Consider the following 72,089-nt stretch of genomic DNA (forward strand, 5'->3'; position numbering starts at 1 on the left):
TATAGTGGAAATGTGAGGTTCCTGCTGTTTTAGTGTTCAAGAAGACAATGGATAGTTATTGTTATCATTATTTAGTAATTGGGTTAACTTTGAAAAGTCCCTTTTAGCGTTCACTGTATAATATCCAGCATCTTGTATATAGCTGTGCCACCAATGGCTTCTGTTCTCCCGGGTCTAGGCTTTTGAGAGAATCAACATATCAAAGACTCAGCCTATGTATTTAAAAGACTCAATCTGTGTTTTAAAAAGTTCTAGACATATGATCAATTTTCCCCTCACATATTAATTAAATAGTGGTTTATATTGTGGAGATTAGAATGTAGAGATTAGAAACTGTTACTTCTTAGAGACTGTTACACTGAAACCAACTGTAACTTGTTAGAGACTTTTACATTGAAACCAACAGTTCCTTGTTATAGCCATTAAAGCCGTTGAAGTCATTAAACTGAAACCAACCACTCTTGTTCTGTGTACTATAAAAAGCCGAGAGCAACAATGTTGCGGGGTCATTGGCAGCAGACTCTTCCCTTGTGTGGAAGGGTGTCAGCCGCCCAAGCTTAAGCTTGCTAATAAAGGCTCTTGCTATTGCATGTGATGATGGTCTTCCTTGTGTGAGATGGGGACTCGAACTTCTGGGCACAACATTTGGGGTCTCATCTGGAATCCCCATCTCACTAAAGGAACGCCAGCCTCACTGAGCTTTCAGGACCTGTCTATCTGTAGCGAGAGACCCTTGGAGTTGAAGGCGGACATGCTGGGTGGCTCCGGGTCCAGGATCCTGGGAAACGTCTCAGGCCCTGCTGTAGGGAATTGGATCCCCCTCACAAATTTGGAAAGGGAGAGTGGGTCACTCCCACGAAGCAGTGAAAGGCTGTACTCCCATCAGTAGGGAAGCGGTGGTGTGAGTGGCCATCTTCCCATCTGTAGGGAAGCAGCGAAAGGCTGTCCTCCCATCTGTTGGTTCAGAGTGTTGGCGGCTGGGCCTCTAGAGTTTTCTTTAAAAATGTTGTTGTCTCTGTATTCTCTTTATGTATGTTGTCTCTGTATTTTCCTTGTGTGTTTTTTGTATTCATTATCAGTTTTGTCTTTCTTAAGTCCAAAGTCAGGAGTCAGGCTACTTCGACTCCTCTGACTATGGTCCTGGATCATTTCAAAGAATTCAAACAGCTAACAATTTAAGTCTAGGAGTAAAACAAGACCGGATGATCACTTATTGTCAAGATAATTGGCCAGCCTTGTCTACCGGTTGGCCCCCAGAAGGAACATGGAACCTGCCTACTATCTATGCTACCAGAGATGTCATCTTCGGACACCGAGGATACCTGGACCAGATTTCTCATATCCTTACTAGGCAGGATCTGGTAGAGAACCCCCCCTCTTGGCTAAAATCTTTTCTTCCTCCACAGGGTTCCAGACCCACCATTCTTGCTTTAAAGAATTTTCATCATCAGCCTACTGCCCCCTCCACACCCCCTCAAACTTCCCCCTCCTACCCTATTTTCCAAGGTGGTCCTGAAGTAGACCTCCTAGAGTACCCTCCTCCCTATCAACCTCAACTTCCCCCAGCCCCACAGGAACCCCCAGCAGCAGGCCAGGACTTATGGAGCCCTTCTTGTATGAGAGCCTGTACAGCCCAGAGAACCCCTGATTCAGTGGCCCTGCCTTTCTGAGCCCTAGGACCCCCGAACGAGAATGGTGAACAATTAATGCAGTATTGGCCGTTTTTCACTAATGACCTTTATAATTGGAAAATGCAGATCCCTAAGTTTTCAGAAAAACCAGCAGCACTCATTGACCTGTTAGATTCTGTTATTTTTACCCATCAGCCAACCTGGGATGACTGCCAGCAGCTTTTACAGATTCTTTTTACCATGGAAGAAAGAGAAAAGATCCTCTCAGAAGCCCAAAAATTCATGCCCGGGGTAGATGGGAACCCCACCTTAAACCCAGTCCTGATAGATGCCAGTTTCTCTAAGATAAGACCCACCTGGGATTTTAACTCACCTGAAGGTAAGGAGAAGCCCCGGGTCTATCGCCAGACTCTAATGGGAGGTCTCCAGGCGGCTGCATGCTGACCCATCAATTTGGTTAGTAGTGTGCAATAGGAAAAGACAGAAACCCCAGCTGCCTTCTTAGAAAGAATTATGGAGGCATATTGAATGTTCACTCCCCTAGATCCAGAAGCTCCAGAGAATAAGTTAGCAGTAATTATGGCCTTTGTAAACCAGGCTGCCCCTGATATCCAAAAACATCTCCAGAAAATAGATAGATTAGAACTACAGGCAGTAGCAGAGAAAGTCTTTAACAACCTAGAGATCCCTGAAGAATGCCAATTACGGACAATGACAGCAGCTAGAGAGGAACAAACTTGCCATCTCACTAAGGTATAGTTGGCAGCTACTGCAGAATGCCCTCAGTGGAAAGGCCAAGAGGCTCATCCTCCCCAAGGGGTTGAAAAGAGCAGAGGTATACTTAAGATACCTACTCCCAGGGTCCATGCTCCCAGAGGGATAGAGAATGGGAAAGCTACCATGGGAGGGGGTGGGATATGGAGATTGGGTGGTGGGAATTGCGTGGAGTTGTACCCCTCCTACCCTATGGTTTTGTTAATTAATCCTTTCTTAAATAAAAAAATAAATAAATAAAAAAAATACCTACTCCCATGACCCGACAGGTGGTAAGAATTCTTGGGGTTGGTGGGATTTTGCCAGCTGTGGATCCCCAGTTTTGCTGAAATAGCAAAATTCCTTTATGAGGTGATCCAAGAAAGGAAATCTTTTAAATGGACTGAGGCTCACAAGAGTGCCTTTAAACAACTAAAGCATGCCCTGTTGTCGGCTCCGGCCTTGGGACTGCCTAATGTGACTAAACCCTTTCACCTTTTCATAGATGAAAAACAAGGGATAGCAAAAGGGGTCCTAACACAAACAGTAGGACCCTGGATGCGGCCGGTAGCTTATTTCTCAAAAAAGCTAGACTCAGTGGTGGCCGGATGGCTACCGTGCCTCTGCATCATAGCTGCTATGGCTATGTTGACAAAGGATGCTCAGAAGTTGACTCTCAGTCAGAAATTAACCGTGACTGCTCTTCATGTTGTAGACGGAATCCTTTGACAACCTCCTGAGATCAACCAGCCTTGAGATCAGACTTGCTCGCTGATATTAATGATTAGGATATGCTTGCCTCTTTACAGACAATAGCTCAGGTCCAAAAGCATGTGTGGCCAAGACTGAGAGCAATATATGAAGCTGCACCTCCTCCAGACCCTCATCCCTTCTAGCCCGGAGACTCAGTCTTGGTGAGACGCCACCAAAAAGAGACATTTGAGCCCCGGTGGAAAGGGCCTTATACTGTCATCCTAGCAACCCCCACGGCTCTGAAGGTAGACGGTATCGGCCCGTGGATCCACCACTCCCACATCCGTGCAGCAGAGACAGAAGAGTCTAATCTTCATTCCTGCTACTACTACTCCTCACACCCCACTGAACCTCACCTAGATACGGGAACAGTAGTCAGAAACATATATTGGCCCAAGATTGGGCCCTAGAAGTTACAAAAGACAAGGGGGGAATGTGGAGATTAGAATGTAGAGATTAGAAACTGTTACTTCTTAGAGACTGTTACACTGAAACCAACTGTTACTTGTTAGAGACTTTTACATTGAAACCAACAGTTCCTTGTTACAGCCATTAAAGCCATTAAACTGAAACCAACTGCTCTTGTTCTGTGTACTATAAAAAGCTGAGAGCAACAATGTTTCCGGATCGTTTCCAGATGCGGCATCATCTAAGTTCATTTCCCACGTCTACGCTCGACCAGACCTGCCAATATACGCGGATATCATCGCCCACCCTGTTCAACGCTTGACGTCTCGTCACCCAATCTGGTACCCTACGCCTACACTGAACTTCTCTGTTCCAGACTCTTGGAAACAGAGCTGGCAGTCAGCTGAGGTAAAGAACAAACACCTCATCACAGACCCCTGCAAGCGTCAACCCGGCTTTGACCTAGCACGTTATGATTGGGCTCTCCTCAATTGCTATCGAACAGGCCATGGCCGGTGTGCCGCTATGTTCCATCGCTGGGGAGCCAGAGACGACCCGAACTGCCCCTGCGGCTACAGACAGACTATGACCCACATAGTCAACGATTGCCACCTCTCCAGATTCAAAGGAGGTCTCGAAACTTTACATCAGGCTCAACCTGATGCTGTTGACTGGCTACGGAAGAGGGCAAACGCTAGAAGAAGAACATAACCGCTGTTAACAAGCACCACCTTCCCTCCAGGGCATTGGTGGTTTAGTGGTAGAATTCTCACCTGCTCCGCCCCCTCTCCTTGTCATACCCTGATTTTCACCAGTCACTTTTCTCTCCAACCTCTCTGCATCACAACCTGTTCCCAACCTACTGGGCTAGTATATTTATAAAGACAAGATTGTTTGTAGTAGTTTTAGTTTAGCTTAGCTCGGTATAGATTGTGCTGCGTCCTGCATGAATAAAGAGATACTGCATACAACCCAGCCATGAGTCCCGTGTCCTCTGTTACCCGCCCGTGAAGCCAGCCCAGCGAAAACAACAGTCCCATTTGTTTGTTTCTGCTTTAGTTTTCCTTGCAATTGGCTTTGTTTCATCAAAGATGCCCTTGAGGTTTAGGTGGGATAGTCTTTCACCAATGTTTTCCTCTAAGTATTTGATTGTTTCTTATCTAACATCCAGGTCCTTGACCCATTTGGAATTGATTTTTGTTTCTGGTGAGATAAGGTGGCTCAATTTCATTCTTCTGCATGTTTCAACCAACTTTTCCCAGCACCATTTATTGAAGAGAATCTCCTTCTTCCATTTAATACTTTGGGCCCCCTTATCAAAGATTATCCATAGGTGTGGGGGGTTAGATCTGGGCTTTCAATTCTCTTCCACTGGTCTGTGTGCCTATTTTTGTTACAGTACCAGGCTGTTTTGATGATGATGGTCTGATAATATAATTTGAGATCTGGGAGTGTGATGCCTCCATTTCTGCTTCTTTTCCTCAATATGGTTTTGGCAATTCTAGGTGTTTTCTGGTTCCAGATAAAGTATTGTTGTTTTTGTTCTATTCTCTTAAAGAAGCTTGGTGGAACTTTGATGGATATCACATTAAATTTTGATATGGCTCTGGGGAGTATATTCATTTTGATGATATTTATTCTTCTAATCCATGAGTATGGAATGTCTTTCCATTTCTTGGTATCAGTTTCTATTTCCTTGAGTAGTGACTCATAGTTTTCAGTATACAAGTCTTTCACTTCTTTGGTCAGCTTTACTCCTAGGTATTTTATTAATTTTGCTGCAACAGTGAATGGGAGAGATTTCTGGATGTCTTTTTCTTCAGTTTAGTGTTTCCATAAAGAAATGCCAGTGATTTTTGTACATTGATTTTGTAGCCTGACACCTTGCTATATTGCCTAATAACTTCCAGTAGTTTTCTGCTGGATTCTTTAGGTTTTTCTATGTATACTATCATATCATCTGCAAATAATGAGAGCTTGACTTCTTCCCTTCCAATATGTATTCCTTTGATTTCTTTCTATTGCCTGATTGCTGTGGCAAGAACTTCCAACACTATGTTAAAGAATAATGGTGACAGGGGACAGATCTGTCTAATCCCCAATCTGAGGTGAAATGCTATCAGCTTCTGTCCATTGAGTATGATGTTGGCTGTAGGTTTGCTATATATGGATTCCACTATCTTGAGGGATTTCCCTTCTATTCCCATTTTTTGTAGGGTTTTGAGCATGAATGGGTGTTGGATTTTGTCAAAGGCTTTCTCTGCATCTATTTAGGTAACCATGTGGTGTTTGGTTTTGCTTTTATTGATGTGGTAAATGACATTGATTGATTTATGTATCTTGAACCAGCCTTGTATTCCTGGGATAAATCCTACGTGATCGTTATGAACAACCTTTTTGATATACTGCTGTATCTGGTTGGCCAAGATCTTGTTTAATATTTTGGCATCTATGTTCATCAGAGATATTGGTCTGTAGTTTTTCCTTTTTTGTGTGTTTCTATCTGCTTTTGGTATCAAGGTGATGTTGGCTTCATAGCAGGTAGAAGGGCGTGTTCCTGTTTCTTAGATCTTACAGAAAAGCTTTAGAGGTATGGGTATTGTTTCCTGAAGGTTTTGTAGAATTCATTTGTGAAGCCAGGAATCTTGGTAAACAGAGATGATAAGTGGGGAGCCTGCTAGCAGAGGCTCCCTATCCCTGGGGTCTTGTTATGGGGGTAGGGGGGAGAGAAATAATTTTAAAAATTCCTTTCTTTTGCTCTATTTTCTAACCCAAATTGAGCTATAGTCACCTCCTTGGTGTCATGCTTAGAACGTCTTGTTCACCATCCTGCTGAAGGCCAGTTTCCTATGCTTTCCAGAAGTTGTTGTCAGAGCTCAGGCCAGCAGTTGCTTCCTTGTAGTCATCTCTGCCCTTCACCATCATTCTCTTAGTATTGATGGCACATGAATTATCATTGAGAGTTAGTCACTTTTTTAATTAGTCACTTCTTTCAATATTCAGTTACTTATCATTTTCTAATGAATGATTATTATTTTTATAATAGCACTGTTCAGCTCTGGCTTACAGTTGTGCTGTGGGTCAAATTCAGGACTTCTGTTACCTCAGGCATGGGAATCTATTGTATAATAAACATAATACTATCTCTCTGGTCCCCAATGAATTCTTTCTTTTTTTTCATCATTTTTTTTCATTTTTATTAGTGCTCTAACAGTGTTTACACATTATAAAAACACATAGTTTAAAAATTATAAAAATTTAAAATTATAAGGATATAATTTTACACCTACAAATGGTATTTGAAAAATACTACACCTTCCACCTAATTTCTGAAATCTCCTCCACCCCAAACTACCACAGTTCTTGAAAAGACCAAGGGACATTTTGGCATTTTGGTTACCTTTTTTTTTTTTTTTTTTTTTTTGGAATTCACTAGCTCTTGTCATCTATATTCCATGTATGAGTCACCCAGCAGCTGTCCTTCACCTCTTCACTTAATATTATCAACTTAATTGCATCCATTTTGTTCCAAATGATACAATATTTTCTTTTTTGTTTGTAGGGGAGTATTCCATTGAAACATTTCTATAACTTCTTGCCACTTATCCATGAAAAGATCTATTTACTCTAGGTATTTCCCATTAGCTTTGGTTAAGTTTCAAATTTCATAAATGACAGTGCACAAAATGTAACGGATGTGAATGGCTGTGTTCAAATTCAATTTTATAGTGACTTGAATTGGATGCAGATATTTTCTTTTAAGATTTATTTATTTATGATAAAGAGAGAGAAGAAGAGTGAAGTAGAGTATCACTCTGACACACATTAGGCAAGAGGTCAAACCTGGGACCTCATGCTTTAGAAATCAGTGGTTTATCCACTATCTCACTTCCTGGGTCTAATGATCACAGTTTACCCAGTGAACTCTTTCAGGTGTATGTTAAATGTTGTGTAACTATGGTGAACCTTGTAGTCAAAATTATAAATGTTTGAAGGATAATATTATGATAACTTTCTTGGTTAGAGGATCTAGGATCTTCTATAAACTAAAATATAATATGGATCTTCAACAGGAGATTATGTTTTACTCCATTACCTCAAATTACTTAATATTGGGAGTCTTTTTTTTTTCTTAAGCTTTAGTTATGCTTGAGTAAGTGGGTCCTTAACATAATTTTTTCCCTAGATCTTCCAGCTGTGCTTTCTTTTATTGAGCTCACACCAAAAGATCATGTGATTAAATTTCTAGTGTTATTAGTGAAACATGTCATGGTGATCAGTTTTTTAATGTTCATCAATTAGTTTTCTGGACTTTATCATCAATTGTTTTTGTCTTGCTACATTTTACTTGCTAGTATTACTAAAAATTGCATCTTAGACAAACTATTTACATATAATTTCATCACATTGTAGAATTGTTAGTAAAGCTGGTTCTGTCTGAGAGTGAATAAAACAAACAAGCTACACTTTATTGTTTAATAAAGCTATTTTGTGAAACTGACATATTTAGTTTAAAAAAATAGTGATAATACTTATCTGTATATGTTATGAAATAATTCATTTTTCAGTTAGTTATAAGTATTTATTTACCTTTTATAATTTAGTATGGTTCTTAAATATTAATTGTTGTGTATATATATGTGTATTATTTTAATTTTAAATATGTTATAAAAATTCAGATTTTAATTACAAAACTTAGGGACAGTTATACTAGTCAAGTAGTAATGCATCTTTTAAATAATTGAAAAATAATATAAATTTATAATTTGATGACAATGAAATTAATTTTAAGCATTAAATTATTTCGCAACATACTATTTATGCCAATGAGCTGAGTCTTAAAATGTCTTACAACATGCCAGATTTTTCTCTTCTTCAGAAGGAATATCACCCAGTATGGTAATATAATTCTTTCCTAAGTTTGTACTATATATAGTTTTAGAATGTATGTTACTAGAATGAAAGATATAATATTTATGAATCTTAAAAACAAATGAATCCCCAGATCAGATTGATGGGGTCTACAGTTAATGGCATTTACATATTTTTCCCAGATTTGGGAGATGCTCTATTTCCTGATCTAGCTTTCTAGTCCTATTTTCAACCCTAACACTTTCTCTCCAGATAATACCTTTGGCCCACCTGCATGTTAGCTGTCAGGCTCAGGCAAAAATTAGTAAAGCCATGGGCCCCTTGGAATCTACATAAAATAGATTTAATAACTTTCCAAAATGGAATCCCTAAATCTTATCTGCTATATTTTTTTATTTAGGTTACAAATTATTAAACAAATTATTCTTCTTTATATCTTAATGCTTTTTCAAACACTAAGGTGCAGATGCTACCATGACACCAACCTGACTCCCCTGGGCAGATGACATCAACAGTGTATCCTGGAATTCCATTACTCTCCAGAGCCCTGCCCCATGAAGGAAAGCTAGAAAAAGGTTGGGAGTATGTATTGACCTACCAACACCCATGTTCAGCAGAGAAATCATTACAGAAGCCAGACCTCCCACCTTCTGCACCCCATAATAATCTTGGGTCCATATTCCCAGAGAGATAAAGAATAGGAAAGCTTCCAGTGGAGGGGATGGGATATGGAACCCTGGTGGTGGGAAATGTGTAGAATTTTACCCCTTTTATCCTATGGTTTTGTCAATATTTTCTATTTTTATTCTACAAATAAATCAAATTAAGTTAATAAAAATCACTCAGGGAAAATAAATCTTTCAATCTAAGAATAAATAGGAAGATTTCATTGGAAAGATAATAAAGAGGGACAAATGTATGATGCAATAATTATACATTCCAATAAAATTCAATGCCCACTGTGGTCTCAGCTATATCTTTTGAGGCTGCTTCTATGAAAATTTCTACCAGTCTGCTTTTCTGTAAGTATTAACTGCTATGTATTCTAAAGTAGGGATAACAGAATGGTTTATTTTTCAAAACTTCACTTTAGTCATCGAAAATAACACTAAAAATAATTTAACAGTAAAGTTGGTGTCGTAATATGGAAGTCCTTGAGGAATGATCAGCCCCAAAGGAGTTTGAATCTCATACTTACATTGACAGCTTTTATGGGAGTTTGCATTACTTTGTTCTAAAAGCTTTGGTAGCTTTGAGGCAAAATGGCTTTTACTGTTCCTAAAAGAATCTCAAATTTGGACTTCATCAATTTGTTATAATCATTTGGGGGGTTTGAGGTTTAGAGTGCACTGTGAAACTCTTGTTTTTCTTGGTTTGGAAAATAGACTAGTCCTCTTGTTCAGGTACGAGTAATGAAGAGAGATTGGATTTTTTTTTTTTTTTTTTTTTTTTAATGAGACAGGCTAACTTCTGAAGAAAAGTAATGGTATTATTCCCTGGAATGAAGATGGTTGGCATTACTACTGTCAGTGAAAAAACAGGTAAACCCCAAAGATTAGCTATTTTTTGATGATTTCCATCACTATAAACTTGGAAGTAGAGGCTCCGAGTGATAGTATATGTACATGCTATTTTTTTTTTTTATTTATTTAAGATCGTTTTCATGAGTTGGAAAGTTGCTAGAAACTTTCACTATTCCTTTCATTATTTTGTACCCTTCTATATTGATTATCTAACCATTAAGATATAAATATATATGTAAATGTAAAAACAATTATAATTACAAAATTCAGAAACAAAATGTTGCAGTTTGAATTAATCCCTTTGAATATTTTTCATATTTTAAATTTTATTTTATTTGCCTCCGGGATTATTGTTGGGGTTCTGTGCCTGCACAACAAATCCACTCCTCCTGGAGGCTCCCCCCCACCTTTTGCTGCCCTTGTTTATCATTGTTGTTGGATAGCACCAAAAGAAATAGAGAGACAACAAGAAGACAGACGGGGAAAGAAAGATAGATACCTGCAGAACTGTTTAACAGCTTATGAAGCAATTACCCCTGTAGGTGGAGAGCTGGGGGATTGAACCGGTATCCTTACATGGTCCTTGCACTCCATGCCCTGTGTGCTTAACCCACTGTGCTACCACCCAGGCCCCTCTTTAAAAATTTTTGTTGGCACCATTATTCAATTGCTTTTTTAAATAGGATAGTACTGTGCTTTCAATAACTTAATGTTTTTATTTATATGGATATCAAATCAATAGTTCTATGTCTAATTTTTATTTTATAATAAAGGTGTGCCATATTTGTTTAACCAAGTCCTTATTGATGGATATGTTGATTGCCTCATTTTTCACAATTGTTGATAATAAATCTTTCAATATCTCTGTAAATAAATCCTTTTCAAAATTTTCATAGGTTTCTCTTACATTACACTCACAGATGCTGGACTGAATGTTGGTGTTGTTATCTTTGGACATCACTACTCCGGGATGACTTTTTTCAGAAAGAAAGACAAACACACAGAGAGAAAAAGGAAAATAAAGACACCACAGCTCCTTCCAAGCAGTGAGAGCAATAATTAAACCTGGATTGTGCCCAGGACAATGCAAGAGCACTATCCAAGTAAATTCTCTGTTGGCCCAGGGTCTGAATATTTTAAATTTAGATAATGTGGCAAATAATTATATCAAAAAGTATTATTTTAACATTTTCTTGTCAATTTTATATAGAAATTATTTTATTATTCTAATCTCTAGAAAAAAATTTTACAGGAAAATATAAACATACCTTAGTAAATATTTGCATTTCAGAATTGATCATTTATTTTTTATAGAAATATTCATACTTTTATGAGTTTTCAAATTTGCTAAATATATTACTTTTTCAATTTCAGTTCTCGATTTTTTGTTTATAAATTTGCTTACCATTTCTATATCCATTGGGAGTTCTTTTGCTTTAATAGAAAATTCCCATCAATATTCATCTGTGTTGTTCTTACTATTGGAACCATAACCCAGTGGTGTTGGGTTTGATTGTGTAACAAGACTATGGGGGAAAGAGATAGACAGGGATTGAGGAACTGGGGGGGGGGAAAGCTCTAAAAATTGGAACAATTGATATGCAAATTTGGAAACAAACGATAGCTTCTGGAAACCATCCATGTGCCCTTTTCTTCTTAGGAGGTGTAGTCAGGTTCCTATGATGGAAAGTTGCTGGAGGCAGGGTATAGGATTCTGGAAGTCTTACTTTTCCATAGCTCCTTTGGATAAAAAAGTGTGAAGGGAAATGTCACAGGGCTGGGAAAAAGTCCCAACATTTTAGACCTCTGCAAATGAATATAAATATTGAACATTACTAGAAGGTTTTAATCAATTTGTTTAAAAACATATTCCATCTCTTCATATATGAAGCCCTCATTAAGTGGTGGAGGGATCCTCAACACCCCCCCTACTATCTTATTAAATATAATAGTATACTGCTTTGTCATCTGTGTAACCCAGGTTGGTGCCCAAATCCTACTGCACTGGAGGAAGCTTCAGTGTTGTCGTCTCTACAATATCTTTCTTTGCCTCTTTGTTTCTATTGCTTTGTATCTGAAAAAGTCATGCCAGAGTGGGAAGACATGGTTATGACAAAAATAAGTAAATAAATAAACTTAATATACAAAAGAATAAAAAGTATATGGAATATTAAAGATTAAATTTGTGATGCGGTGTACAAATTCAGTATGGATCATAAAATGATGTAACAAAAAGAAATCAATTAAATGCTGACAAATATGAATACATAAATTTGACTAAATGTGAGATAAAAATGCAAATGCCATGGAACTTTAACCAAAATTTCAATATTGAAATTCTGAAATGAAATGTGCTTCTCAGAATGTATACTGCCTTTTAGATAATGCATGAATGTAATATGATACATTTGTTACTATTTTAAATTTTATCATTTTATTGAGTTGCTTAATGGTTTAGAGTGCAATTGTTGATACATGTGTACATTTTTTCTCTCCCTGTGACAGATGTTGACAAAACACTCTCACCCCCATGTGGAGTCCATAACTACCATCTTGCACAGAAACTCACCACCCTCTCCACATCCTCATGTTCCCAGCTTTCCCAGAGTCCTCTGTGTTGGTACAATAAATCCCACCTAGTAAAAGTAACCATTGCTTGAAGACCACATTAAAAAAAAAGTGAGAAATGCGAGGAGTTAGCACTGAAATTGTTAAATTTGGGGTACCTATGAAATTTCAAGATTTAAAGGTTTCCTTGGTAGTTAATATATGAGTCTGAATTTAGGAAACATTATATGATTTACATATAGATCTTAAGGTTTTACATTTATAGAAAAAATAGAATCAGTGCAAATGAGTATGGAGAGGGAGGGCCAATAATTGAATTTTGGAGCATTCTAAAACTTAAAAGCCGTTAAGTAAAACTACTAGTAAAATAGGGATAAAGGAGGGGAAAGTATTTTAAAGAAAGAGTGGAACTGTGTATGTATTAAAGACTGCCATTAGCATAGTTTGCTGCTTTAATGTACTTTATTGGGGGGTTGGGTTAATGGTTTATAGTCCAGTAACAACTACTAATCTCCCTGGGTTAGGTATGTAGGAATCTACAAGATACCTCCCAACCTCGTTCTGTCAATCTAAACAACTTGCTAACTCACTACATTCCGTCTAGACTCCTTTTCATTACTTACTTCAATATATTAAATATTTTGCATTTTCATATACATTTTCAAATCAGTGAATAAATATTCGAAAACAACATGCCCTTGGAGTATAACCCCAGGAGAGGAATTACTGGATATATGGATATATATTCCAGACTGCTCTCCACAGAGGCTGGACCATTTACATTCCCACCAGCAATGCAAAAGGTTTCCTCTGTCCCCAGAGACTCTCCAGCATTTGTTGCTGCTGTCCTTTTTGATGTATGCCATTCTTACAGGAGTGAGGTGGTATCTCAATGTTGTCTTAATTTGCATTTCTCTGACAATCAGTGACCTGGAGCAGATTTTCATATGTTTGTTAGCCTTTTGGATCTCCTCTGAGGGGAAGGTTTTGTTCATATCCTCTGCCCATTTTTGGATGGGGTCATTTGCTTTTTTTGTTGCTAAGTTGCTGATCTCTTTATATATTTTGGCCATTAGTTTCTTGTCTGATGTATGGCATGTGAAGATTTTCTCCCATTCTGTGAGGGGTCTCTTTGTTTGTTTAATAGTTTTTTTGGCTGTTCAGAAGCTTTTCAATTTGATATGGCCCCACTGGTTTGTTTCTGCTTTAGTCTTTCTTGCAATTGGCTTTATTTCATCAAAGATGTCGTTGAGGTATACGTGGGAAAGTGTTTTATCAATGTTTTCCTCTAAGTATTTGTTTCTGTTCTAACATCCAAGTCCTTGATCCATTTGGAGTTGATTTTTGTTTCTGGTGAGATAAAGTGGTTCAATTTCATTCTTCTGCATGTTTCAACATGTTTTTTCCCAGCATCATTTATTGAAGAGAGCCTCCTTCCATTTAATACTTTGGGCCCCCTTATCAAAGATTAGATGTCCATAGGTGTGGGGATTTATTTATGGGCTTTCAATTCTGTTACACTTATCTCTTCACCTATTTTTGTTCCAGTAACATTCTGTATTGATGATGATGGCTTTATAATATAGTTTGAGATCTGGGAATGTGATGCCTCCATTTCTGTTTCTTTTCCTCAAGATGGTTTTGGCAATTCTAGGTGTTTTCAGGTTCCAGAAAAATGATTGTGGTGTTTGTTCTATTCTCTTAAAGAATTTTGGTGGAACTTCGATGGGTATTGCATTATATGTGTATATGGCTCTGGGGAGAATATTCATTTTGATGATATTTATTCTTCCAATCCCTGGGCATGGAATGTCTTTTCATTTCTTGTTTCTTCTTTCCAGTTTCTTTATCCTTGAGTAGCGACTCATAGTTTTCAGTATGCAAGTCTTTCAGTTCTTTGGTCAGCTTTACTCCTAGGTATTTTACTGATTTTGCTGAAACAGTAAATGGGAGTGATTTATGGACGTCTTCTTCTTCTTCTTCTTCAGATTTAGTGTTTGTATAAAGAAATGCCAGTGATTTTGTACACTGATTTTGTAGCCTGACACCTTGCTATATTGCCTAATAACTTCCAGTAGTTTTCTGCTGGATTCTTTAGGTTTTTCTATGCATACTATCATATCATCTGCAAATAGTGAGATCTTGACTTCTTCCCTTCCAATCTGTATTCCTTTGATTTCTTTCTCTTGTCTGATTGCAATGGCAAGAACTTCCAATACTATGTTGAAGGGTAATGATGACAGTGGACAGCCTTATGTAGTCCCCGATCTGAGGGGGAATGCTTTCAGCTTCTGTCCATTGAGTATGATGTTGGCTGTAGGTTTGCTATATATGGATTCCACTATCTTGAGGAATTTCCCTTCTATTCCCATTTTTTGTAGAGTTTTGAGCATGAATGGGTGTTGGATTTTGTCAAAGGCTTTCTCTGCATCTATTGAGATAATCATGTGTTTTTTGGCTTTGCTTTTATTTATGTGGTGAATGAACCAATCAAAAAAAGGTGTGTACTCCTATGTTCATAGCAGCACAATTCATAATAGCTAAAACCTGGAAGCAACCCAGGTGCCCAACGACAGATTAGTGGCTGAGAAAGCTGTGGTATATATACACAATGGAATACTATACAGCTATCAAGAACAGTGAACCCACCTTCTCTGACCCATCTTGGACAGAGCTAGAAGGAATTATGTTAAGTGAGCTAAATCAGAAAGATAAAGATGAGTATGGAATGATCCCACTCATCAACAGAAGTTGAGAAAGAAGATCCGAAAGGGAAACTAAAATCAGGATCTGACTAAATTGAAAGTAGGAGACCAAAGTAAAAACCATGTGGAGAGGGGTAGACATGGGGCTTCCTGGGCTGGTGAGGGGTGGCTGTGGGTGGGTGGCATGGGACATATTCTTTTGGTGGTGGGAATGGTGTTTATGTACACTCCTAGTAAAGTGTAGTCATATAAATCACTAGTTAATTAATTTGAAAGGGGGGAATTAATTGTATGTTTTTAAAACTCAGACTGAGTCTTCTTAATATATAGGCTGTTCATTTGATATGCGGACTTTCTCAAAAGCCTAGACCAAGTAGATCAGAGGCAACCAGTGGCACAGCTATTTACAAGATACTATACAGCAAACCCTAACAAGAGGACTTTTCAAAGTTAACCCAATTACCAAATAATGTGATTATAACGTTAACTATCCATTGTCTTTTTAAACCCTAAGACAGTAGGCACCTCACATCTCCACTATAGAGCCTATATTTCCCCAGTCCTGGAACCTTAGGATAGGGCCCACTTTCCCACATGCCTCTCGCAATCCATATCAAATAATATTGCATCAGCCAATCGCAACCTAATCAACCCAACGATCGCCACCTCAACATGCTTCACTTCAGACTGTGTCCAGAGACTTCAGGTGTAGAATGACAACCCTTCAGCTTCATTACTTGCGTGAGACCTTTCCTTTCATAGAATTCTCTAATTCTATCCCCGGTGGATCACTTTCTAAACAAAGTTCCAAAACCTAGATATAGACCAGGTTCTGTGAGAGAGAGCATATGTTCACACGTATCTGTAAACTACTGCAAAATATATACCTGAAAGCAGAAGTACACTAGAGTTTGCAGTGAGTACCTCCCCCACCAACACTTCTTCTGCACTATTCCAACCTTCGGATCCATGTTTGCTCAACAATTTGTTTGGCTTTGTATATTAACTCTCTTTTCAACCACCAGGTTCCAGATGCCATCAGGATGCCGGCCAGGCTTCCCTGGACTGAAGACCCCAACAGTGTGCCCTGGAGCTCTGCTTCCCCAGAGACCCACCCTACTAGGGAAAGACAGAGGCAGACTGGGAGTATGGAGCAACCAGTCAACGTCTATGTTCAGCGGGGAAGCAACTACAGAAGCCAGACCTTCTACCTTCTGCAACCCACAATGACCCTGGGTCCATGCTCCCAGAGGGATAGAGAATAGGAAAGCTATCAGGGGAGGGGATGGGATATGGAGTTTGGGTGGTGGGAATTGTGAGGAATTGTACCCCTCCTACCCTATGGTTTTGTTAATTTATCCTTTCTTAAATAAAAAATAAATTTAAAAAAAAAGAAAACTGAAAAAAATTAAAATAAAATAAAAAAAACCAACATGCTATGTTTTTCCTGTGACTTGAATTACACCATATATATATATATATATATATATATATATATATATATATATATATATATAACAGAGTACAAGTTAAATCATTACAATATTAAGTCTCCCAGTTCATAAAGATGTATTTGCTCTCTACTTTGTTAACTATCTCTCATAAACATTTTATAGCGTAGAACTCTTGAGTATTTTTTATACTTATTCCTAAGTGTTTAATGGTTTTGATTCTATTGTAAATGCATTTTCCCTAGGGTACAGAGAAAGAAACAGTAGGCTTAGCATACTTATATTTCAATTATAGCCACTAGGGACTCAGTGTTTTTATATACATAGATTTTATTAAAATGCCAAATTAATGTACTTGGCTTTAGAAGAATTAAATCATGTTGAATATTAACCTCAGAATTTTCATCTTTTTTGTATCTTGCAAAATGCTTTTCATAAGAGAGGTAATTTATAAATGATTGTTGAGTGAACAATGGTTACTCTTACAGTGATTACACATAACATCCATATTAGATACCTCTTTAAATAAATCCTGGAAGTTTACTGGATTTTTTTTTTATGTAATATGGGACTCCTCTTATATTAGTTTTTTTTTCCCTCAGAATATTTTCTTTTTTAAGGTATTTCTAGGTTCTTGTCAATAGAACAACAAAGTCATCCCAAATTACAATTCAGATATTTTTAGAAAACCATTTCTGTACCACAGAAGTATAGGAATGGACTAAACATATGACTAAAGTTTATTTTTCAATTGAGTAATAACACAAAAAGCATACTCTCTCCAATCTTGCTCTATCTCCTTTTGACACAGAATGTTTGTTTTCTGAAAAGTTAGCAAAATTAGAATTATATTCTCATTCTATTAAATCGGAAGAATAAAGTATTTTGTTAAAATGTATCAGTACACAAAAAGTAGGAGAAATAAATGAAAATAGAAAGGATGAATAAAGGAATATTTGTTCTATTGCTAGAATTTTTCATTGTAAAATCTTGAAATTGTGAAGGTGACTGTTTTAATATAATAAGGATTCCACCCAGAATAAAGAAAAGTGAGTCTGCAACAATATTATTTTTATTCTACAATAGCAAAAATTAAGGTTTTGAGGCATTGATGCAGGTAATTTTTACTAGGTTTGAGATCGTAATCTATTCTGACTCAATATTACTTTTTAATCCACTGCATAGGTTATTTAATTTCATAAATAGGTATGTAAATAACATATGTTTAGCCCATCTAGAATCTTTGTAATATCCTGCATATTTATTGTCCTTTCCCTCTCTTATATCTTTGTAAAGATACTGTATTCAGCCAGGACTACCTTAACCAAATGATTTTATCATTTATGCATCAATATATCTATATCCTTTTAATTAAGATTTATTTATATTTTAAATAACTGAATTTACTATATTTCAGTGTTTTTAAATATCATTTTAGTGCATGTATATTTAGTACACATATGTATATAATACATAAGATAACTATATCACATATATGCATATTAGTTGATGTTTTGAGTACCTATCTTATTTATATATTTATTTTTTTGCCACAGGGCTTACTACTTGGGACTTGGTGCTTATATGACCACTGCTACTGGTGGCCATTCTTTTCTTTAGAGAGACAATGGGAGAACACAGGCAGAGAGCAAAAGAGAGAAAGGAAAGACAACATAGTGCTGATCCCCGGCTTGTGAAGCTTCTATATCATCAGCACTCTCATGAAGGTTGCCAAGACTCAAACCATATGCTGTTTTTTTTTTTTTTAAGCTACATTTCAAAATTTCTCACATACTCTCAAATTCTTAATGTGCAACATTTTTTAACGAGCAGTAAATCTCCCAGGTGCTCATGGCTAGATATGTTATTTGATGTACTTACATTTGTTACCTAGAAATGTACCACTAAAATAAGTAGCTTATAATAATAAGTACTGTTCAAAGTTTCTGTGAATAAGAAATCAGAGGCTCACATAAGAGCTTTAAGCTAGAAGGCTCAAAGATGTGATTACAATCTTTTCTTAACACAGGAGAATATAGTTCCAAACTCAGTCTAAGACCTATTGGCAGACTTTGGTTTTTATTTATCTTGATTTTTCTTTCTACTGGCCAAGGATTTAATTCCACTTATAATGAACCCTTGTGCAGTTACTTGGCATGAAATTTAGCTTTTGTAATTGTGAATGACCAAAGAGAAAGTGAAATAGAAACTGTAATGTTTTAATACTCAAGTATCAAAAGAGTCAGCCACTTCTGTCTCACGGTATGGGTCACATGAATGGCCCTGCTAGGAAAGGATGACACAATTAAATATTTAAATGTCAGGAGCTAGGGGTCTTTGAGGACCATAGAAAAAGTTGCTTACCTCTCTTGGAATGTGAAAGATAAAATTACAACTTGTTTTGAGCCTGAGAAATAGTTCACTTGGACAGTGTGCTGCTCCTTTTTCGTACTGGCGACCCAGAAGACCCAAGTTTGACCTGAGCCTTCAGCACATAAAAGAAAATTGTTTTCCAGGAGTCTGGCAGCATCACAGCGTTGTTAAGCACACATGGACCAAAGCACAAGGATCGGAGTAATGATCCAGGTTCAAGACCCTGGCTCCCCACCTTCAAGGGAGTCGCTTCACAAGGGTTGATGCCTATTTTTCTCTCCCCCTCTCTGTCTTTCCCTTCCCTCTCCATTTCTCTGTCCTATCCAACAATGAAGACATCAATAACAACAACAACAATAACTACAACAACAATAAAAACAATAAGGGCAACAAAAAGAAAATAAATAATACCTTTTTAAAAAAAAGTTGGAGTCGGGCGGTAGCTCAGCAGATTAAGTGCATCTGGTGCGAAGCACAGGACTGGCTTAAGAATCCCAGTTTGAGCCCTGGTTCCCCACCTGCAGGGGAGTAGCTTCACAGGCAGTGAAGCAGGTCTGCAGGTGTCTATCTTTTCTCCCCCTTTATGAATATATTTTACTGTGTTATTTTATTTCCTTGTATTGCCATCAGTTTTATTACTGGGACTTAGAGTTTGCAAGGTACAGACACCGTGCACACTGACTATGCTTTTTTCTTTCCTTTTTTTATTTGATAAGACAGAAATTGAGACAGAAGGGAGACATAGGGAGAGAGAAAGAGAGACACTTGCGGCAGGACACTACAGACACTACTTGTGAAGCTTCCCTCTGCAGGTGAGACTAGGGATTTGAACCCAGGTCTTTGGACCTGGTAACATGTGTGTTCAATTGGGTGTACCATCACCAGGTATCCTAAACCTTGTTTTGATTCTTAGAGCATGGCCTAAAAGGTATTATCTGCACTTTATACTATTTCTTGGTCAACATATTGTATAATAATATGCAACTGAAGCATGTTCTGTTAATGAATAACTATTTATGAAAAACACAAAATTATTAGATCTTTCAGATTTTTCTCAGTATTATGTCAGCACTCACTGTTTCATGTGTGTATATTGCTTCAATGAAAGAGTTAAACACTACCTATCTTTCTTGATACATAATTCTGCAATAGTTGTACATCTTCTAATGCTTAATAAATCATTCTTAATAAATATTATGGAAGATTATAAATTAATGAGAACAGTTTTATTGTATACTAAGCAAAGCAAATATCAGATTGTTTACTCTGACATTGTACATACTGCATTATTATTTCAAATATAGGATTATTTTTACTTACAATTATTTTAAGCAAATCAATAATGTTCTTTATATATCAGTGAAGTGTCTTTGTATTTAATTCAGGAATAATACCTTTACTTTGAGGTCTTGCCCTGTGCATTAAATCATATTTGTAAATGCTTCACTGAACAATATTTTTCAAATATAACCCACATATAGTGATCACATTTAAAAGATAATTTTTCATAGTTATGACACATCTGCTCAATACTGATAAGAAGTTCAATAAAGGAAACTGTAAAAATCAATGCTGTTAAATGTTTATTAATAATCTAACATATTACTTAGCTTCCTGAGCATATTTATTCCCCCAATACATATTTTAAGGTATATATGGAAATTTTGCACTTAGGTTTTAGGGTGCATTTTAAGCATCTTTTTAGCTGTGCTCTCTTAATACAAATTTATAAGCACTGTGCTTAGTCCAGTTAGTCTGATGTTTCATTGAGGATACAATTTTACCGAAGATAAGGAAGACCAATTAAAAGTATATTGTACATTAAAAGAGAGACTGGGTCAATTCATTATGTCACTCAAGGAAGACTGGTCCTGAAACGATTGTAGCCTAGAATGTCCCTAGCTGTGACCATGAACTGTGAGCCTACACTGACAGGGATTCAGAGGTTACATAGGCTATGGTGCTAAATATAGATATGGGGCCTAGGTCAGACCAGTGAGGTTAGCAGTTAGTGGTATCTATATACTCTTATATTTGGAAGCTACTCTCTGCCCTAATCCAGTTTTGTAGTCTTATTCTTCACTCTGACACCATCTCCCCAGACAATACTTTTAGTCCACCCTCATGCTAACTATCAGGCTAAAGCAAAAATTACAAAAGTCATGGGTCACATGGAACATACCCAAAAAAGACTTCCTACCTCCCTCTTACAGAAAGACCCCTAGTTTTCATTTGCCGTATTTTCACCTTTAGGTTCCAGTTTATAGAACAATATGCATTATATCCTAACCTCTCAGCTACTAAGTTGCATATGCTACATGATGCTATCCTGACCTCTCTGGACAGCACAAATGTGTCCTGAAAACACACCTCTTCAGAGGCCTACCCCAATAAGGAAAGATAGAAACAGGTTGGGGTTATGGACGGACCTGCCAACATCCTTGTTCAGTAGAGAAGCAATTACAGAAGCCAGACCTTCCACCTTCTGTACCCCATAAAATAGTTTGGCCCATACTCTCAGAAGGATAAAGAACTGGGAAGTTTCCAATGGAGGAGATGAGACACAGAACTCTGATGTTGAGAACTGTGTGGAATTGCACCCTGTTACCCTACAATCTTGTTAATCATTATTAAGTCACTAATACATTTTCTTAAATGACTAAAACATAGAAGGTATGCTGCACATGGGCCAGATATCAACATTTGCCAAAATTATTAGACAATTTAAGACTCATTTTGATTTTCTTGGCTATTATTTTAAATTCTAGTAGAGTACTGATTCTATCAGTCAGTAAGGTATAAAGCATTCAGGTCAAGGAGATCAGAGCAAAAATGTTCTCTACCTTTTTTCAGTCCTTCAGAGAGGCTTCATGCCACTAATACTATCAGTACTTGGAATTATAAAATAGTATTTTCCCCCAAACTATATAAATCTCAATAAAACTGTTGAATAAATTAAAATGAAACACAAACTACTTTATGTTTGTCTGTAGTTCAGCTTTTTCATACTTGCTTCATGATGTCTTGTTCGATTTCTATCCTTGTCCCTGCAACTAAATAAACATTTCAGCATTTAAATTCATAACTAGAGGTCTAGGCAGTAACACACATGGTTGAGCATGTATATTATCATGCTCAAAGTTGAAGGTTCAAGCCCCTGCACCCCACTTGCAGGAGGGGGATGCTTTACAACTGGTGAAGCAGGTCTGCAGGTATCTATATTTTTCTATCCCTTTCTATACCCTCCCCTTCTTAACTTCTCACTGTTTTATCAGAAAAAAAAAAAAGAAAGAAAAAAAAAAGAAAAGAATGATAATTGAGAGCAGCAGATTTGTAGAGTCAGCATGGAGCTCCAATGATAACCCCAGTGACAATTTAGAAAGGAAATATAAAATTGAGCTTAATATCAAACACATATGAAGAACTCATGTATTTAATATCAAAAAATAATTCCATAAAAAGTGGGAAAATATCTGAATCGATAATTTCTAAAGAATATATATGTATATAGGGAGTAGGGCGGTAGCGCAGTGGGTTAAGTGCACGTGGTGCAAAGCGCAGGGATCAGCATAAGGATCCTGGTTTGAGCCCCTGGCTCCCCACCTGCAGGGGGGTCACTTCACAGGTGGTGAAGCAGGTCTGCAGGTGTCTATCTTTCTCCCCCACCTTCTGTCTTCCCCTCCTCTTTCCATTTCTCTCTGTCCTATCTAACAATGACAATATCAATAACAACAACAATAACTACAACAACAATAAAAACAACAAGGGCTACAAAAGGGAAAATAAATAAAATAAAAAAACTTAAAAAATTATATATATATTCCAAGGACATGTGAAAAAATGTTGCACTTCTTTTACCATTAGGCAAATTCAAATTAAAACCACAATTAGGTATCACTTCATACATTTTAGAATGGCCTAAATCAATAAAACAGGAAATGATAAGTATCATCAAGGATATGAAGACAAAGGGACACTGCTGATGGGAATAAAACTTGTATAGGTCCTGTGGAAAACAGTATGGGAGGTCTTTAAACAAATGATAGTGAAAAGCCCTTCTTTTAGTAATACTTCTTTTAGGCATATATCTAAAAGACATGAAAACACTAATTCAAAGAAACCAATATACTCCTATGTTCATAGAAGCATTATTCTCAATAGCCAGAGTGGAATTAGCCTAAATGCCCATCAACAGACGACTGGACACAAATGTTTATATATATATATATTTGATGGATGAATACTTTGCAACTAAAAAAATGAAGTTGCCATCTTTCTGGGGAAAAAGGAATGGGATTGGAAGTGATTATGCTCAGTGATATAAGTAAGGAGGTGAAAGACAACTACCTGGATAGTTTCAATCTAAAGAACTAAAATACATAGTCTAAAGAAATCACCCCATGAAGAATTTTGGTCCATAGTCCCAGGGAGATAAAGAAGAGGGAAGCTTCCCATAGAGGGAATGGGATACAGAACTCTAATGGTGGGAATTATGTGGAATTTTACCCTTGTTATCCTACAATCTTGCTAACCATTACTAAATCATTAATAAAAAATGACAGAAGTAGAAAAATGATCTCTAAGACTTTGTGAGATTATGGTGGTTATAACTGGGATGGTGGGGGCACAGAACTATAACTATAACATATATACATATATATTATTTTTGAGTTAATGTTCTCATGTCTTCTGGGTAAATGCCTAAAAAAAGTATTATTGTATTACAGAGTTATTTATGATCATTTGTTTAAAGACCATCCATACTGTTTTCCATAGGACCTATACAAATTTGTTTTCACTCCCTGTCTCCATATCCTTGATGATAATTATCATTTCATGTTTTGTTGATGTAGGCCATTCTCATATAAACACACACACGCACACGCACACACACACACACCGAATTACTACTCTGCACTTAAAAAAATATGTTTTGTGTTGATTATTCTTTTTTTAATTTATTTTATTTATTTATTCCCTTTTGTTGCCCTTGTTGTTTTATTGTTGTAGTTATTATTGTTGTTGTCGTTGTTGGATAGGACAGAGAGAAATGGAGAGAGGAGAGGAAGACAGAGAGGAGGAGAGAAAGATAGACACCTGCAGACCTGCTTCACCACCTGTGAAGCAACTCCCCTGCAGGTGGGGAGCCGGGGTTCGAACCGGGATCCTTCTGCCGGTCCTTGTGCTTTGCGCCACCTGCGCTTAACCCGCTGTGCTACAGCCCGACTCCCCTGTGTTGATTATTTTTAATTGGAGTAAATAAAGAGGTGAAAGACAACTACTGAATAGTTTCACTCGTATGTGGAATATATAGAATTGAAAAACAAGGACTTGAAAAACGAAAGTAGTCAAACTGTCTCAAGACTACTAAAACTGTGGTGGTTAGTTTTGGGGTAGGGGTGTGTGCACAGAACTTTGGTTATGGGTTTGGTATGGAACTATACTTTTGTAATATTATACTACTGTCGACCACAAATGAATCACTAATAAAGGTGAGGAACACAACGTAATAATTATTCAGAAAGACTTTAATGTCTGAGGCTTCAAAATTCCATGTTTAGGGAGTTGGGCTGTAGCACAGCGGGTTAAGCGCAGATGGCACAAAGCACAAGGACCGGTATAAGGATCCCGGTTCAAAGCCCGGCTCCCCACCTGCAGGGGAGTCGCTTCACAGGCGGTGAAGCAGGTCTGCAGGTGTCTATCTTTCTCTCCTCCTCTCTGTCTTCCCCTCCTTTCTCCATTTCTCTCTGTCCTATCCAACAACGATAACAACAAAATAACTACAACAATAAAACAACAATGGCAACAAAAGGGAATAAATAAATAAAATAAATATTAAAAAAAAGAAAAAAAGAAAGAAAAATTTAAAAAAAATTCCAAGTTTAATGCCCTGCACCCCATAAACCAAGGTGAACAGTGCTCTAGTCTCTCTTTTTTTCTCTGTATCTATCTCCTTCCCATTAAACAAATGAGAAAAGATAAAATATATTTTAAATTGCAAATAAAAATAGTTAAATAAATTTAAAAAATGCCTAACGTGGTTAGTGCCTTAGAATATATCATAATGCTTCAAACATAATATCACACAAAAATACATGATTTTAATGTATTCACTTGGAATATATCTTCACAATACTGATGTCAAGATTTTTTTTTTCTTTTGGAGTAAAAAGATCCTTGAGTATGTGTGATTTTACCACTCTGAGATACTTTTTTTCATTCATATAGAATGAGGGGTAGACATCCACAGGACCCAAGTTTGCTTCGTTGCCATAATCCCTCCACTGTGGCTTCCTGCTCAAACTTGGGTTGCTCATGGCAATGTAGTTTTTTTTATTATATATATATATATATATATATATATATATATTAAAAACTAACTTTGAAAAGTCCTTTTGTTATGGTTTGCTGTACAGTACCCAGTATCTTGTATATAGCTGTGCTATCGGATGCTTCTGATCTACTTGGTCTAGGCTTTTGAGAGAGTCCGCATATCAAATACACAGCCTATGTATTAAAAAGATTCAGTCTGTGTTTTGAAAAACTTTGAGACATACAATACTGTACAGCAAACCATAACAAAAGCACTTTTCAAAGTTAACCCAATTACCAAATAATGTGATGATAACATTAACTATCGATTGTCTTTTTGAACTGTAAGACAGCAGGAACCTCACATCTCCACTATAGAGCCCCTACTTCCCCTACTCCTGGAACCCTTGGATAGGGCCCACTTTCCTGTATGCCTCTCCCAGTCCATATCAAATAATATTGCATCTGCCCATCACAACCTAACCAACGCAACGATTGCCACCTCAACATGCTTCACTTCAGACTGTGTCCAGAGACTTCACGTGTGGAATGACAACCCTTCAACTTCATTACTCGGGTGAGGCCTTTCCTTTCATAGTATACTCTAATTTCATCTCAGGTGGTTCACTTTCTAACAAAGTCCTAAAACCTAGATATACACCAGTTTCTGTGAGAGAGAGCATATGTTCACACGTATCTATAAACTACTGCAAAATATATACCTGAAAGCAGAAGTACAGTAGAGTTTGCAGTGAGTACCTCCCTAACACTTCCTCTCCACTATTCCAAGCTTTGGGTCCATGATTGCTCAACAATTTGTTTGGCTTCGTATGTTAACTCTCTTTTCAGTCATCAGGTTCCAGATGCCATCAGGATGCTGGCCAGGCTTCCCTGGATTGAAGACCCCACCAATGTGTCCTGGAGCTCCACTTCCCCAGAGACACACCCTACTAGGGAAAGAGAGAGGCAGACTGGGAGTATGGACCGACCAGTCAAAGCCCATGTTCAGCGGGGAAGCAATTACAGAAGCCAGACTTTCTACCTTCTGCAACCTACAATGACCCTGGGTCCATGCTCCCAGAGGGCTAGAGAATGGGACAGCTATCAGGGGAGGGGGTGTGATATGGAGATTGGGTGTTGGGAATTGTGTGGAGTTGTACCCCTCCTACCCTATGGTTTTGTTAATTAATCCTTTCTTAAATAAAAAAAAAAAAAAACTAAGCTTAAATTTCTATTTCATGTGAAGATTTCCATACAACTTCTGCATTTTTTTTTTTTTTTTGTCCTCTAACACTATAATACATCCTCAGAATCCTTAACTTTTTTGTGTGGTGTATCACAGTTCCATTATATTTTAAAGATTTAATTGTGTTAATTTCAGTACTATATAATATTTTTTGTGGCTCACTTTAAGAAAGATTAAATGTTATCCTACATTTAAGGGTTTTTTGTTTGTTTGTTTGTTTTACTTACTAGCAATTGAAAAAGAGATTCAGAGCAAACTTAGTTACTGAGAGACAAATAAGGTGCCATCTCAGGAAAACTTCAGGGTGGTAAAGGCAATGAATTTATTCAACAAATTAGGCAAGAAGAAAAAGGAAAAGAGGACTAACCTTAATGAAGATAGTAGAGACACTGGCATCATGATTTTAGAATTTTATAAAATTCATGAATTGTAGTCATTTGTTCAGATGCTGATTTCTTTTTTTTTTCATTTCTGTCTCTGTGAGATAATCTCAATTAAAATTTTCCACCTCCAAAATGGACTCTCTGGGCTTGCATTTTAGAACAGTAAGAATAAGTTTACAATTTGTCATTTTGAATAGTTTCAGGTTAACCTAGTATCACAGAGATGTGTATAGGTATTGAGGGAGTATATATATATATATATATATATATATATATATATATATATACACATATTGCAGAGGTACTGATATTACCATCTTACACATCAAGTCAGTATAATCCAAAAAGTAGACTTTTTCAACCATGACACTAGATTTATTATTTTTTAGAGAAGAACAATATTGTGGAATTAAAATTAATGGTCTTTCTGTAACTACCAGATGGTTTTACTCATATGTGGGATGTAGATAATCACATAAACTTGCAAAATAGCAAAAAGCAGTCAAACTGTAAGACTTTGTGAGAGCTTTCATGCTTATTTGGGGGAGTAGGGAGACAAAACTTTGGTGATGTGTGTGGTATGGAACTATACCCTGTGGTCTTATAATCTTGTAAATCATTATTGAAATACTAATAAAACTTATACTAAATTACAAAAAACAGTGTTTTTCTGAGCTGGTAAATGTGGGAATGATATAAGAGCAATATCAAATATTTAAAACAAAATTATGGTACTATAATGAATATAAAATAATACTTATTTAATATTCATTTTGTCTATATTTATTTATACTCAAGTGAACCACAAATAGTGTATTCTTTTTCCAGTATAATTACTACATAGAAAATTTAAATTGCTAACAGGAGGCTAAATGCTTGGGGCAAAATACTGCTGATAGATGACTGGGGTTAATGATAAATGACTCTCATTCTGAATTTTGTCAATGAAATAAATCACTAATGCCATCAATTTCATTAAAATTTTAACATTTTATTCAAGCAAATATACCTCTTTCTTGACTTTTCCAAGGAAGCCTCTTCATTTTTGTTGCATTTGTCTTGAGCTTTTTAGAACTGGAAAACTATTATTAATAGTGGTCACTTTATATAAGAAAGTTCTTTGAGAGACATCAATTGTTGTAAACTAGTTTTTGACTTTGTAGGTGATAGAAACATGATTTTATGACTATGTAGGTGATAGAAACATTCTTTCTCTGCAAAATGGGCACAGTTTCTGCAACGTATATGCTACAAGTAAAAGTTCCAAAATTTTGACAATGTTTAGAATATAGATGTGAAAACTTTCTGGCTTATACAAAGGTGAAAATAATCACCCATGAGTTGTTACTGTATGAAACTAAATAGAATATACTTTTAAGTAACAGTATCTTCTACAAATTACACTTAAGCCTTGGAAATATTTAATGTGAAATAATATTTTTATTTAGTACTTATTATTATTTTTTTTCCTCCTCCAGGGTTATTGCTGGGCTCAGTGCCTGCACCATGAATCCACCGCTCCTGGAGGCCATTTTTTCCCCCCTTTTGTTGCTCTTGTTGTAGCTTCGTTGTGGTCATTATTATTGCCCTTGTTGACGCAATTCGTTGTTGGATAGGACAGAGAGAAATGGAGAGAGGAGGGGAAGACAGAGAGAGAGGGGGAGAGAAAGATAGACACCTGCAGACCTGCTTCACCGCCCGTGAAGCGACTCCCCTGCAGGTGGGGAGCCGGGGTTCGAACCGGGATTCTTACGCCGGTCCCTGCGCTTTGCGCCACATGCGCTTAACCCACTGCGCCACCGCCCGACCCCCTTTAGTACTTATTTTATCTGAAGGATGAATAAATCAGGTTCTAGCAATTAGGCTAAATTCAAATGGAAATTGTAGAATTTTGTTGAGCTTCTTGTCACCAAAGCTTCACTCCTCCAAGTTAACATTTTCATCCCCACATGCAAAAAAAGAGACAGAGAGACAAAGAGATATAGAGAAAGATATTCTGCACTGAAGTTACCTTCAATGGAGTAGGGGCTAGATTTAAGTATTGGTCACATGCATGCACAGAAGGCGCACTGCATATGTGAGCTATTTTTCCAAGCTGAGAGTAAAATAATTTTTATTGTCTGACAACTTGGTAATATTGGGAAGGCATAACTAACAAAATTTGCATTAGGTTGGTCAGTAGCTTAGCAGAATTTTTTTATAGAAAAGATTGTATGAGACATTCAAGTAAAGCCACACATCAGCATTTCTAATGGCTCTGCAGATTATATTATGCTATAAAGCACAGATGTGTGTAATACTGCGTTGAAAATTTTGTCAGAGAAATTGGATACTGAATGTGAAAGAAATGTTGGGTATATTGTCAACAAATTTTTTAAGTTTTTATAAAAAAAACTCCTTTTAATCATCAAATGACACTTAAACAAACAAGTATAGATTCCCATAATTCTAAAAATAAATTTTAATAGGAGTTTAATCTTCCATAGGTGTATTTGAGATTATGGTTCTATTGCATTTCATGCTTCAAATGCATGCTGAGAAGGACTTGATGTTTTGTCCAGCTTTTCAAGACTGTTTACAATTTTCTTCCTTTTTTTCATGTTATTTTTATTGTTGTAGTTATTATTGTTGTTGTTATTGATGTTGTTGTTGTTAGATATGACAAAGAGAAATGGAGAGAGGATGGGAAGAAAGAAAGGGGGAGAGGATGACAGACACCTGCAGACCTGCTTCACGTCCTGTGAAGCGACTCCCCTGTAGGTGGGGAGCCAGGGTCTCTAACCTGGATCCTTACTCAGGTCCTTCTGCTTTGAGCCATGTGTGCTTAACCCATTGTGCTACCACTGACTCCCGACTGTATACAATTTTCTTCAGCAGACTTCTGAATTCCTTAATTTCTTCTTGATTGAATTATTTACTTTTGGAAATTTTGTTATAAAATCATCAAATTATCTTGCTTTCCTTAACAAAACTGAGGGCTAAATTAAAAAAAAAATTATTTACTCACCTTCAATTTCAGATCTTGGTGGGCTACTCTTTCTTGATGTAAAACTGTTCCATTAGAGCAATTACTTGGTATATAGTGAAATTTACAAATGGAAGGACTGAGTTAAATTAAAAACATCACAATTATTCTCTGAACTCATGCAATAAAAGTGACTGAGTCAGGTTGTATGCATGTTAAAAGTTCAACTTTCACGGGAATGCAACATTTTGATAAAGGTAATTTCCTTCTCTGGAAATTTGTAAGAATTTTTTTTCTTTACATTGTCTTAGTTTCTGTTGCACTGTCTTCTCTCTCAAATTCTTGTTATTTCTTAAATATAAAGTCCTACTATGTAAATTTTCATTGTATGGATATGTTATCTCTACATATAAAAAATAAAATTCTTCACTTATTTTTCTTAAAAACGACTGATATTTAATTAGCATGATAAAAAAGATCAATGATTATCAAAGTAATAAAATAATGAGAATCATTAAACTCCAATCCAATCTGATTTATTGAGAAGTTCTGAGAATAGAATATTAGAATTTGTGTTTTTATAAATTACTCAAATTTCTTAAAGCTTGCTAAAGTTTGAGAATGGCTGAGAAAAATATGACTTTTTACTTAGTAATGTTCATACTCACTGCTAATAAAGATTTGAGGAGTTTATCAGAAACATTAAAACTCATGTTTAATTATTTTCTAGGGATGAGTGACCAATAATATGAAGACCACAACATTAAATTGCCACAATAAAATAAACTCAAAATAAATTTTCTTTATTTGTGAGTACAATTTTCACACTATCCCCCCCCCCACACACACACACACCACAACTTCAAACATCATAGAAACTTCTAAGTCAATTGAACTGGTGTCATGGAGAGAATTAAATAAATGCTTTAAGTGTTTACTTTTTAAATTTCCTATTACTTCTTAGTAAATATGAGGTCATACTGCTCATTACATTTCAAAAATGTATCCACAAATTTATTTGTACAATAAAGCTGGAAAAGCAAAATAGATAATCATGAACATATCTTTTAACCAATATATGACTAATTTAACAAAATAATTAATTAAATTTTATTATCAGTGCTGATTGTCAAAATATGGTAAATCATAATAGTATTTCCCCAGGTCTGTATTCTATCTATTTTAATAGTATTAATACATACAAAAATAAAATGAGCTCTTGGATATTACAAATTAAACCATGTAATGATGTTTATTTTCATATACAATAAAAGATAATAGGCATTTACCTATTTCTGCACAACTTTACTAATTCCACTCTTCCTGAATTGAAATAAAATATGTTGCTATGGAATAAACTGTTTTTTTCTTTTATCTCCTCTGAATGTTTCTTATTTGCTATAATTGTTAACTGTTTTATCATCTTAATTTACCAGGCCAGTTTACACATGTAGTTTTATTTTTAGAAGCATAGGTCACCACATGACTATCACAAAAAATATATGACTCTTAAAGGCTAATTTAAATATAATCTCTCACAGATGTGAATCTCTCCTATTGGAATTTATTAGATTATCACAATAATAACTTCTGATTTAGTTCTATTACTTCATTGCAGCAGAGAGAGTAGAATGTTGAAGAAAGAGTTCAGGCTCATTCAGGAGACTTTTGATTAGTACAGGAAAGGGAATATACCACATAAACTGGCATAATAGCAAAAATTAAATAAATGGTTAAAAGGAAAATACATTTTGAAGTTAATTTGTGTTAGATGTATTCACCTATACATCTAATTCTTCACAAGACAACCCATATGATTAAATGGAGATAGTAGAGTCTTGTCAACAAATGGTGTTGGGAAAATAAGGTTGAAATGTGCAGAAGAATGAAGCTGAACCACTACATTTCATCACACATACATATAAACTCTAAATGGATCAAGGACTGAGATGTCAGACTAACAAGTAACTAAATGAAAAGAAAAAATGTCAGGACTCTTTTCTATCTCAGTTTTATATGTATCTTCAAAGCCTCAAGTCCAATTGAAAGGAAGATAAATAAATAAATAAATAAATAAATAAATAAATAAACAAGCCAGTGGGAGTACATCAAATATTTAAAAGCTTCTGCACAGCAAAAGAAACCACCACCCAAAGAGACTTCTTACATCTTGGGAGAATATTTTTACATGCCATACACCTGAAAAAAGGCTAATAACCAAAATAGCCAGAGAGCTTACCAAACATAGCATTGGATAAACAACTGACCCTATCTATAGGTGGGGAGAAGATATGAACAAAATATTAGTCAAAGTAAACTGACAAATGAAAAAAAAATTGATTGTCTGAAAAATGTAAATGAAGACTACAATGAGATACAGCTACACTTCTGTGAGAATGTCATATAATAAAAAGGGTAGGAACAACAAATATTGGAGAGGTTGTGGGGCTACGGGAACCTTCCTGCACTGCTGATGTGAATGTAAATCCTATCCCTGTAGAGAGCAGTTTGGAGAAGGCTTAGTAGGATAGAAGTAGACCTACCTTATAGCCTGGAAATTCTTCTCCTAGAGATAGATCTAAGGAAACAAACACACTAATCCAAAAAGATCTGTGTATACCTATGTTCATAACAGCACAATTTGTAATAGCCAAACCTGAAACCAAGCTAGGTGTCCAAAAACAGGTGTATGGATAAGAAAGTTGTGGTAAAATACACAATGGAATAGTATTTAACCTTTTAAAAAAGATTTTATTCCATTATTAATGAGAAAGACAGGAGGAGAGAGAAAGAACAAGATTTCACTTTGTACATGTGGTGGGGATTGACCTCATAACCTCATACCTGAGAGTCCAATTCTTTTTTATTTTTTATTTATAAAAAGGAAACATTGACAAAACCATAGGATAAGAGCAATACAGCTTCGCACAATTCCCACCACCAGACCTCCGTACACCAACCCCTCCACTGATAGCTTTCCTACTCTTTTTTTTTTAATTTATTTTTTATTTAAGAAAGGATAAATTAACAAAACTATAGGGTAGAAGGGGTACAACTCCACACAATTCCCACCACCCAATCTCCATATCCCATCCCCTCTGCTGATAGCTTTCTCATTCTCTATCCCTCTGGGAGCATGGACCCAGGGTCACTGTGGGTTGCAGAAGGTGGAAGGTCTGGCTTCTGTAGTTGCTTCCCTGCTGAACATGGACGTTGACTGGTAGGTCCATACTCCCAGTCTGCCTCTCTCTTTCCCTAGTAGGGTGAGTCTCTGGGGAAGCAAAGCTCCAGGACACATTGGTGGGGTTTTCAGTCCAGGGAAGCCTTGCTGGCATCCTGATGGCATCTGGAACCTGGTGGCTGAAAAGAGAGTTAACATACAAAGCTAGACAAATTGTTGAGCAATCATGGACCCAAAGGTTGGAATAGTGGAAAGGAAGTGTTGGGGGGTTACTCACTGCAAACTGTAGTGTACTTCTGCTTTCAGGTATATATTTTGCACTTGTTTTGGATACGTGTGAACATATGCTCTCTCTCACAGAACCTGGTGTATATCTAGGTTTTGGGACTTTGTTAGGAAGTGAACCACCTGGGATGGAGTCAGAGTATACTATGAAAGGAAAGGTCTCACGCAAGTAATGAAGCTGAAGGGTTGTCATTCCACACCTGAAGTCTCTGGACACAGTCTGATCTGGAGCATGCTGAGGTGGCAATCTTTGCGTTGATTAGGTTGTGATCGGCGGATGCAATAATATTTGATATGGATTGGGAGAGGCATGTGGGAAAGTGGGCCCTACCCTAAGGTTACAGGACTGGGGGAAATATAGGCTCTATAGTGGAGATATGAGGTTCCTGCTGTCTTAGAGTTCAAAATGACCCTCTGGGAGAATGGACCCAAGATCCTTGTGGGATGCAGAAGGTTGAAGGTCTGGCTTCTGTAATTGCTTCCCCTCTGAACATGGGCGTTGACAGGTAGATCCATAATCCCAGCCTGTAGAGAGTCCAATTCTTTATCCACTGCATCACCTCCCAGACCATAGTATCCAGCATTTTAAAAATATTATTTATTTATTTATTCACTTTTGTTGCCCTTGTTGTTTTATTGTTGTAGTTATTGATGTCATTGTTTTTGGATAGGACAGAGAGAAATGGAGAGAGGAGGGGAAGACAGAGAGGGGAAGACAAAGCTAGACATCTGCACACCTGCCTCACCTCCTGTGAAGAGACTCCCCTGTAGGTGGGGAGTGGGGGTGAGGAGCTCGAACTGGGATCCTTATGCAGGTCCTTGTGCTTTGCGCTGCCTGACTGCCTGTGATTAACCTGATGCACTACTGCCTGACTCCCAGTATCCAGCTTTTAAGTATGATAATTCACCTTCACATCATCTTGGATGGAGCTTGAAGGAATCATGTTAAATGTGATAAGCCAGAAAGAGAAAGATGAATATGGGATGATCTCATTCATGGACAGAAATTGAAAAATAAGAACAGAAAGAGGAAACACAAAATAGAAGTTGGACCTAGTCTGGTGTATTGCATCAAAGTAAAAGACTATGGTAGTGAGAGGCTTTCAGTCCTGGTGCATGATGTAAGAGGAGGACCTAGGCTGGGCATGAAAGTGTCTTACAGAAAATTTTACACATATGTCAAAAACTGTATTTTTATTAATCTTCCAAATAATTTTTTGAAGTCTAGAAAATTTTTAAAATACATTTTTTATTTCCTTTTTGTCCTTGTTTTTGTTGTTGTTGTAATTATTATTATTGATGATGTTGCCGTTGTTGAGTAGGACAGAGATAAATGGAGAGAGGAAAGAAAGAGAGAGGGGGAGAGAAAGACAAGACACCCGCAGATCTGCTTCACTGCCTGTGAAGGGACCCACCCCACCCTCGACCCACCCCCTCCCCCACAAATGAGAAGCCATGGGCTCAATCCGGATGCTCACGCAGGTCCTTGCACTTTGCACCATTGTGTGCTTAATCCGCTGCGCTACTGCCGGATTCCCTGAAGCCTAGAGAATTTTATGAATTTGGGTTACAAAATAAAGATGAGAATTGTAGCAAATTGAAGGGGGAGAGATGGCACACCAGGTTAAGTGCACATAGAATTAAGCACAAGGACCTGCTCAGGGATCCTAGGCTCCACACCTGCAGAGAGGTCACTTTACAAGTGGTGAAGTAGGCCTGCAAGTATCTTTCTCTTTTACTCACCTCTTAACTTCTGTCTTCCCTTTCCAATAAAAATGAAGAAAAAACAAAACAACAACAACAAAAAAGGTTACCAGGAGCAGTGGATTTGTAGTGCCTACACTGATTCCCACTCGAGGAAAAAAAAAAAAAGGAGCAAATGTACAAATGGCAGAGTAATTTGAGTGACCTACTAAACTTCTAACAAAAGTGTATACTGTTAGATATACTTTTGGAGTAATGGCAAATTATTTAATTTTGAGATAATTTTGTTGTCTTTCAAGTATAAATATGTTTATAGTCATGATAAACATGGTTTTTCTAAATAATTATTTTTTTAGAAAAACGAAAATGTAAGCAACTGTATCTTGACAATTTTCAACATTTTGAGGGAAAATAATCCAATTAAGAACATTAAAATAAACATATTTTGTATAGTAGATGATTCACAGGAGTATAGTGATCTAGAGACCACCTGAAGATACCTTTTAAGATGAAATTATAGCGGGACCATGTGGTGGTGCACCTGGTTGAGTGCACATGTTACAATGCATAAGGACCTGGGTTCAAGCCCCTGGTCCCCACCTGGAGGGGAAAGCTTCACAAGTGGTGAAGCAGGGCTGCAGGTATCTCTCTGTCCCTCTCCTTCTCTCTCAATTCCCTCTTTATTTCTGGCTGTCTCTATCCAATATATTTTTTTAAAAAGATGAAATTACAGATATGTAAGTGACATATAAATGCTGACATATTTTCTTCTTTCAGTGTCTTTTAAAAATGTAACATTACTCACTATAATGGTATTGTAGTAGCATTTTATTGTTGCTTTAACTTGTAACTAAGAAAATAAGGACAAAAAAGTATTGTATATCTCTTTCACATGTGTAATATAAAGAGATAAAGCCAATACCTTGAAGCAACCCAGGTTTTCGACAACAGATAAGTGGCTAAGAAAATTGTGGTTTATATACACAATGGGATACTATTCAGCTATTAAGAATGATGATTCACCTTCTTCATTCACCTTGGATGGAGCTTGAAAGAGTCACGTTAAGTGAAATAAGCCAGAAAGAGAAGGATGAATATGGTGATCACACTCATGGATAGAGGATAAATAATAACAGAAAAGGAAAATGCGAAGTACTACTTTCACTGGGTTTGGTGTATTGCACCAGAGTAAAGGATTTGGGGGTGGGGATAGGAGTGGGTGGGTGGAGACATTTTAGGTCCTGGATCATGATGATGGAGGAGGCCTTAAACTATGTGTCACAGTGTTTTACAGAAAACTGAGAAATATTAAACAAATATAAAAATCTGTATTTACCTATTAACTGCCCCCCCCCAATAAAAACAAAGAAATAAAGCAAGGGGATTTACCACATCTATCCACACGCCATTCATTGGTACTCAGGTTATTTCTGTATGTAGGCTCTGACAAATAGATTTGCAAAAAACAGATTGCATACAGAATTTGAAATTAACTTTTTGTGTTATTTGGGTAGCCATCTAGAAGTGAAATTGTTAGATCATATTATAGATATATTTCTAATGTTTAAAAACTCTCTATACTACTTTCCACAGAGGCAGAACTGTTTTTATTCCCAACAGCAATGTATAAGTGTTCATTTTATCCCCAACATTCCCACCAGAATTTGTTATTTCTGTTTTGTTTTTCAAAGGTGTGAGGTGATATCTAATTTTTGTTTTGGTTTGCATATCACTGATACTAAGTGATAGTGAATATTTTCTTATTTTCCTATTGGCCATCTGTTCTTTTGTGAACTGTGTATGTAAATTTTAAGCCCATTTTTTGATATGATTGTGTGTAGGAGATCAGGTCATGTGAAGCTAAGGAAAGAAAAGGTGGAAAACCTTTTAAAACAGCTTTCTGTACTGGGAGAAATATGGACTATATAAAGAAAGAGGGAGGTTCCTGCTATCTTAGGGTTTAAGAAGGCAATATATTGTTATAGTTATAACCAAATTATTTGGCAATTGGGTTAATTTTTAAAATCCCCAATGTTAGGATTTTCTGTGGCAGAAAATCTCACCATACTTTATGTTCTTTTATGCTATTTACATATAGTTATATCTTATAAAGGAACAACACCAGTTGCTTCTGTTCTCCCTGGACTAAGCTTTTAGGAGAGTTAATATTTCAAAGAACCATTCTTTATTAGAAATGTATTAACAATTTGAGGACACTGTTAAAAATTCAATCTGATGGGAGTCGGGCTGTAGCGCAGCGGGTTAAGCGCAGGTGGCGCAAAGCACAAGGACTGGCATAAGGATCCAGGTTCGAACCCCGGCTCCCCACCTGCAGGGGAGTCACTTCACAGGCGGTGAAGCAGGTCTGCAGGTGTCTATCTTTCTCTCCTCCTCTCTGTCTTCCCCTCCTCTCTCCATTTCTCTCTGTCCTATCCAACAACGACGACAACAACAATAACTACAACAATAAAAAAAAAGGACAACAAAAGGGAATAAATAAAATAAAATATTTAAAAAAAATTCAATCTGATTACCAATTTGAAGTCTTAACCACTTGTCACTTCCATCAAAAATGACATTATAAGCCCTCTTATGGGCTTCTTTAGGACCATACCCTTACTAAGAACTAGCAATGATAGTGATTGCTTCACTCTTTGAAGAGAGGCTAGGTCACCCTACTCTACTAATAAAGGAAGACTGGTTCTGAAATGACTGCAGCCTAGAATGTCCCCAGCTGTGACCATGACTATGACTAACATGCTCATATGCTAAGACTGACAGAGATTCATAGGTTTCACAGGCTCCTGTGCTAAATATGAACATATATATATATATATATATATATATATATGCACACACACACCCTGGGTCAGATTAGTGGGTAAACAGTTAATTGTTTATATATATATATATATATATATAAAGTTTGGGACCAACTCTCTAATCAAACTTTCTAGCCCTATTCTCAACTCTGATTACATCTTCCTAGACAATATTTTAATCCACTTCCATGTTAGCTATCAAGCTCAGCCAAAAATTACAATGTCTTGAGCCCCTAAAAACATAGCTAAAATAGACTTTCTAGCTTCTTTCCACACTAAGATTCCTATCTGATCTACTCCAAAACATTTTCTTCTTTATCTCTTACTGCCTTTCATTCACCCAGTTCAGATTCTATCATGACTTCATCCTGAATTACCTGGGCAGATTACTTCACCAATATGTCCCAGAACCTCACCTCTCCAGAGTCTTACCCCACTAAGGAAATACAGAAACAGGTTGGGGGTATGGATTGACCTGCTCATGTCCATGTTTAGTAGAGAAGCAATTACAGAAGCCTGGTCGTCCACCTTCTTCACCCCATAAAGAATTTTGGCCTATACTCCCAGTGGGGGAAAAAATGTTAGAGTGATGACCAGAGGACTCTTACCTCCAATTACATCAAGACCTAGAGAGAGAAGAAGAAAAAGGAAGGACACTTGGAAATAATAGGTGTGATTTAGAAAGGAAGAGAAGGCAGGGCTATAAAAAATGGGCAAATATATTTAAAGATAGATAGTTGTATATAGATAATAGTCATTCCATATATGTGACCTTGGGAGAACTACTAGTTTCTAATGGAGGGAATGGGGATACAGAACTCTGGTGGTGGGAACAGTGTGGAATTATACCCCAGTTATTTTATAATTTTATAAATGAGTTTTAATTCACTAATAAAAGAAGAACTCATTAACAACAAAAATCAAACAGCCCTATCAAAAAAGTGGAGAGAGAATATGCACAGAATATTCAAGAAAGAAGAGATATAAAAGGCCAACACTATATAAAACATGAGTGTTATTTAATTAATGTTATTAACAGAACAGAATACATTTAGATTCTAGTAGGAGTTGTATTTGATTTATTTCATTAAGCATATAAAAACCTTAGTTCATCCATGCTGTTGTAAATAGCACAATTTTAATTTTTTAATGGTGTAGTATCTATCTCATTGTATATATATGTACACCTCCTTTCTTCAATCATGTATCAGTGAGTGTATTGTATGACTATTATAAACAATGCTATAATGAATTCATGTATTTTCTTGTAGTCACTTCTCAAAAGTGAGATAACTAGCTTATGGGAAATTTTTATTTTAAATTTATAAAGGAATCTTCACATTGCTTATCTCAATGGTTACGTCAATTTACATTTTCACTACCAATATACAAAGGATCTCTTCTCTTTGCTTTCTAAAACTATCGGTTCATTGTCCATTGGACAATAATTATTTTCACAGGTGTGAGGCAATATCTTGTTGCTTTGACTTGTATATTTCTAATAATAAGAGGTGATAAACATCATTTCATATGCTTGTTGGTTATCTAAATGTCTTTTTGGGAAATATATTTATTTAATCAGATTGCTTTTTGTTGTTGTTATGTTTTATAAGCTTCTTTATAGATCTTGGATATTAATAATCCTTTTAAACTATGAAATTTACATATACTATTCCCCAATAAGAGGAAGATTTTTTGTTTGTTTTAGTAATATTTTTTTTTACTTTGCAGAGCTTTTAATTTGAAGCAGTCTCATTGTTTGTTTGTTTGTTTGTTTTTCTCCCAGTTGTTGGAATTGAGTCTGCAGAGACATCTTGATGCCAATGTCAGAGAGCATATTGTCTGATTTCTGAATATGTTTTATGGTCTTAAATCTGATTTACAAGTCTTTAGCCAGTCTACTGAAGAGATCTCATTTTTCCATGGTATGCACTTAACTTCTTTGTCACAAATTAATTGTTCATACATGAATAGGTTTAATTTTAGGATTTCAGTTTTGTTTCACTATTATGTGTGTCTATGATAATAATTTAAAATGAGGTGTGTAAAGTGCTGAAAGTAAAAGTTAAAAATTTGTTTTAATACTATAGTCAGGCAGTATGCTGGGCACTTAAAAAATAAAATAGTTCTGGTTTTCATGTTTTCACAATATATACACATTTTCTTAGTGTTTATTGCTATATTGGGTTGTCAGAAAAGTCATGACATATTTCTCTATGCAAAACTGTCATATCTATTCCAACCCAGTATTTAATTGTTTAATAGAGATTAATTTTGTTATTCTTTCTCTTTTCAAGTATGAATAGATATTAGTGCATTTTATATCCTTTGAAATTATTTATAATTATTAATATTAATTTTGTGTCATTTTTATAAGAAAAAGTGATTGTGAGAGAATAATGTTTATTGCCTTTGTCATATGGAAATTAAAAAAAAGCACTAAAAATCATGTTTAAAACAAAATGTAAATTTCTGGTTTTTCTAGCAAGTTTTTAACTGCCAAAACCACATATTGTTTTAAACCCATCAAAGAGTGCTATTAAAAAGTATAGCATTATCTGACTCACAAAGACTAGTGGTTAAATTTTCAAAGCTTTCATTTAGTTGTTATGTTAAAAAAACACATAATTACAAAAACAAACATTTATTTGTAGTCAAATAGCTGCCAATTCTATAATAGTTTCTAATCGCGTATATAATTAACTAACATAGCAAGTTCGCAGATATGTACTTGCAGTACAATTTTTACCAGGCAAAAACTGTAAATGTGTGAAGTCTCATGCTGCTTCTAACAGTGTTAATATTAAATATCTCTGGACAATCTTAACCTCTATTAAGAAAAAGAATAAAAATATTAGAGCTTAATGCATTCATAAAGTATTTCTTTCTATAAAAGTGATCTTCTATATATACACACAATAGGATATCTCTTCCAAGGTAGATTTCATTTTCAATAATTATTTCCCTTTCAATTACAAATAATTTCCTTTAAACCAACTACATTTAAATATGTTCTACATTGTGTTTTGAGAAATTATATATTTATTTATTAGCTTAAAATTACTATTTACTGAAAAATTTTGTTAATATATATACTGATAGTCATCATTGTCACTCTGAGTATTTTGTGAAACAGGTATTAAAATTATTTTATAAGTAATGTGCTATCCCTTGGAAGTTAAATGTTTCTTTAAATGATTCAAACAATTAAGATTATTGTCCCTACTTTAGTCTTTGGACAATATACGTTCTTTGAAATACCATTACCACTAATTTTTTCAGAATAATTCTTTTTTTATTTTTTAATTAATTTATTTATTCCATTTTGTTGCCCTTGTTGTTTTATTGTTATAGTTATTATTTTTGTCACCATTGTTGGATAGGACAGAGCGAAATGGAGACAGGAGGGGGAAGACAGAGAGGGGGAGAGAAAGACAGACACCTGCAGACCTGCTTCACTGCTTGTGAAGCAACTCCCCTGCAGGTGGGGAGCCAGGGCTCAAACCAGGATCCTTACACCGGTCCTTGCGCTTTGCGCCACCTGCACTTAACCTGCTGCGCTACAGCCCAACTCCCTTCAGAATAATTCTTATAATTGTTTTTTGCCATAGTGAAACAAATTATAATTTACAGTTGTTTAATTAAAATTGGAAGTAAAATAATGTAATCCATTGTTAGTTATAAAAACTTCTTTTTCATTTAATTTTTTATTTTAATTTTATTTATAAAATGGAAACACTGACAAAACCATAGGTTAAGAGGGGTACAACTCCACACAATTCCCACCACCAGAACTCTGTATCCCATTCCCTTCCCTGATAGCTTTCGTATTCTTTAACCCTCTGGGAGTATGGACCCAAGGTCATTGTGGGATGCAGAAGGTGGAAAGTCTGGCTTCTATAATTGCTTCCTGCTGAATATGGGTGTTGACAGGTCAACCCATACTTCCAGCCTGACTTTCTATTTCCCTAGTGGGGTGGGGTTCTAAGGAATCAGAGGTCCAGCACACATTGGTGGGGTTGTCTGTCTAGGCAAGTCTGGTTGGCATCATGTTAGTATCTGGAACCTGGTGGCTGAAGAAAGAGTTAACAAATACAAAAGCCAAATTCTTGACCAATCATGAACCTAAAGGCTGGAATAGTGCAGACGAAGAGTTGGGGGAGTGTGTGTCTCTGTTTTGTAGATAGCTAGTAGGCATATTTTAGTTATATTATAAAGGGCCTGTGACTATTTTTTTCTTTTCTTTTTTTTTTTTTCCTTGAGCCTGAAGTCTGATATGCAGGTGGATCCATTTTATTGTCTGGGGAGATGATGTAATGGTTGGAAAAAGGATCAGAAAGCTGGATCTGGGAAAAGAGTAGCTCTCACATATGGGAAAGGTGTATATATATTGTTGACTGTAAACCCCACTGATTTGATCTGTTCTGGGGCCCATATTCAGCTTAGGAGCCTATGCGACCTTTGTATCCCTGTAGTTCTGAGCTCACATTCTTTGGTCATGAGTAGGAACATTCCAGGCTGCTCCAATATCAGGACCTATCTTCCTCAGGTGTGACAGAGAATATGTTGTCCAGCCTTCTTTTGGAGGATAGAACATTCTTTATCATTGCTGAATAAAAACTTCTTATGTAGAGTTATATATTGTGTATTTGGCACACACAAATCTTCACACTATTGTCTGACATACTGTATGTTCATAATTACTGTTATTTTCCTTCTCATATGTTCTATTTTCTACCTTTATTCTTTCACCACCTTCTCCTCACCTTCCTTTAGTTGTTACAGGACTTGATTATAGTACATTTGTTTTACTATTGTGTCCAACCAGAAGCTCCTGGTCATCAAATTTAGTCTTTTTTTTTTTTTTCTTTTGAACCAGGGTCTCATACATGCATGATTTCCCTGCTTCTGGTGATTTTTGCATTCATACAGATAGAGTAAAATAGTACACAGAGAGCAGTACCCTATTCTTATCTAACTGGTAAGTGATTTGAATAATTGCCAACCAAGATTAGGAAATAGTAAACTCACTACTCAATTTTGCATGTTTTTAGCAATGGAGATGAAACTTAAATCTACTCTCGCATCAACATGTGTGCTATACTGGGAAATGGGATAAATTGTGTCTACTTCTTCTCAGGATGACAACTCCACATCCAAATACGGGTTTTTCTACACAGATGGTGACTCAAAAAATAATTGCAGAGAATTTCCACAGAAAATAATGAAAAAAATAATTCCCAGATGGACTTTTGAAAAGATGGGGACACTCTCTTGGGAGCAATAATGTACAACAGGGAAGAAATCTCTAAAGAAGTTTTTCCTGAGTACTAGGGGGAAGTTTTTGCTAAACCACCATACATTATTTGTTTTGACACAAGGGGTCCAGGTCCCTGGAACCTCTAAATTGTAGGCCAGAGGGAAACAAGTACAACAACTAAGAAAATGTGGAGACTAAACTGATATGCACTAGCTCTATGGGCATATTGCCCTTGATTCAAAGCACCAACACTGGTCTGAATAATACCTGATCCATAAGTGATCATTTTAAACCTTCTAGTATTAGTTTCTATCTATTATTAGTATCTATCTAACCCATCTAGGAAGATAGATTAAATAGTAGCCCCAAAATATTAGGAAAATATATAAATACCAATAGCTGCTAGCCCCACTGATCTGTTTTAGGGCCCATATCCATTCATATTTAGCACAAGAGCCTGTATAACCTCTGAGTCTCTGTCAGTCTAAGCTCACTGTCCTTGGTCACAGCTAGGAACATTCTAGGCTGCACTCATTTTAAGACCAGTCTTCCCCCAGTGGCAGAGTAGGCTGACTCAGCCTCCCTTCAGAAAGTTGGGCAGTCCCTACAACTGCTGCTTTACAGTGAGGGCAAGGTCCTGGATAGGTACACAAGAGAGTTTATGCTGATGTCCCTGATGGAAGTGGCCAGTGACGGTGGAGAGAGAAATCTATTTGAGGTTTAGACCCATCATATCTTTGTAGGAATCCAAGGATTCCATGATTAGAGCCCTGGATAATAAGATGCCCTGGTATTGATTTAAAAACACTGTCATTACTTAAGCCAGTCTCTTAGTCTTATTCAGCTTTTGTCTTTCTTACTTTATCTGATAAGGATACACTTAAGGTGATTAACAGAAGTGAAGTGGGGAGTAGGAAAGAAGGGTTTCTAGGCTTGAGTAACAAGTATTTGATTAGTACTCTATGATGACTTCTTTAGGTCTTTATACTTGCTGGCTACAGTTATTTAGTCCAAGTCTACTCACAGAAGACTACCAAGCACTTTTTGAGGTATATATTTCCCCCTAACTTATGGATACATTTGCATGTGTACCCTGCCCGTAGGTCCTGGTCATTATGTAGAGTCTATAACTTTGTTAGGGAATGCACCAATTGAAAACTGCTCGTACGGAATATAAATAGACACATGGATTATTAAAACAGAATTGAGTTCTAAGAAATAACCCTCTACACCTAGGGACAGCTAATTTTTTACAAAGGGCCCCAAACTATCAATAGAGAGGGTCTCTTAAGTAAATGGTGTTGAAATTGAACCCTGTATCTTACCAGAAACTCCAATTGGATCAATAGGTTAGATTTCAGACCAGAAACTATCAAACACTTAGAAGAAAATACAGGCAGAATGCTTTTCCATGTAAATTTCTTAAGCATCTCTAATGATAGATCATTCAGTTACTTTGCCAAGCTTCTTACCCTCTACAATTTAGCCTATTCTCTTGCTTTGAATTGTGTATCCTATCATCTGTTGAATTCTTAATTTTAGTTGTATTTATTCTTATAATTTTTTGCTTATTATTATACAAGAGGAGTAACAAAGCACTTCTCACCTTTGGTTTATAATGGTACTGGGGATTGAACCTGGGTCTGCAGCCATTCAAGGTCAATGCTCTAGCACGCTGAATTACCTATCGAACTATATTTTCACTTTAGGTCTATTATTTTTACTTAATTCTTTTTTTAAATGTATTATGTTACAGCCAGAGTTTTAAAAAACAGAACCACAGCAGTGATAATGCATTGGGAGCCAAACCCAAATCTGTGTGGTGTGCATGGCAAAGCAGCACACTATACAAGTTAGTTATTGTGCCAATTTAAATTTTAATTGTTTTATGCCATCGGGATTATCAAGCTTGGTTTCTGTCTGATAACTTTATTGTTTCCTGATGACATATTTTTATATAGGCAGAGATAAATACAGTAGGGAGGGAGTGGGAGAGAAAGAAAAACACCTGTAACACTGCCCCATCACTCATGAAACTTACCCTGTAGGTGAGTACCAGAGGTCAATCCTAGCTCTGTGCACAATAAGAAATATCTTCTTAAACTGTAATGTAGCTTCTTTTATATTCTGTTAATGTGGTTCTAATAATTCAAATAAGTTGATCTCTATCTTAATTTTTGTAACTCTCATTCATGCAATTTTGTTTCCATACCACATACTGTATATAAATTGTGACACAAATTATATTTTAAAAAGCTTAAATTAATGTGTAGTTTTGAATGTACTTGTCTCAAACAAAATCTTAATGTTTAATTACCTGAAAACATTATAATTCCATTTCAGGCAATAAGACTATCTATATTTGGGCTATGGGATTTCTCTCCCCCAAAACACACACATTTAAGCATGAACACATCTTTGTAGAAGGGCTAGTGATTTACAGAAAACCTACTGATATGCAAGTACATTTTTGCATCTCCCCTTGAGATGTCTGTAAAAAGACTCACTCCCTGCACCTCAAAAAGAATATTGGTCCATTTTCTCAGTGAGATAGAAATAATAGGGGTGGGGATGAACAGAGGGTTTTGAATTCAAACTCCATCAGGACTCAGAGAGAGTAAAAGAAAAAACGAAAGGACATTCAGAAGTAGTAGTAGGTATAAGTTTAACTTACAAAGAAAAAAAAGATGGGGCCATGAAAAAAAAAGGAGGGCAAATATATATAAAGCAGGCAGGTAGTTATAGAAATAGTAGTCAACGAATATTTGTAATTTGGGGAGTACTACTGAAGCTTCTAATAGAAGGAATGGGTATAAAGAACATAAGTGGTAGAAGTAGTGTAGAATTACACCCCTATTATCTTTTAATTTTGTGCATAAATATTAAGTCACTAACAAAATTTAAAACATAAATAAATAAACAATTAAAAAAGGCTCATCCCCAATCTTAGTTCATTCTATCATCATGCACCAACCAAGGCCCCATGTTCTTCTCCTACAGATCCTGCAGTGCAGGTGAAATTTAGAAATTTATCGCATTTACCGTAGTGGTAAAAATAAATATCTAGGTGTAAACTAACAAAGGAAGTGAAATACTTATGTACCAAAAATTATGAGCCACTATTCAAGGAAACAGGACAAGATACAAAAAAAAAAAAATTTAAAGGTTATCATGCTCAAGAATTGGAATAATTAACATCATTAAAATATTACTTAGGGAACTACCAGAGGTAGAGCTACTCGCAGCAGCAGATCACTTTCTCTCCTCTCTTCTCCTCTCCTGGATCAACTAGGAATACCAAAGGAGACCACCCGGGACCAAAACAAGACAGGACTAGAATGACCACAGGAACCCACTAAATCACTGGTGAGTACAAACACATGTGGCTGGTGACAGAGAGGAGAGAGGAGCATAAGGAGACACTAAGTGACTGCTAACAGTCCAGCAGTTTATCAGTTGAGACACCACCTCCAGTCTGCTCCACCAACAAAGGGACAGCTAAAGGGAGGAGAGGACTCCCCAGAGACTCACCAAGTGCAACTCTGAGTCTCCATTGCTACTGCCCTCAGAATCTGGAGCAGCGACAGGGAGGGACATCAGGGGACAGAGATCTAACCAGGAAACTCAGGAGAAGACTTATACCTAGGTGACATAGCTGAGGGGCTGTGGAAGTCTCTTTGCATAACCATTGGAATATCTCCATCACACCGTGCTTTATCTCTTGGTCAGGAGTCAGTGATTAAGCTAAGAAGCCTATTGATAGTTTAAAAGCCCTCAGGCTTCCATAGCCTACAGGGAAGAAAAAAAAAAAAAGAGGCTTTTAAACCACTGAGCTCCAACTCAGGGATTAAAATACTATTGAAACAACTGTTAACTTCCACCACTGTGAACCCTTTAATTAACTTACTTAGACACAAGTCAATCCAGGAAATAGTGATCAGTAATTTGAAAAGTACTGATAAAGGGAACTCATAACATAATATATAAAATGGTTAAAACAACAAGAAGAAATATTGAAGACTCAAACCAGGACAAGAGTCCAGCTAAAAGTCCTCCAGAGGGTGAAGCACAAAATAATGAGTTCAACATCCAAACATTTGCTAAGGAAAAAATAACAGGAGTGAGTAAAGAATTTGAAAAAAAATTGTAATCAGAAATACAGGAACAACAAATGAGACTATGGAAGAAAATACTAACTATCTCATGGTTACTAAAGAGCTGAAAGCTGAAATCGCTGAGCTAAGAACGCAACTAGCTGAAAAAGCTAAAACAGTATCAGAACAGGGCAACAAAATAGAAGAACTCCAGAAAACAGTAGAGGGCAGAGAGAATAGAATCAATGAGGCTGAAGACAGAATTAGCAAGATTGAGGATGAATTAGAGACAACTAAAAAAGAAGTAAGAGATCTCAAAAAGAGATTAATAGATGCTGAAAACAACAGAGTCATATGGGATGACTTCAAAAGAAACAATATACGCATTATTGGCATACCAGAGGAAGAAAGAGAAGGAGAGGAAGAAAGCATTCTCCAGGCCATAATAGCTGAAAACTTCTCTAGTCTAGACAACATCAAAGACATAAAGATTCAAGAAGCCCATAGGGTCCCAAACAGAATTAACCCAGACCTAAAGACACCAAGACATATCATACTTAGAATGGAAAGGAATAAGGATAAAGAAAGGATCCTGAAGGCTGCAAGAGAAAAACAAAGAGTCATCTACAAAGGAAAACCCATAAGATTAGCAGCAGACGTCTCCATACAAACACTACAGGCCAGAAGAGAACAGCAAGATATCTATCGAGTGTTCAATGAGAAAGGCTTTCAACCAAGAATACTATATCCTGCTAGACTGTCATTCAGACTAGATGGAGGCATCAAAACCTTCTAAGACAAGCAATAGTTGAAGGAATCAACTATCACCAAGCCTGTCCTGAAAGCAGTTCTGAAAGGTCTCCTGTAAACAACCAGACCACCACAAATAGGACATATATCAAAACACTCTAAAACTCTACAAGAATGGCGTTAAAATATCTTCAATCTTTGATATCAATAAATGTCAATGGCCTGAATTCACCTATTAAAAGACACAGAGTATGAATATGGATCAGAAAACACAACCCAACAATATGCTGTCCACAGGAAACCCACCTAACTCAACAAGACAAACACAGACTTAAAGTGAAAGGATAGAAAACTATCATATAACCCAATGGACCACAAAAAAAGGGCAGAAACACCTATTCTCATATCTGACACTATAGACTTTAAAATAGATAAGATTAAAAAAGATAGGAATGGACACTACTTAATACTCAGAGGATCAGTCAATCAAGAGGAATTAACAATTATTAACATCTATGTACCCAAAGAGAAGCCATCTAAATACATCAAACTTCTACTAAAAGAGCTACAGCAATATACTAATAGCAACACAATCATAGTAGGGGACTTCAACACCCCACTCTCTCAACTTAACAGATCATCCAGGCAGAAAATCAATAAAGACATAAGGGAGCTAAATGAAGAGATAGATAAACTAGAACTATTGGACATTTTCAGAGTCATTCATCCCAAGAAACTGGAATACACATTTTACTCAAATCCACATGGGTCATTCTCAAGGATAAACCATATAATAGGCCCCAAAGACAGCATCAGCCAATTCAAGAGCACTGAAATCATCCCAAACATCTTTTCAGACCACAGTGGAATTAAACTAACACTTAACAATCAATAAAAGATTAGTAACAGTGGTAAAAGATTAGCAAAATGTGGAAGCTCAACTGGGTCAAAGTGGAAATAAAGGAAGAAATCAAAATGTTTCAAGACTTCAAATAAATGAAGACACAAGCTATCAAAATATTTGGGACACAGCTAAAGCAGTACTAAGAGGGAAGTTCATAGCTATACAAGCACACATTAGGAAATAAGAAAAAGCACAAATAAACAGCCTGATTGCACATCTTAAAGACCTAGAAGAAGAACAACAAAGGAACCCTAAAACAACCAGAAGGACAGAAATAACTAAAGTTAGGGCAGAAATAAATATCATTGAGAATAAGAAAACCATACAAAAGATCAATGAAAGTAAATGCTGGTTCTTCGAAAGAGTAAACAAAATTGGTAAACATTTAGCCAGACTCACAAAACAAAAAAGGGAGAAGACCCAAATAAATTGGATAGTAAATGAAAGAGGAGATATCACAACAGACACCACAGAAATTCAACATATCATGCGAGGATTCTATGAACAACTATATGCCACCAAGCTAGAGAACCTGAAAGAAATGAATGATTTCCTAGATACCTACCGACTTCCAAAACTAAGTAAAGAGGAAGTGGATAGCATGAACAGGCCTATCACAGCTAATGAAATTGAAACAGTTATCAAAAATCTCCCCAAAAATAAAAGTCCTGGACCAGATGGTTTTACAAATGAATTCTACAAAACCTTCAAAGAAGAACTAATACCTCTACTTTTCAAACTCTTCCAGAAGATTGAAGACACTGGAATACTCCCTTCCAGCTTCTATGAAGCCAACATCTCCCTGATACCAAAAGCAGACAGGGACACAACCAAAAAAGAAAACTACAGACTCATATCCCTGATGAACATAGATGCCAAAATACTGAACAAAATTCTAGCCAACCGGATATAACAGTATATCAAAAAGATTATTCATCATGACCAAGTAGGGTTTATCCCAGGCATGCAAGGTTGGTTTAATATACGTAAGTCAATCAATGTGATCCGCTGCATCAACAAAAGCAAGACCAAAAACCACATGGTCATATCAATAGATGCAGAGAAAGCCTTTGACAAAATACAATATCCCTTTATGATCAAAACACTACAAAAAATGGGAATAGATGGAAAATTCCTGAAAATAGTGGAGTCTATATATAGCAAACCTACAGACAACATCATACTCAATGGTAAAAAACTGGAAGCATTTCCCCTCAGATGAGGTACTAGACAGGGCTGCCCACTATTGTTGGTGTGCATGAGACCCCTTCTGTTTCATTTGGTTTAAGTCCCCCCTGCTTAACACTATTCTATTTACATAACCACTGTTAACAAGTTCCACCTCCCTCCAGGGCATTTGTGGTTCAGTGATAGGATTCTTGCCTGCTCCACCCCCTCCTTGTCACACCCTGATCCCTTCTTTGTCACACCCTGATTTTCACCAGTCACTTTTCTCTCCACCCTCTCTATGTCACATCCTGTTTCCACCCTACTTGGGAAGTATATATAAAGACAGCATTGTGAGTTTTAGAGTACTGTACTTTACCTTTAGTTTAGCTCAGCTCGGCTTAGATTGTGCTGTGTCCTGCATGAATAAAGAGATACTGCCTAAAGCTCAACTATGAGTCCCTGGTCGTCTGTTACCTGCCCGTGAAGCCAGCCCGGCGAAAACAACATAACCCATCAAAAACAACATATGGCGCAACAACGTGGGACCAGACCTGCGCAACTCCCAGATAAGTGAAGACTTTGCCTACCTATGCACTATGGTCTTCTCTTCTACTTATGAAGAGGTTTGCCAAAGCCTCTACTGTTTCATCATGAGACAGTTACTCTGTCTCTGGAACATTTTGCTCTGGGCCAAACTTTGTTTCCCTGACCGGGAACTTTGGTTTCTTATGACTGGGATCATAGAGCTTGGGAGATGCACTGAGATTTCTCCTTGGACTTTCTGGATCCCCTCTCCCATGTTTCCAGAGGAAAAGGACTACATTTTGCTCCGGGCCACAGTTTGGTTCTTTATGACCGTGATCGTAGACCTTGGGATATGCATGGGGATTTCCCCTGGAACTTTCTGGACTTCTTCTCAAATGTTTCCCATGGAGAAGGACTACTCTAATTTGAAGAACATTCTCGAGTACCCTGGCAGTTCCCAAGTATGGAGACACGTGGTTAGTTCTACTCTCCTGATTGGATTCTTTCTTCAATGGGAAGACACTTTTAAAAATGGGTGCCTGAAGCAATCCAGCAGGAACAGTCAGAAACACCCTAAATGGAATTTCGAGGAGCTTTTTGGGCTAGGACGCCCTCCGGGGACTCTTAATCCTACATGGTGAGATCTTGATAATCTGGTTCAAGTGGCATTTCATAAGAGAATGATTTGAATGACTGAATTTTTGTTTGACATTGACTTAAAAAAAAAATGCTGGACACAGCCATGATTTCCAGAGACATCCAGAAACAATCCAAAAAATTGATTTTTTTTCCTCCTTTTATTTCTCTTTTACGTCTTGACATGAATCTGAAACGTTTAATCCTGGAAACCGTATGAGTTATGGGTGGGGCAGATAGTGCAGTGATTATGTTAATAATTCTCATGCCTGAGGCTTTTAACCGTGGTTCTTCTGTTTACCTTTCCACATTTTATTGAGTTTAAACTGTTTAAACAACCTTAAAATCATACTAGAAAGGACTTCCAATTATAATGGAGTTATCAATTATAGTAAACTTCTAATCTGCTACAAGTTTTGTTTGACAAGTAAGTGAATTTCAGCTGTCAAGTCTTCACATGAAAAAGCTTCTACTCAAATGAAAATTTCTGGAAATGCATTTGGACCCCTGTTCTCTGACATTGCCCACAAGATGGAATAACTACAACACACCCCCGGAAACCAATGATGAGACCTGGCACGACCTGAAGAAACAGATTCACAGACTCCAAAGATCACTCTCTACAGAAAAGCAGAATTCTGGTGGCTGACATTCCCCATCGAGACAGACGTGCAGCGTTTCATCCTCTGGCATTTTCTTCTGTGGTCAGCTACTTTGGACTGACACCTCCATCGGACTTACTGGTACATGCTGCTGTGTTTCTCAAAGACTAACTTCAGCCAATTGCCTTGAGACTTTATAGACCATGTCCCCTCGCCTGCAGGCTCTGTCCCAGAGGCAGAAAACTCCCCCGCCTTATTAGGTTATGCCCACAGAGGCATGAAGCGCCCCAAGAGGCAAGAGATGCCCACAGAGGCAGGAAACGCCCTTTGAGGCAAGAGATGCCCCCAGAGGCATGAAGTGTTCCCAGAGACAAGAAATGCCCTTTCTCCTGCTAGGCCTTGCCCTTTGAGGCAAGAAAAGCTCCCCTTGGCATCACGCTGGTTATTGCTGCTCGCCTATTTTGTTTTCCATGTCTTATGCCAGTTCTTTTGAAAACGCCTGTACGATATACGTTTCTGTTCACCCCACAATGGCCATTAGTTAAAAAGAAAGGGGGAATTGTTGGTATGCATGAGACCCCTTCTGTTTCATTTGGTTTAAATCCCCCCTGCTTAACACTATTCTATTTACATAACCACTGTTAACAAGTTCCACCTCCCTCCAGGGCATTTGTGGTTCAGTGATAGGATTCTCGCCTGCTCCACCCCCTCCTTGTCACACCCTGATCCCTTCTTTGTCACACCCTGATTTTCACCAGTCACTTTTCTCTCCACCCTCTCTATGTCACATCCTGTTTCCACCCTACTTGGGAAGTATATATAAAGACAGCATTGTGAGTTTTAGAGTACTGTACTTTACCTTTAGTTTAGCTCAGCTCGGCTTAGATTGTGCTGCGTCCTGCATGAATAAAGAGATACTGCCTACAGCTCAACTATGAGTCCCTGGTCGTCTGTTACCTGCCCGTGAAGCCAGCCCGGCGAAAACAACATAACCCATCAAAAACAACACACTATCACCATTACTATTCAACATAGTGTTGGAAGTTCTTGCCATAGCGATCAGGTAGGAGCAAGGAATTAAAGGCATACAGATTGGAAGAGAAGAAGTCAAACTCTCCTTATTTGCAGAAGACATAACAGTATACATGGAAAAACCTAAGGAATCTAACAAGAAGCTTTTGGAAACCATCAGGCAATACAGTAAGGTGTCAGGCTATAAAATTAACATTTAAAAGTCAGTGGCATTCCTCTATGCAAACACTAAGGTAGAAGAAATTGAAATCCAGAAATCAATTCCTTTTACTATAGCAACAAAAACAATAAAATATCTAGGAGTAAATCTAACCAAAGAAGTGAAAGACTTGTATACTGAACATTATGAGTCACTACTCAAAGAAATTGAAAAAGACACAAAGAAGTGGAAAGATATTCCATGTTCATGGGTTGGAAGAATTAACATCATCAAAATGAATATATTACCCAGAGCCATCTACAAATTTAATGCGATCCCCATCAAGATCCCAAGAACATTTTTTAGGAGAGTAGAAAAAATGCTACAAATGTCTATCTGGAACCAGAAAAGACCTAGAATTGCCAAAACAATCTTGAGAAAAAAGAACAGAACTGGAGGCATCACACTCCCGGATTTCAAACTGTATTATAGGGCCATTGTCATCAAAACTGCTTGGTACTGGAACATGAATAGACACATTGACCAGTGGAATAGAATTGAGAGCCCAGAAACGAGGCCCCACATGTATGGACATCTAATCTTTGACAAAGGGGTCCAGACTATTACATGGGGGAAGACTAAGGCAAATATAAACCTATGGGACTATGTCAAATTAAAAAGCTTCTACACAGTAAAAGAAACCACTACCCAAACCAAGAGACCCCTCACAGAATGGGAGAAGATCTTTACATGCCATACATCAGATAAGAGTTTAATAACCAACATATATAAAGAACTTGCCAGACTCAACAACAAGACTACAAATAACCCCATCCAAAAATGGGGGGAGGACTTGGACAGAATATTCACCACAGAAGAGATCCAAAAGGCCGAGAAACAAATGAAAAAATGCTCCAAGTCTCTGATTATCAGAGAAATGCAAATAAACACAACAATGAGATATCACTTCACTCCTGTGAGAGTGTCATACATCAGAAATGGTAACAGCAGCAAATGCTGGAGAGGTTGTGGGGTCAAAGGAACCCTCCTACACTGCTGGTGGAAATGTCAATTGGTCCAACCTCTGTGGAGAACAGTCTGGAGAACTCTCAGAAGGCTAGAAATGGACCTACCCTATGACCCTGCAATTCCTCTCCTGGGGATATATCCTAAGGAACCCAATACATCCATCCAAAAAGATCTGTGTACACATATGTTCTTGGCAGCCCAATTTGTAATAGCCAAAACCTGGAAGCAACCCAGGTGTCCAACAACAGATGAGTGGCTGAGCCAGTTGTGGTATATATATACAATGGAATACTACTCAGCTGTAAAAAATGGTGACTTCACCGTTTTCAGCCGATCTTGGATGGACCTTGAAAAATTCATGTTATGTGAAATAAATCAGAAAAAGAAGGATGAATATGGGATGATCTCACTCTCAGGCAGAAGTTGAAAAACAAGATCAGAAACAAAAACACAAGTAGAACCTGAAATGTAATTGTCATATCACACCAAAGTAAAAGACTCTGGGGTGGCTGGGTGGGTGGGTTGAATACAGGTCCATGAAGGATGATAAATGACATAGTGGGGGTTGTATTGTTAACTGGAAAACTGGGGAATGTTATGCATGTACAAACTATTGTATTTACTGTTGAATGTAAAACATTAATTCCCCAATAAAGAAATAAATTTAAAAAAATGTTACTTAGATTAAAATAAACTACCTAGAACCATAGACAGACAGTGAAATCCCCATCAGGTTCCCACTAAATGTCTTTAAGAGGATTGAAAAAATGTTTCAAGAGTTTATCTGAAATCTGAAAACACGTATAATTGCCAAAGCAATCTTGAGAATTATGAAAAATACAGGAGACATCACATTCTCATGTCTCACATTCTAGTATAAAGCTATTGTAATTCAAAACTGCATACTACTGTGACAAAAAAGACACAGTGAACAGTAGAATAGAATTGAAAGCTTCAAAATAAGCTCCCACAACTATGAACTTCTGATTTTTGACTCAGGGGCACACATTTTAGATGAGAAAAGTGTCTCAACACATGATGTTGACAAAACTGAGTGAAATTGAATGACACTAAATCACAATTATTTTCAATCTAAATTTTATAGGTGTCTTCAATTACTCAAATCCAGTAGCAAGGAAAACAAACAAACAAAAAAGTAAACCAATGGTTCTACATGAAACTGAATGAATACTTTCTATTCTACAACAGAAGGAAAAAAAAAAAAAACTAAGTGGGGAGGTGTGGACAGAATATTCACCAAAGAAGAGATCTAAAGGCAAACAAATATGAAAAAAAATGAGCTACAGTCTTTATGAAAATCATTTGCCTTCTAATTTTGGCTTTTCTCTAAGGGTATAGACCTGTCCAGACAAACACATTCAAGGAGTTTACAAAAGCCTACAACATTAATATGACCATGTTCTCCTAAATTTTCTTCTTTAGTATAGGTAGCTTGTTAAAATTCATGTATTTGCAATCTCTCAGAATTAGGAAACACCCAAAGGTTGAAAATGTTCCAAATATTCATCCTTGGTTTCTAGATTTTTTGTTATCTTCTGGATAATGTCCTCATAATTTTTGTTTCTTATCTGCTTTATGACTATAGACATATTTTTTCACTCATATTTTGCAGAAGAGGAGTTCATCTTACTTATATAATCTCTATATTTTCCACTTTATTTGAGGGAAAATATTATAAATAATGCTTTACATAATGATTGTTGACAGATAGGTACTACTTTTTCCACAAAATGAAGCATTATTATAAACTTGACTTTGAAATCTATCATACTCCGAATTTTATCTTTTCTATCACTTTATCTTTTAAAGTGATAAATTTTATCTTTTCTATCACTTTATCTTTTATCTTCTATCACTTTATCTTTCTATCACTTCATCTTTTAATGACTCTTTCTTTCATTAAAGATACATTTATATGGGGTTCTTGTCCAATTACCATAATAACTATCATCAGTACTCCCTGATGTTAATGTAAATGGTTAAATAGCATATATGCCTTCTATTTAAATATGTATAATATTATACAAACTGTATAAATCAGTCTTCATAGAGAACATCTGCTATGTAGAATAGCTTTATTTTCCTTTTGTCAACACCAAAAGCATATATTAATAAAGGTTTTGCTGACTTAGAGCTGAAAGATTGACCTTATAAATATTAAAGCTTTAAGTAAATTAGTAAATACTAATTTTTTAGGATGATAGAAACATGTCAGACTCTTTGGTGGGGAGGCCTCTTCCAGGCAAAAACTTTAGGGCTTACCTGCTCTGTTGCATACCAGATGCGGGGGGCCCAGAAGGAATGTCCCAGGCCAGCAGGGGTAAGCAACTGGATCTGTCCCTATGTAGCAAGAGGCACCACCAGAGATCACCAGTGGAATGTGTCGTGCACAAAAATCTGTTTATTGAACAGTAAAGCAAGGTTTGTAAGGGGTGGCAGGAGGAAGTGACATGTGTATACCATATATGGTAGGGAGGTAAGGTGTCTGAGAGGGGGTCAGGGCTTTTCTAGTAATTGTTGAGCAAGAGGTTTAATCAGTTAAAGGAAAGAGAAAGAAAGGTTATCAGAAACCAGCAGCCAGAGGAGGATCCTGAGGGCAGAGAGAAGATAGATCAGATATGATCAAAGGAATGGAATGGGTGGGGAAGTAGGGAGGGGACTTTCAGGCTAAACAATGATTATGTAGATAATAAGGCAGTGGGCTATTGTGAGGCAGGAGGCTGATAGACAGGGCAGATCCTGGAGGCCGTGTCCTTCATTGCTCCACTTCTTAGTAGAGAGAGACTGATAGGATTGGTCATGCCACCCAGGCTCTCATTTTTAAATAGGAGGTCCCACATCATGCTCAACCATATCCCCACAATTTCCCTACAGAAACATGTTTTTAAAAATTATTCTTTGCAGAGTAACGAAGCTGGTGGGTTAACATTACATACCTGACTTTTCTGGATGCAATCTGAAGTATAACATACAGATGTGGTACTGGTTTAATTAATTGGGTTGGGATCAGCAGATGCAGTATCAGTTGGTATGAATTGGGAGAAGCATACAGGAAAGTGAGCCTCACCCTAGAGGTTTCAGGACTGGGAGAAGCATGGGCTTTATAAAGAAAGGGAAAGCTTCCTACTATCTTAGGCAATAGATACTTAAAAGGCAATGGATATTTATAGCTATAACCAAATCATTAGGCTTTTGGGTTAACTTTAAAAATCCCCATAGTTAGAATTTGCAATAGCATACAAGACCTCACCATAATTTATGTCCTTTTATGCTATTTACATATAGCTGTATCTTATAAAGGAACACCACCAGTTGCTTCTGTTCTCCGTGGTCTAAGCTTTCAGGAGAGTCAATATTTCAAATAACAAGTCACTATTAGAAATGTATTAACAATTTGATCCCACTGTTAAAATTCAATCTGACTGTCAATTTGAAGTCTTAAGTGCTTAGATTGAAGGAGCATCCATGAAAAAGTTTGAGACCCTATGGTTTTGTCAATATTTCCGTTTTATAAATAAAAAATAAATCACCCCAAAATTATTCTTTGTGCCTTCACTTTTTCATTTTTTAAAATATATATATATATATATTTATTTTTGATATATACAAAGGAATTGAGAGAGAAGGGAAAAATAGAGATGGAGAATGAGAGCCACCTGCAGTACTTCTTTAAAGCTCCTGAAGTTTATACCACTACAATTGGGGACCTAGGGCTTGAACTCAGGAACCTTGCATATTGTAACTTTTTCACTTCACTTAATGCTTCACTACTTAACTCCAGAAAAAATAATCTATATCTATGTATTTTTGTAACTAAAACTCTTATTTTATTTAGTTAATATTTTGTTGACTAAATCTTCCACTAAATTATTAATTGTATAAAAGAAAGCATATGTAACTTTTGCATCTCTGTAGGTATTATCTGGCATTCTATGGCCATGGCTAGTAAAATTTCAGGCTGCACTAATTTCAGGACCCATCATATAACTATGGGCCTCAGATCAAATTTGTAGGGTTTACAGTTAACAATATTTATATACTTTTCACATACTTGGGAGCTACTTCTCTTCCCTGATCCAGCTTTCTAGTCCTTTTTTCCAACTGTGAAACCATTGCCCCAGACAATAACTTAGGTCACCTGCATGTTAGATGTCAAGCTCAGACAGAAACTGGTAAGGTCATAGGCCCCTAAAATAGATCTACTAGCTTTTTCTAAAAGAGGCTCCACATATTCATCTTCAATAATCTTTTTTTTTTTAGGTTCATGATTACTCAACAATTTGTTCTGCCTTATATCTTAACTCATTTTCAGTCACCAGATTCCAGACACTATCATGATGCCATCCTGATTTCCCTGGGCAGACAACCCCAGCAATAAGTCCTGGAACCCCATCTCCCCAGATCCCTACCCCACTAGGGAAATAGAGGACCTCCACAGGTTAGGAGTATGGATCAGGTTCTCAACACCCATGTTGAGTGGGGAAGAAATTATAGAAGCCAGATCTCCCACATTCTGTACACCATATTGATCCATAATCCCAGAGGGACAAAGAATAGGAAAGCATTCAAGAGAAGAGATTGGAGTTCTGGTGGTGGAAATTATATGTGCTTGTACCCCTCTTATCCTATGGTCTTATCAATACTTGCATTTTACAAATAAATAAATAAATGAAAAACATAAATTATGTATTAGAAGGAGTAGTGGCAGTTTTTAACTAATCTTCAGTAACAAACTTGTTGAAATACATTAATTTAATTGATGCATTGATAGATGCTAAAAAAGGACAACATTTTGGTGACTGGGCAGGGTCTATGGTTATTACTACTAAGGGAGTTTTTTGGGTGTGTGAAATAGGAAGGTCATGGAGAGGGCAAATGATTAATGTCCCAAATTTCTTTCTCAAGAAGTTTCTCTGAGAGAAACATATACAGAGTTAAAAACTAATAATTATATAGTAGCTCTGACACCGGAATTTTGATTATAAGGTGTAGTCACGTAAGATCAGAGGTAAGGTTTATGTGTGTATGTTTGTGTGTGGGGGTTTGGAAATGTTTGTCATGAGCTACATGAGTTGAATCTTGGAAATAAAAACATTGATTACTATGTATCCTTATCTGTAGTAGACAGTTTTAAAATAAATTTACATGTAGTCATATATGAATAGGAAATATTTGAATACTTACGAACATATTATTTCAATAATTATAGTCTTATTAACAAGGAAATGAGTCTTGTAATAATAAAATTATTTGCCAAAAGTTATTCAACCACTTTGATATGTATTTGAACATAGAAAAATTAAATATTGAACTTGAAATGTTATGCTTTCTCCCATTGGAACTAATGAGAAATGAACTGAAAAGAAATTCCAGTTGGTAAAGTTTTCAACATAAGCAGTTTTATTAAAATGAAGGTTAACTGTGAAAGATATGTCTATAAGTGAGTGATAGCGCACCCAGTAGATTTCATACATTACCTGATTTCAAGCCTCCTCCTCATCTGCAGCAGGGAATTGTCAAAAGCAGTAGAGCAGTGACATTTGATTGTGGTATCTCCTCCTCCAATGGAAACAAAAAAATGACCACACATTGTGATGGAGTCACAGTCATTCACTGAGATGCTGTGCTAGCTCTGTTAAAATAAATAAATAAATAAATAAATAAATAAATAAATAAATAAATAAATAAATAAATGGCTATTTTTTGTAAATGTGGTCACCTACTGTAGGTATTGAGATGAGCAGAGTACTCTATACTTTTAATTAGACAATCTAAAACTATCAAAGAACATGCCATTGTACTTTGGAAGACAATAGCTTTTTTGTCGAAAGGGTATTCATTTTCAAAATTGTAAGCTTTATGGGGTGTCGGGAAGTAGCGCAGCAGGTTAAGCGCAGGTGGAACAAAGCGCAAGGGTTGGAGTATGGATCCCGGTTCGAGCCCCAGCTCGGCTCCCCACCTGCAGGGGAGTCGCTTCACAAGAGGTGAAGCAGGTCTGCAGGTTCTATCTTTCTCTCCCCTTTCTGTCTTCACCTCCTCTCTCCATTTCTCTCTTATCCAACAACGACGACATCAAGAATAACTACAACAATAAAACAATAAGGGCAACAAAAGGATATAAATAAATCTAAAAAAAAAATTGAAGGTTTATGACCATTAGTTTATTTCTCATATACTTATATTGAGATGCCAAAAGTCCAACATTGACAAAGCATGTTCAAAATCTATTCTCTATGTATTGTGAAAGGTTTGCACACCGGAAACTAAAAGACTTTGAGGGGAAAAAAAGAGAGAAAAATTATAGAAGAAAAGCACTTGAAAAAATAAGATATTCTAGAGATTAGATTGACTAATGTTGTAAAAAATATCCATATTATCCAAGGCAAATTAAAGTCACTCTAATTTCTGAAACGAACAAAAAACAAGATTTAGCACACAAATAGATTTTAAAAAGTTTTTATAAAGCCAGCTAATCCAAATAGTTAAAATAATCTTAACAACAACAACGACAAAAACCTGGAGACATCACACTCCCTTATTCAACACATATGAGAAATACACTGTAGTAAAAAATCCTGAAAATGCCATAAAAACAGAATATTTGTCAATGTGACATAATAGGAAGTACACAAATAATCCACCTAATATATTAATTTTTATCAAGAACTGATTAATATTCAAGAAAGGGAACTTAAAAATAGTTTTGGGGGAGTCGGGTGGTAGCTCAGTTGGTTAAGCACACGTGGTGCAAAGCATAAGACTGGCGGAAAGATCCGGGTTCAAGCCCCAGCCTCCCCACCTGTAGTGCAGTTGCTTCACAAGTGGTGAAGCAGGTCTATAGGTGTCTATCTTTCTCTCCCCTCTCTGTCTTCGCCTCCTCTCTCCATTTCTCTCTGTCCTATCCAACAACAATGACATCAATAATAACCATAACAACAAGGACAACTAAAAGGGATAGATAAATAAATGAATACTAAAAATTCTTTACAAAAATAGTTTTGGGAAAATTGAATAACATGTACAAAAATGTGAAAGTAGATTACTAACTTAAACTATACAAAAAAAAAAAAAAACCTCCAAGTGAATAAATGTTGCATATAATTCTGAAACCATAAAAATCCTATATAGGTGCAAAAGGGATAAATACATTTTTTGGCATTCATTCCTCTTATGATTGGTGCTATTTTTGAAACATTTAAAGTCAACTCAACAAATACAAAGAATAAGTGAGGCTACATTATCAAAACGATTCTTGTATAAAAAGGAAACCAGATATAAAGTTAAAAAAAAAAAAAAAACCTAAGGAGTGAGAGACAATATTCATACATTGAATATCTGACCATGTGTTATTAAAATGCAAAACACAAGAACATCTTGAACAACAACAAGAAAGCAAATTAACCCTTCCAAATAATAGGGGAAAAATAGGGTAACTAAATATAATACAGTAATTTTCCACTTGTGACTATGTAGTCAGTGAAAATAAGATCATAAGATCAAAGAGATGTACCTATTCCCATACTTATAGTACTGTTATAAACAATTACCAATGTATAAGAATGATCTAATTATCAATCAACAGAAAAATGGGTACACACAGACACACACACACAAATTGTATTTTCAGTCATTAATAAAAATAAAATTTATTTATTTGTGATGCCACAAATAAATGTGAGAGGCATTATGGTAATTAAAATTAGCCAAATATTAATTTCCCTGAAATTTGAAACATATGTGTTTATATGATTGTTATGAATGTGTTTCTAAGAGCAGGTTATGGTGGAGGGGGTTGTTGGGAGAAAGTGACAAAAGGTTACAAGCTTTCAACTGAAAAATGAAAGACTTCTGAATATCTGGATTAGAGCATGGTGATTATTTATAGTCCATAATACAGTTGTTATATAATTAATGTTAATAGAGTGGAATACACTTAGACACCAGTGGGATTTGTAGTTATAATCATAAAAGACTTTCATTGCAGTTCCAAAAAAAAAAAACACTCAAATTTTCTTTCTTGCAAGGACCTTAATATTTTTTATTTAATTTTTTAAAAATATTTATTCTATTTTGTTGCCCTTGTTTTATTGTTGTAGTTATTATTGTTGTTATTGATGTAATTATTGTTGGATAGTGCAGAGAGAAATGGAGAGAGGAGGGGAAGACAGAAAGGGAGAGAGAAAGACAGACACCTGTAGAACTGCTGCACTGCCTGTGAAGCAACTCCCATGCAGGTGGGGAGTAAGGGGCTCAAACTGGGATCCTTATGCTGTCCTTGTGCTTTGTGCCAGATGAGCTAAACCCACTGCACTACCGCCCAACTCCCAGGACATTACTATTATGGAATAATTAATATATAGTTTGCTGTAAAAGTAATTTTGATCTCCTGATAATAAAAAATACTTATTTTCATAAAAAAATAATATGTGGTACTTTTTAACACAAATGATTTCTTTTGAAATATTGGGAGTGTGGTTTATAGCTTTGCTGCAATTTATACAAAAGAAAATATATAATTGAAGTGCTGACACAATCAATACTATAAATGCATGAACAGCCTTGCTATAAAAATATTTCTGATTGCTTTGATTTCTTTTGAAGATTTTGTGCTGCAGAATTGCTATAGTAGGAACAGTTGTGGTGGTGGATAATAGTATGCCTTACAAAGAATTCTTATCTACTCATCAAATGTTAGTTTTAAAATGTTGTTGAAACTTTTTCCTTATATACTTAAACTAGTGGATACTTTATAGTTCCACTAAGGGAATATAGCCTGTTATGAATAATCTCAATTAAGCTGAACATCAAATGCTCAATTTATCAATAACGTAATAAATTAGATTTGAGTGCAGTTGACTTTGACAAGTGCTGTCATTTTCTGTCAAACCAAAGACATTTAATAGCAGTTGCAATTTACTTGGAGTCTAGATGGAAGAGACTTTTAATTTTAAGAAAGTTTAACAATTGTTTGAAGTAGCATAGTTATGTTTAATTACATGGAAAAGTATTTTATTGTGCCTATAACCTATTAAGAAGATAAATTGATGATGTCCTGAGGAAATAAAATAACTAATATTTGTGAAAAGCAGATTAAAATTTCATGACCTAGGGAGCAGAGCCAAGATGGCAACTGAAAAGGAGCTACTGGCCTGAGTACCCACAACATCTGCTGGTAGGAATTTTTGCCTTCAGCAGGACAGTGAATTCGGGGTCCTAGCTGTGACACCAAGGGGATGAATAAAGCCCAGTTTGGGTTAGAATATAGAGGAAAAAGAAAGGAAAACTTTTTCTATTATTCCCGAAGCACAGCCCCCCACCCATAATCAGACCCTGGGTGCCCAAGAGCTGCTCCTAGCAGGCTCCCTTGCTGAGCTTCCTTCCTTACCAAGATTCCTGGCCCAACAGGGGTTCCATTCCAATCTTATTCATTTCTGAAACTCTTGCCCCTTTTTCTTTCTGTCTAAGGGATCAGTTGAATCTACAAAAGGGAAAGACTGCTCTCAGGTGTGTTTTTTGTTGTTGTTGTTTTGTTTTTATGTGTGTTTTTTTGTTTGTTTGTTTTACTTTCTCAACAATCAGCTGCCTATGCTCAAGTAGCTTGAGGCAATCTGGGACAGGTTTCTTACCCTGCTCTATTTTAATATTAATATTATATAAAGGTGTATCCCTTCCCCCCTTCTTTAGGTTGACCAGAATTAACTCTTAGTGTATTTTCCATTGCTAGGGGACTAACTGTCTTATCCATTGCGAGAGGAACTTGTTTCACTACTCCTACCTCCTCTACCCACTCTCCCCGTATCCCCTCCTCCTAGCTAAATAAAAAATAACATAAAATAAAAAATAAATAAATTAATTAAAAAACTTTCCTTTCACTGCACTTTTATTACAGTTCTTTTTCTTATATATTTTTCTTTTCTCTTGTTTTTCTTATTTTTTTCTTGACTTCCTTTCTTCCTTCCTCCATTGACTTTCTGAATTCACTGATATTCATTTATGAATTATTTTGGGGAAGAAATCTGACTCAGAGTAGACTCTCTATGTGTGTATCTCTGCTCTACTGTCCTTTCTTCTCTTGTTACCACTAGAATATACAGTGGATAGTATATTTTCTTAATTGTCTATTCTTCCTAGTCTTTTTTTTTTCACATCCTCTTCTTCACTTGGACTTGGTTGCCATTTTTTCACAGACTGGAGACATTGTTTGGCTAACGAGTAGTGGTTAAACTGCTTTAATCATTACTTCAATTGCTATTGTAATATCTGAAGTTAGTGATTGCATTTGTCATAAAGGTATTTAGTACAGTGTTGCTTGTGCTCAAAACTCAATAACTGAGGAACACAGAACATAAAAATAAGAAACACATTAATCAAAAAATGGGTAGATCAAGAACAAATAAAACTGCTACTCTAATGAATGAAGACAAGAGCCCAGAAGAAACTAAAAATCAGTCAGAAGTAACCATAGATAAGAAAAGTATGCAAGCAATAATAAACTTATTAATCACAGAAATGAAAAGAACTTTGAAGGAAAGGAATGGCAGTATTACAGAAATAACAGATGAGACCCTCAAAGAAAATACTGATTACCCAGAGGCAATTAGAGAATTAAAAGTTGAAATAGATGAACTGGAGAAATCAGCTGAAGGAAGGGAAAGAAAACTAATAGAAGCAGAAAAAAGAATTAGCAAGACAGAGGATGAGCTAGAGAAAACAAAGAAAGAGGTGAAAGAGCTCAAAAAGAGATTGAGAGACATTGAAAACAACAACAGAGATATATGGGATGATCTCAAAAGAAGTAACATTTGTATAATTGGCCTGCCAGAGGAAGAAAGAGAGGAAGGGAAATGAAACATTCTAGAGGAAATTATAGAAGAAAACTTCCCAGACCTGAACAACAGAAAGGACATTAAGATTCAAGAGGGCCAGAGAGGTCCAAACAGAATCAATCCAGAGCTGAAGAAACCAAGACACATCATAGTCACAATGAAAAGAAGTAAGGATAAAGAAAGGATCCTAAAGGCTTCAAGAGAAAAACAAAAAGTCACATAAAGGGGAAAACCCGTAAGACTATCAGCAGACTTCTCCACTTAAACTCTAAAAGGCAGAAGAGAATGGCAAGTTTTCTATCGAGCCCTGAATGAAAAAGGCTTTCAACCAAGGATAATATATCCTGCTAGACTTTCATTCAAACTAGATGGAGGGATCAAAACCTTCTCAGACAAACAACAGTTAAAAGAAGCAACCATCACCAAACCGGCCCTGAAAGAGGTTCTAAAAGACCTCTTATAAACAAGAACTTCACTATAATACTTGCCATATATCAGAGAAAATAAAAAATTATTGAACAATGGCACTACAATATATTAAATCCATAATATCAATAAATGTTAATGGCTTAAACTCACCCATCAAAAGGCACAGACTGGGAGGATGGATCAGAAAACATATCCCAACCTTATGCTGCTTGCCAAAATCCCATCTGAAACAACACGATAAACACAGACTTAAAGTGAAAGGAATGGACCACACACAAAAAAAAAAAGCTGGAACAGCCATTCTCATCTTGGACACAATAGATTTTAAATTAAATAAAGTAATAAAAGATAAGCAAGGACATTACACAATGATTAGAGGATCAATCAGCCAAGAAGACTTAACAATTATTAACATCTATGCACCCAATGAGGGACCATCTAAATACATCGAGCACGTACTCAAAGAACTTAAAAAATACATCAGTAGTAATACAATAATAGTGGGAGATTTTAACACCCCAATCTCACACTTAAACAGATCAACAAAGCAGAGAACCAACAAAGAAACAAGAGAATTAAATTAAGAGATGGTCAGACTAGACTTCCTGGACATTTTCAGAGCCCTTCACCCCAAAAAAATGGAAATCACATTATTCTCAAATACACACAACACATACTCAAGGATAGAACACATGTTAGGCCACAAAGACAGCATCAATAAATTCAAGAGCATCAAAATCATCCCAAGTATCTTCTCAGACCACAGTGGAGTAAAACTAACATTTAGCAACAAACAGAAAATTACCAAAAGTCACAGAATTTGGAAACTAAACAACATACTCCTTAAGAACCACTGGGTCAGAGAGTCACTCAAGCAAGAACTTCAAATGTTCTTTGGAAACAAATGAAAATGAAGACACAACCTATCAAAATATTTGGGACACAACTAAAGCAGTATTGAGAGGGAAACTCATATCCATACAATCATATATTAAACAACAAGAAAAAGCTCAAATGAACGACCTTACTGCACACCTCAAGGACTTAGAGGAAGAGGAACAAAGGAACCCTAAAGCAAACAGAAGGACAGAATTCACTAAAATTAGAACAGAAATAAACAACATCAAATATAAGAGAACCTTACAGAACATCAATGAAACCAAATGTTGGTTCTCTGAAAGACTAAACAAAATTGACAAACACCTAGCCAGACTCACTAAACAAAAAACAGGAGAAGATGGTAAACGATAGAGGAGATATCACAAATGACACCACAGAAATCCTGAAAATCATGCGAAACTTCTGTGAATAACTATACAGCGCCAAGCTAGAGACTCTGGAAGAAATGGAAGAATTCCTAGAAACATATACCCTTCCAAAACTGAACCAAGAAGAACTACAAAACCTAAGTGCACTGATCACAGACAAAGAAATCGAAACCTTATTAAGAATATCCCCAACAACAAAATCCTGGACCAGATGGCTTCACAAACTATTTCCTTTTTCTTTTTTTTTTAAATTTTTTATTTAAGAAAGGATTAATGAACAAAAACATAAGGTAGGAGGGGTACAACTCCACACAATTCCCACCACCCAATCCCCATAACCCACCCCCTCCCATGATAGCTTTCCCATTCTCTAGCCCTCTGGGGGCATGGATCCAGGGTCGTTGAGGGTTGCAGAAGATAGAAAGTCTGGCTTCTGTAATTGCTTCCCCACTGAACATGGGCATTAACTGGTCGGTCCATACTCCCAGTCTGCCTCTCTCTTTCCCTAGTAAGGTGTGTCTCTGGGGAAGCTGAGCTCCAGGACACATTGGTGGGGTCTTCAATCCAGGGAAGCTGGGCCAGCATCCTGGTGGCATCTGGAACCTGGTGATTGAAAAGAGAGTTAACAGACAAAGCCAAACAAATTGTTGAGCAATCATGGATCCCAAGCTTGGAATAGTGGAGAGGAAGTGTTAGGGAGATACTCATTGCAAACTCTAGTGTACTTCTGCTTTCAGGTATATATTTTGCAGTAGTTTATGGAAACGTGTGAACATAAGCTCTCTCTCACAGAAACTGGTGTATATCTAGGTTATGGGACTCTGTTAGAAAGTGAACTACCTGAGATGAAATCAGACTGCTCTCCACAGTGGCTGTACCAATTTACATTCCCACCAGCAATGTAAAAGGGTTCCTCTGTCCCCTCATCCTCTCCAGCATTTGTTGCTGCTGTCCTTTTTGATGTATGCCCTTCCTACAGGAGTGAGGTGGTATCTTAGTGTTGTCTTAATTTGAATTTCTCTGACAATCAGTGACCTAGAGCAGTTTTTCATATGTTTGTTAGCCTTTTGGATCTCCTCTGTGGTGAATGTTTTGTTCATTTCCTCTGCCCATTTTTGGATGAGGTCATTTGCTTTTTTGGTGCTAAGTTTGCTGAGCACTTTATATATTTTGGTGATTAGTTTCTTGTCTGATGTCTGGCATGTGAAGATATTCTCCCATTCTGTGAGGGGTCTCTCTGTTTGTTTAATAGTTTCTCTGGATGTGCAGAAGCTTTTCAATTTGATGTAGTCCCATTGGTTTGTTTCTGCTTTATTCTTCCTTGCAATTGGGTTTGATTCATCAAAGATGTCCTTGAGGTGTATGTGGGAAAGTGTTTTACCAATGTTTTCCTCTAAGAAGTTGATTGTTTCTGGTCTGACATCTAGGTCTTTGATCCATTTGGAGTTGATTTTTGTTTCTGGTGAGATAAAGTGGTTCAATTTCATTCTTCTGCATGTTTCAACCCAGTTTTCCCAGAACCATTTATTGAAGAGAGCCTCCTTTTTCCATTTAATCCTTTGGGCCCCCTTATCAAAGATTAGATGCCCATAGGTGTTGGGATTTACTTCTGGGCTTTCAATTCTCTTCCACTGGTCTGTGTGCCTATTTTTGTTCCAGTACCATGCTTTTTTGATGATGATGGCTTTATAATATAGTTTAAGGACTGGGAGTGTGATGCCTCCATTTCTGTTTCTTTTACTTAAGATGGTTTTGGCAATTCTAGGTGTTTTCAGGTTCCAGATAAATGATTGTAGTGTTTGTTCTATTCTCTTAAAGAAGCTTGGTGGAACTTTGATGGGTATTGCATTAAATTTGTATATGGCTCTGGGGAGAATATTCATTTTGATGATATTTATTCTTCCAATCCATGAGCATTGGATGTCTTTCCATTTCTTGGTATCAGTTTCTATCTCCTTGAGTAGCAACTCATAGTTTTCAGCATACAAGTCTTTCACTTCTTTGGTCAACTTTATGCCTAGGTATTTGATTGATTTTGCTGAAACAGTAAATGGGAGTGATTTCTGGATGTTTTCTTCTTCAGATTTAGTGTTTGCATAAAGAAATGCTACTGATTTTTGTACATTGATTTTGTAGCCTGATGCCTTGCTATATTGCCTAATAACTTCCAGTAATTTTCTACTAGATTCTTTAGGTCTTTCTATGTATACTATCATATCATCTGCAAATTGTGAAAACTTGACTTCTTCCCTTCCAATCTGTATCCCTTTGATTTCTTTCCCTTGCCTGATTTCTATGGCAAGAACTTCCAATACTATGTTGAAGAGTAACGGTGACAGTGGACAGCCCTGTCTAGTCCCTGATCTGAGGGGGAATGCTTTCAGCTTCTGTCCATTGAGTATGATGTTGGCTGTAGGTTTGCTGTATATAGACTCCACTCTCTTAGGAATTTCCCATCTATTCCCATTTTTTGTAGAGTTTTGAGCATGAATGGGTGTTGGATTTTGTCAAAGGCTTTCTCTGCATCTAAATAGATGCACACAAACTATTTCTATAAAACCTTCAGGAAGCAGTTAGTACCCATGCTTCTAAAGCTTTTCTATAATATCGCAGAAACAGGAACACTCCCTTCCACCTTCTATGAAGCCAACATCACCCTGATACCAAAAGCAGATAGGGACACAACAAAAAAGGAAAACTGCATACCAATATCTCTGATGAATGTAGATGCCAAAATATTAAACAACATCTTGGTCAACCGGAAACGGCAGCATATCGAAAAGATTGTTCATCAGGACCAAGTGGCATTTATCCCAGGAATGCAAGATTGGTTCAACATACCTAAGTCAACCAATGTCAATCACCATGTCAATAAAACCAAGCCAAAAAACACATATTTATCTCAATAGATGCAGAGAAAGCCTTTGACAAAATCCAAACCCATTCATGCTCAAAACCCTACAAAAAATGGGAATAGACGGGAAATTCCTCAATTTAGTGAAATCCACATATAGCAAACCTACAGCCAACATCATACTCAATGGACAGAAGCTGAAAGCATTCCCCCTCAGATAGGGGACTAGACAGGGCTATCCACTATCACCGTTACTCTTCAACATAGTATTGGAAGTTCTTGCCATAAAAATCAGGCAAGAGAAAGAAATCAAAGGAATACATACTGGAAGGGAAGAAGTCAAGCTCTCACTATTTGAAGATGATATGAATCCAGCAGAAAACTACTGGAAGTTATCAGGCAATATAGCAAGGTTCAGGATACAAAATCAGTGTACAAAAATCAGTGGCATTTCTTTATGCAAACACTAAATCTGAAGAAGAAGATATCCAGAAATCACTCACATTTACTGTTTCAGCAAAGTCAATTAAATACCTAGGAGTAAAGCTGACCAAATAACTGAAAGACTTGTATAATGAAATCTATGAGTAACTAATCAAAGAAATAGGAACTGATACCTAGAAATGGAAATACATCCCATGCTCATGTACTGGAAGAATAAACATCATCAAATTAATATTCTTCCAAGAGCAATATACATATTTAATGCAATACCCATCAAAGTTCCACCAAGCTTCTTTTAGAGAATAGAACAAAAACTACAATAATTTATCTGGAACCAGAAAACACCTAGAATTGCCAAAACCATATTGAGGAAAAGAAACAGAAATGGAGGCATCACAGTCCCAGACCTCAAACTTTATTATAAAGCCATCATCATCAAACAGCATGGTACTGTAACAAATATAAGCACACAGACCAGTGGAAGAGAATTGAAAGCCCAGAACTAACCCCCCACACTTATGGACATCTAATCTTTGATAAGGGGGCCCAAGGGATTAAATGTAAGAAGGAAGCTCTCTTCAATAAATGGTGCTGGAAAAACTGGGTTGTAACATGCAGAAGAATGAAACTGAGCCACTTTATCTCACCAGAAACTAAAATCAACTCCAAATGGATTAAAGACCTAGATGTTAGACCAGAAACAATCAAATACTTAGAGGAAAACATTGGTAAAACACTTTCCCACCTAAACCTCAAGGGCATCTTTGATGAAACAAACTCAATTGTAAGGAAGACTAAAACAGAAACAAATGGGACTATATCCAATTTAAAAGCTTCTGCACAGCCAAAGAAACTATCACACAAACAAAGAGACCCCTCACAGAATGGGAGAAGATCTTTACATCCCATGCATCAGACAAGAGACTAATCACCAAAATATACAAAGAGCTCAGCAAACTTAGTACCGAAAAATCAAATAACGCCATCCTGACGCCATCCATAAATGTGCAGAGGGGATGAACAGTACATTCACTCCAGAGGAGATCCAAAAGGCTAACAAACATATGAAAAACTGCTCCACATCGCTGATTGTCAGAGAAATGCAAGTAAAGACAACATTGAGATACCACCTCACTCCTGTAAGAATGGCATACACCAAAAAAGACAGCAGCAAAAGATGCTGGAGAGGCTGTGGTAACAGAGGAACTCTTTTGCACTGCTGGTGGAAATGTAAATTGGTCCAGCCTCTGTGGAGAGCAGTCTGGATAACTCTCACAAAGCTAGACATGGACCTTCCATATGACCGAGTAATTCCTCTCTTGGGGAGATACCCCAAGGACTCCATAACACCCAGACAAAAAGATATGTTTATTCCTATGTTCATAGCAGTACAATTCGTAATAGCTAAAACCTGGAAGGAACACAGGTGCCCAACAACAGGTGAGTGACTGAGAAAGCTGTGGTATATATACACAATGGAATACTACGCAGCTACTAAGAACAATGAACACAACTTCTCTGACCCATCTTGGTCAGTGCTAGAAGGAATTATGTTAAGTGAGCTAAGTCAGAAAGAAAGATGATCCCACTCATCAAGAGAAGTTGAGAAAGAAGATTAGAATGGGAAACTAAAAGCAGGATCTGACTAAATGAAAGTAGGCCACCAAAGTAAAAACTCTGGTGAGGGGGAGGATGGACATGTGGCTTCCTGGGGTGGGGTGGGGGTAGGCTGGGGGTACGGGGTGGGTGGTTGGGGTGGGACACAATCTTTTGGTGGTGGGAATGGTGTTTATGTACACACCTATTAAATTGTACTCATATAAATCACTAATTAATTTGAGATGGGGAAAATTGATTGTATGTTAGCAATGAGACTTTTCAAAGTTAACCCAATTATCAAATAATGTGATGATAACAACAACTAACCATTGTCTTCTTGAACCCTAAGACAGCAGGAACCTCACATTTCACCTATAGAGCCTAATCTTCCCCCAGTCCTGGGACCCTAGGGTAGGGCTCACTTTCCCGTATTCTTCTCTCAATTCTTATCAAATAATATTTCATCCACTGATCACAACCTAATCAATGCAATGAGTGCCACTTCAACATGCTTCACTTGAGACTGTGTCCAGAGACTTCAAGTGTAGAGTGACAACCCTTTAGCTTCATCA

The sequence above is a fragment of the Erinaceus europaeus genome, chromosome 8 (assembly GCF_950295315.1).
Source record: "Erinaceus europaeus chromosome 8, mEriEur2.1, whole genome shotgun sequence".
Lineage (NCBI taxonomy): Eukaryota > Metazoa > Chordata > Mammalia > Eulipotyphla > Erinaceidae > Erinaceus > Erinaceus europaeus.